We start from the raw sequence: 64435 nt of genomic DNA, 5'->3' as shown, positions 1-64435 counted from the left end.
TTAGGGAAACCCTTGGACTTGCCCTTAGCTTTTCTCTTTCTTAGTCCATATCTAAGCTAGTGAAAAATCCTGGCGATTACTTACAAAACACATCTGATCTATCTGGGCAGTGGTGTCTCACACCTTTAATTCCAGCCCTTGGGAGGAAGAGGCAAGTGTCCATTTGTGTATTAGAGGCCAGCCTGGTCTACATGGTGAGCTCCTCACTAGCCAAGACTACATAGTGAGATCCTGTCTCAAAAACAAACAGACACCCAGCAGATTCTGTCTGGTTGACCTGCTTCCTTTTCTGAAGCAGTGGCATATTTTCACCATACTATCAAGTGCTCCCCCTGGAAGTCAGATCATGTTCTCCCTCTGCCTTACTATTCTTCACTGGACGCTCAGCTTAAAGTAAATGCTGTCAGCTCAACAGTAGGCTACATAAGGCCTGAACCTTGACCTCCCTTTATGCTGTCTCCTTTATTTCTCTTCTTAGCCTGAATACACAGGCTTCCTGGTTCTTCCTGAATATTCCATATACATTCTTGTCCAATGATTTTCATAACTGTCTTCTCCCTTTCTTAGAAATTTCTCCCTCACTATGCTTAGATACAGTTTGTGTTCCCCACAGGTTCATGTGTTGACATGTAATGCCATTATGAGATTCTAGGAGTGGGAACTTAATCTATTGTGTTTAGAGCTGGACCTTTTGGAAGATGATGAGGAAAATACCAGATCCCTTGGTTCTGATAAGTTGCTTGTGAAAAGATGGCTGAGCAATTACTATATAATGTTGTGACTTGTAGCATGCCTGAAGATCAGAGAGGAAAACAGTCCCACTGGTCAGCCTTACAGACCAGGCAGTGGTGACACACACCTTTAATCCTGGTAACCACACTAGTTTGTTACAGAAACCAGGGCCAGGTGGTAGTAGTACAGGCCTTTAATCCCAGTGCTACAGAGGAATTTAAGACGTGAAGAGACAGCTCTCAGACACAGTCTCTTTCTAAAGATTCCTGGAGGCAGGATCACCATTTTGGACTGAGGTAGAGGTAAAAGCCAGTGGCTGACGGTTTTGTTTTCCTGACCTTCAGGTAGAACCCCAATATCTGTCTTTGGGTTTTTGTTAATCGCTCTACAGTTTAGTCCATTGCCCATCACAGGAAGAGTGGTGGTATGCAGGCGGACATGGTGCTGGAGAGGTAGCTGAGAGTTCTACACCTGGATCAGCAGCAGCAGCAGCAAGAAGAGTGGGTGACAGTGGGCCTGGCTTGGGCTTCTGAAACCTCAAAGCCCACCCCCTGTGACATGCTTCCTCCAACAAGGCCACACCTACTCCAACAAGGTTACACCTTCAATCATGCCACTCCGTATGTGTTTATGGGGGCCATTTTCATTCAAACCATCCCAGAGGGATTTTCGTAACTTTGCTTCTGTAACCACACTGGCTGACAGAACCCCAATCCTCTGCTTTTACCCTATAAAGAGACGTGAATCTTGACTCAGGGCTGGTTTTTTGAGCCCAGCCTTGTGGGGGGGGGCAGTCACAGACCTTTATAAAGCTTCCTTTGATTTGGCCACAATTTGTGGAAGGTGGTCGTTGGCCTCATGTCTATGGGATCAGCACAACCTCGTAAATTTAATGATTACACATGAGTAACCACATCTGCCGTATGAGTCACATGAGTTCTGCCCATCGTTTATTAATGTAGACATTTCAGGACCACAGTTCTCACTGAGTGGAGTTTTAGTTATCATCTGTGAGGAGTGTTATGTGGAGTTCTTACTGTCACTTTCTAGAGACCCAAAATTTTGAGTTTGCTTTCACTGTAGGAATGTTTAATTTTATAATTTCTAAGGTGCTTGGTTCAATTTTTGGTTTTATTATAATATACAGAATACTCCTTATACTGTTTTTTGTTTTTTTGAGTCAGGGTCTATGTAGTTTGGCTTCCCTGGAGCTCAACCGGTTTGTACTCAAACCCAGAGATCCCCCTGCCTCTGCCTTCTGAGTGCTGGGATTAAAAGCATGTGCCACTTCACTCAGGACAAAAAAGGAAGCAGAAGAGACAGTACTCTTCTGGGTACTGGGAACTGAATAAACTCTTGCCTCTTTATGTCTAAGTCTGAACCTTTAGCAGCTGATCTATCTCTCCAGACCATTATTTTAATAACATAATTAACACTTGATTTTATAATTGATTTCAAGTATGTTTTATTCATTTAATAACAAACAGAACAAAAAAAGAAAAAAAATGAAACAGCATACACCATGCTTCTGCAATCTCACCTGCCGCCCAGGTTTTTTTTTTTTCACACTACAATCCTTGTGATGTTACATCTGCTGGCTACACACAATTCAAAGTCTGCAACTGACGGAAAACTTTGGACTTCTTTCTTATTCTGGCCACCAACTCTCTCCATGTATGGATCACTTTAATTGTCCTTAATAACTGCTCTTAATTTTTTTAAACAAAGCATATCTGTCAGTATCTAAGTAAGCAACTGCACACACTGAACCAGAGCAGGATGCTTTGCAGAAACCATGAGGTAAAGCGACCAATTCCTGAGAAGCCTGCAGTAGCCCGGACTGTTCACTTCTCTACTCAGCTTCCCTCTGCCATGCCGCTGTAGCCACGACACCTGCTGGCCAATAAAGATTATTACATCTACTCCAATTCACTGTAACTGCCTAAGGCAGGTATTATTGAATTTTGAAAGTTATATGATGACTGACAATATTACCATTCATGAATTTAATAACCATTTTGCTTACACTATGGATTATATTCTGCAAGACTTATGTGGTTTTCCTTATACATTCATTTGTTTGATTTTGGGAATTAGCTTTATTTTTCATATTATATCTTTAAAAAATGGTTTGATAACAGAGCCAAGAATAAGGCACTTTTAGAAATGGTACAGTCTTTACAGACTAATAATGAACAGCTAGCTGAAAAAATTAATACTATTGAAAAGGATAACAAGTTGACAGACAAAATCCAACCCATGTAAAAGGTTGCTGATAAATTATCTGAAAGAATTCATACTGTCGAATTTAACAATCAGAAACTGTTGAAACATTATGATAGGTTAATGGACAAGGTATCTCTCCAGGAAGGCAATATGCACACCATCCAAATAATGTCCAAGGATGAGACATTATCTTTACTGGACAAATTTCATACCTTGGAATCATATGTGCAGAATGAGGACCAGAAGCTGAATGAATCAATGAGGGCCCTGGAACAGCACACAGGACTGGAGATTCACACTTTCCAAAGGCAGTGATAAAAAGATTAGAAACGAATGAGGAAATTATTAGAAATGATGAGCAGGAAGAGAAGATACAAGAATAGGATTTAGCCTCACCAGTATGTGCCAGAGCCCAGGATGACTTACCCAGAGTTTTAGCTGCCTATCTAGTAATATCATCTGAGAAGCCATCTGGTACTAAATACCCTAAGATATTCAAAGAATGTAAATACCAACCTATAGGTATGAGAGAACTAAAGAAAATTAAGCAAACAATAGTATCTTATGGATTTAACTCTCCATTTGTTGGGGAAATGGTGAAAACAACCACCTTCAAGCAACAAGGCTACATCACATGATTGACTTCAATTAGTCTCAGCAGTCCTAGAAGATGGACCCAAGTTGCTATAGAAATGCTATGGGCGAGAAGAGGCAATAATTTTAGAATACAGGGAAAAGCAAAAGGATTTAAGGCTTTCCAAGATCAAATTCTTGGCAAGGGCTATTACTCAAACCTACAGGACCAGGCTCTCTATGACAAACACACCTTGTCCCTATGAAGCAGAATAGCTTTAAATGCTTGGGACAGGATTCAGGAACCAGAAAAGAGAAGTGAATCATATGCCAGGATTAAGCAGGGTTAGAGAGAACCGTTTGGCGATGTTTTCAAAAGATTAACTAAGGCTCTATAAGTAGGAATAACCAACCCAGAAGCTAGATGTGTACATATTGACTCTCTGGCTTTTGAAAATGCCAACATAGAATGAAAAAGATACTTTGACCTGTAAAGGTCAGATCAGCACCAATAGATGAATGGATCCTGCATACAATGAATGTTTATACATTTGACTATAGTACTGAGGCTTGAGTAGGAGAAGCAATTTCCAATGGTATGAGGAGACACCAAATTGCCAAAAGTTTTATTTGTTGTGGAATAGGACATCTGAGAAGGGATTGTAAGCAAGGAATTACTAGAAATAAGGTCTCCTCTGGGAATGGTAAGATTAGGTGGTCTCACTTTCTGGAATATGTAGGAGATATGGCAAAGGCCGATATTGGAACAATGAATGTAGATAAACAAAAGGCAGACAAGGCAACCCTATATCATCAAGAAACTCCTTGAATGGGCCTCTTGCAGGTCCCCAAGTCAAATGTGGTCCAGTCATTCCCAGTCACTTAAAAGTTAATCTCACTTAAAGATCAAAACTGGTTTTTGAATTGGACAAAGACTATCCTTCTCTAAATCCAAGCAAGTTGTTAAAAATTCAGAGTTTCTTACTCATGTCAGGAGCCATCCAGAATGGGACAGAAAGAAGACTGATTTTATAAAAATTTTTACTTTTCTCTGTACCTATTTTGTCTATATTGTATCTTTCATTGAATATATGTCGATATGAATAATGTTTAAGTTTTCCATTATGACCAATATATTTTCCCGCCATAATATTTGACGTTTCCAGAAAGAAGATGGGGCCCTACATTAACGACTCCACCTGGTTGATATGACCTCATGATGCTGATAGTGCTACTATAAGACTTGTTTTGGGTAGCAGTTCCTCAAAATGGTTCCAACTTGATTAGCTTAAATGGTGCACTCTCTTATAATGTTCTGGCCAGAACTCTAAATAAGAACTTCAGAAAAGCCCTATCGACTACTCAGAGACCATTTGAATTATACCAGACAGTAATCTCGAAACTTAATCATCATTTTAGTTTTACAGGATCCCATAGAAAGAACATCACTCCCATGATAGCTGGAAGTAATTTTAGAAGATTTCAGCCCTCCTCCCAAAAAAGGTTGTCCGCAGGGTTAGTGACATCATTTAGGGATTATTACTGGTATAGGGTTAGGGATTGGGGTGAAAATTATATAGGCTTGGGGATCTCAAAGAAAAAGGCAAATTGAATGGGATAATAGATAGATTAGGATGAGGTTTCTCACACTAATAATAATAATAGTGAGTAATAGAGTGAATATTTGTGAGCTATTATTTATAAACAATTTACATTGGTATAGATTATTATATATTGATAGAAATCCAAATTATATTTGAATAATTTGTTATATTGAATATGTTCCTATGTCTGTTTATAATGTTTGTACACCTATGCAAAGTTATTTTGTCAGATTGTATTCATGCATGTTTCTACCTCTGTTTAAGACATTTTGTATATTGATACAACTGTAGGATATATTTATCATATTGCATTATACATTTCTACCTCTGATCAAGATACCCAGTGTTTAGCTTTTGAGGTCACTCTCCTCATTTATTGCACAGTTGTTTAATATTCTGATATGAAGTCTTAGTGTTTAAGTTATACAGGTATTAAGTATTATACATCAATAGTCATCCATGCTTGTCATACTTATAGTTAGACTAATCAGGTTCTTTACATACATAGAGATTGTATTCTGCATAGATAAGTAAGTTTCAGCCACTTCAAAGAACTGTAGAATATGGCATTTAAATAACTTAGGATTCTGTTGACGTGAGGCATAGTTGCTCCTGGCATCACTAATCTATTCCTGAGAGAATGTTGGGCACTGAAGACTTGGAGCTTGTTTTCTTCTTGACAAAAATGCCCTTTGGGCAAGGAACTGCCTATGCCTTGACCACTGGCAAAATACAGTATCTGGCCTAGACAAGCAGGATGCAAGAAAAAAGACTGCCAAACCTTGTCAAAACAGGGTAATATGGTTTTGAAACTTTTTCTGCCTCTGAAAATGATCTGTCAGTTACTCTATGCCTTAGCTTAAGCTGGCTGCTCCAACATTGCACTTGAGACTTTGGATGATTGCTCAGGAGCGAGTTGTTTCTGTCATCTACTGCACATTTTGGAAGCTGCTTGATTGCACTTCCTTCCTGCCTACTCAAGGAATATTATCTCCCTTCTCGGGCTTTCAAAGGGGTTGAAGATTAGATAGTCATAGTTATTTTCCTCTTATGATTTAGCTAAGCCATTTCTCACACAAGACTTAGACTCCTTAGGATAGAATAATTATTGAAACATTTAGTCCTTGCTTAATATTGCTTATATTGGTTGTAATTCTAATTTTTATACTTGATATTGGTTCTTATTCTATATAGTCTTATATTGGGTTTGGAACTCTCTTATTTAGAATGAAGGGGGAGGTGATGGGAAACCTTCTTCAGCCAATGACCTTTGAAGGCTGGACCAGGTAGGACATGGCTTTGGGTACCAAAAGAACAGTGGAACCTCCCTCTCAGCCTTTTCCTACTTGCTACACCTGGATGATGGATCCCATTCCTGTTTCCTCATTGTGATTCATGGGTTTTACTTTTAATAAAGAAAACCTTAATATACCCTATTTGAAGTTAGTATGGGATTGATTTGTATTCCCCCATCTGATGTGTTCTGCATCAATACTTCAAATACCTGTCCTCCACGAAACCTGAAAACTTATAGGATATGGACAATTTTCTGGATATGTATCACAGATCAAAATTAAATCAAGACCAGATAACCAAATTAAATAGACCTATAATGGCTAAGGAAATAGAAACAGTCATCAAAAGTCTCCCCCCGCCCAAAAAGGACCAGATGGTTTCAGTGTAGAATTCTACCATATTTTCAAAGAAGAACTAATACCAATACTCCTCAAATTGTTTGACACAATATGAGTAGAAGGAGTAGCCAAGCTATTTTTATGAGGCTACAGTTACTCTGATACCCAAACCATACAAAGACACAACTAGGAAACAGAATTACAGACCAATCTCCCTCATGAATGTTGATGCAAAAATACTCAATAAAATATTGGCACACTAAAGCCAAGAACACATAAGAAAAATCATGCTCCATGACCAAATAGGCTTCATCCCAGAGATGCAGGGATGGTTCAACATATGAAAATCTATCAGTGTAATCCACCATATAAACAAACTAAAAGGAGAAAACTACATGATCATCTTAACAAATGTTGAAAAAGCATTTGACAAAATCCAGCACTCCTTCATGATAAATCTCTTGGAGAATGCAGGGATACAAGGAACATAGCTAACATAATAAAGGCAATATACAACAATCCAACAGCCAATATCAAACTAAACTGAGAGAAACTCAAAGTGATCAGACTGAAATCAGGAACAAGACAAGGCTGTCCACTCTCTCCATATCTGTTCAATATAGTGCTTGAAGTTCTAGTTAGAGCAGTAAGACAAAAATGAGATTAAGGTGATACAAATTAGAAATGAAGAAGTTAAACTTTCACTATTTGTTGATGATATGACAGTATAAATAAGGAACCACAAAAATTCTACCAGGGAACTTCAACAACTCAAACACCTTCAGAAATGTGGCAGGATACAAGATTAACTAAAAGAAAAAAATCAGTAGCCCTCTTATGTACAGATGATAAATGGACTGAGAAAGAAATCAAAGAAACTGCACTCTTTATAATAGCCACAAATAACATAAAATATCACAGGGTAGCTCTAACCAAACAAGTGAAAGACATGTATGACAAGAACTCTAAATCTCTGAAGAAAAATCTTCACCAACCCCAAATCGGACAAAGGTCTGATCTCCAAAACATAAAAAGAACTCAAGAAACTAGACATTAAAATTCTAAATAATCCAATTAAAAAGTGGGGTGCTGAACTGAACAGAGAAATCTCAACAGAAGAATTTCAAATGGCGAAAAGATACTTAAGGACATGTTCAACTTCCTTTGCTATCAGGAAAATGCAAATCAAAACAACTTTGAGATACCATCTTACACCTGTTAGAATAGCTAAAATCAAAACCACCAATGATAGTCTATGCCGGAGAGAATGTGGAGTAAGGGGAGCACTCATCCATTGCTGGTAGGAATGCAAACTTGTGCAACCACTTGCAAATCAGTGTGGTGGTTTCTCAGAACATTGGGAGTCAACCTACCTCAGGATCCAGCAATTTCACTCTTGGGACTATAACCAAGAGATGCCCAATCATACTACAAAATCATACTACATATTTGTTCAAATATGTTCATATTATAATAGCCAGAACCTGGAAACAGCCTAGATGCTCCTCAGTGGAAGAATAGATAAAGAAAGTGTGGCACATCTACACATTAGAGTTCTACTCAGTGGTAAAAAAAAAAGATATCTTGAATTTTGCATGCAAATGGATGTAAATAGAAAACACTATCCTGAGTGAGATAACCCAGACCCAAAAATATGCATATGTTATGTCCTCACTCGTTAGTGGATTCTAGCCATAAACAAAGGACACCGAGCCTATAGTTTGTGATCCTAGAGAAGCTAAGTAAAAAGGTGAACCCAAAGAAAAACATATATAGATCCTCCTGGAAATTGGAAGCAGACAAGATTGCCAGGAAAAAGTTGGGAGCATGGGGGTGGGGGGAAGGGAAGAGGGGGTGAGAGAAGGGAAAAGGGGAGGGTTGGGGAGAGGTTGGGGGAGTGGGATGATTGAGATGGAGGAAGGGTGGATATGGAAGCAGGGAAGAAGATATCTTAATTAAGGGAGCCATTTTGGGGTTGGAAAGAGGCTTGACTCTAGAGGGATTCCCAGGAGTCCACGGGGATGACTCCACCTAGGACCCTGGGCAGTAGAGGAGAGGGTGCCTGAACTGACCTTGTCCTGTAGTCAGACTGATGACTATCATGAATATCACCATAGAACCTTCATCAGGCGACAGATGGAGATAGAGACAGAGACCCATATCGGAGCACTGGACTGCGCTCCCAAGGTCCAGTTGAAGAGCAGAAGGAGGGAGAATATGACCAAGGAAGTCAGGGCCGCAAGGGGTTCATCCACCCACTGAGACAGTGTGCCTGAGCTAGTGGGAGCTCAACAAATCCAGTGGACTGGGACTGAATGAGCATGGGATCAAACTGTACTGTCTGAATGTGGCTGACAATTGGGGCTGACTGAGAAGCCAATGATAATGATAATGGCACTGGGATTTGTCTCTAATGCATGTTCTGGCTTTTTGGGATCCTATTCTATTTGGATGCATACCTTCCTAAGCCTGGGTGGAGGGCGGAGGGCCTTGAACTTCCCACAGGGCAGAGTACCCTGCCCTCTCTTATGACTTGAAGGGGAGGGGGGGAGGAGGAGCAGGAGGGAAGTGGGAGGAGAGGAGGAAGTGGAAAATTTGAATGGTATTATTTATAAAGTAATAAAAATATTATTAGAAAAAAAAGTCCAGAGTGGTTAGGGAGACATAAGAGGGTCATTTTATGGTGGTCTGATATTGGTGGCTGGGGTAACAAGGACTTCTAGTGGTAATCAAGAGTCTAAAGTGTTCTTTTCTTGACAGTAAATCATCATTAATTAGAGAATGATACAAAAACATTCTCTGGTTCCAAATAAAATGAAATTATGTTGAAACAAAGAAAGACATCAAAGAAAACAACAGAAAATGGAAAGATCTCCCATGCTCTTGGATAAGTAGAATTAACACAGCAAAAATGGCAATCTTATCAAAAGCAACCTACAGATTCAATGCAATGCCCATCAAAATCCCAGCAAAATTCTTCACAGATCTCAAAAGAATATTACTCAACTTCATACAGTAAACCAAAACACCCAGGATAGCCAAAACAATCCTGTACAATAAAGGAACTTCTGGAGGCATCACCACCCCTGACATCAAACTCTACTATAGAGCTACAGTAATGAAAACAGCTTGGTAATGGCATAAAAAGACAGGAGGACGAAAGTAATCAAATTAAAGACCCAGATATCTGCAAGCCATAATATTAAGTATATTAAGTTGAACCAATACAAGTATAGACATGACATTTTTACAAACATAAAATGATAAATCACTATCATAGTCAAGTTAACAGACCCATAAAATCCTTAATGTACTTATAGCTATTGTTTTAAAAATCTCAATCCTCAGAAAGCAGAGACAGGCAGAGTTCTGTGAGTTCCAGGTAGGCCTGGTCTATGTATTCAGTTCCATGTCATTGAAAGTTAGATAGTGAAATCCTGTCTCAAAGCAACAAAAGGAAAAAAGAAAGAAACGTTTAAGGCATTACAGTACATGCAAAATACTCAAAAGTCTCTGGAAAAATGTAGTTTTCTCTAAGTCCAATGTCTTCCTCACGTTGGCCATGGATGAGAGATGGTGTGAGCAAGCACGGCCACACCAAGGCTGGTGAGTGCACAGAAGCCCTGTGAAGACAATAGCATCTCTGGAAAGAGTCGTCTGCATCCTGTGGTAAAGTCGACTTGTGCTTCATCGTGTGTGGGACTGACTCATCCTTACACTGGCCACTTCTTACCTCCATCAAATACTCCATCCATGTTGTGACTTTTACACAGATCAGTGTTCCTGTCCCGATCCTTTCCTGTTGACCTTGACAATGGACAGTTCTAGAAATGAACTTGACTAGCTCCAGTCTTTAGACACACAGACCATACAAAGATTGCCAAGGTCTGCTTGCCATGGCTCAGTGGGGCCCGGCAGACTTTCAATAGACAGGAGGACCATACAAGGACTGTGCATCATAGTGCATCATATGTTCAGTGATGAGTATGCAAGCTTAAAAAAAATCAGCCTACAGAGCTAGTGAATATCCTTTAATATGATAGCTATGCCTTTGGATTTGAGACAGGATCCTCCTGTATAACCAGGGCTGGCCTGAACCTCTTGATTCTCCCACCTCAGTCTCCTACAAAATGAATGTAGGTGAAGGCTGTTTCTTCGTTCCTGGCCACCCAGATCCAAAATAATCACACAGAAACTATATTTATTACAACACTGCTTGGCCAATCACTTAAGCATATCACTAGCTGGCTCTTACATCTGAAATTAATCCATTTCCATTATTTTGTATTTTACTACAGGGATTGTAGTTTTCCTGGTAAGGTTCCCAGGCATGTGTTTCCTTCTGCAGCTACATGGTGTCTCTCTGACTCTGCCTTCTTTTCTCTTCTATCTCTGCTTAGAGTTCCCACCTTGCTCTATTCTGCACTGCAATAGGCTGGAAGCCACTTCTTTATTAACCAATGGTAATAAAACATATTCACAGCATACAGAGGGAAATCCTACATCAGATGAAAATACAGGTGTGTACCACCATACTCAACAAGAGTAAAATGCATTAGGAAATTGGGTATTTAGAACTTCCAGTAGCCTTCAGCTCCATCTTCTACTTCTGGATGACAGGAGAGAAGGGCACTATCCATTTCCAGAGGACAGTCAAGCGTTTGGACTGAGGGTGCCTTTCCTTCACAGCATTGATCACCCTCAGGTCCTCTTCATCCAGGAGCCAACTGAGCATCTCCAGCCTGGTGAGGCTGGGCAGTCGGGACACACACTGACTCAGAGCCTTGACAGTGGCGGCCTGAACTGGGATGCGTTCTGGGAGACTCCTGCAGATGTTCAGGACCTGCAAGTTTGGTAGGTTGTCCAGGGTTTGGAAGAAATTTCTGTACCCTTCCTCTGTGATCTTGTGATTCATTGAAAGATCTAAGTTCTCAAGTTTCTGGAAACCTCCGCTGGTTGCTCCCTTGGCTGGAAAACAAAACATTCATGAAAACACAATCCTAAGGACTTCAATAATGGTGACACATTATTGATACCACTCCCACACCACGACGACGAAAGTGGGACATTCTGAACACGATGTCTTAGAGACTGTCCTTAGAAAGCACTAAACGGTATTTAAGTGGGCTCCCAGAGGAGAAACACGTGGTTCCGGTTTTGCATGGGGTTCCCCGCGTCCTGTCTCCCCATCATGTGCTCTGCCACCCGAGAGTGCCATATCTAATAAAACAATGGACATTTTGATTTGACCTAATTTGACTTCTTTGTGCCGGCAGAGCTGCCCTTTCTGTTACTTTTTCTTAACACTGTGCACCAAGCTTATAAATATAAGGCAAACTAGAACTATAAGGACGATAGACAAGGTAGCAGAGTTTAATTGATTGACTGATTGATTGATTGAATGAATGACTTTTTGTGGTAGTTGGTGTTGAACACAGAACCTCACACAATCTAAATAAGTACTGCTGAGCTATATCTCCAGTCCCACAGCTGGAGACTTAGACACCCTCTGGCATTAATTATGACATAAAGAACGGAAGCTACCTCATGTGGAGACTTGCCCTTAGCTGCTCCTTTGAGGGTTAATCATGTGGGGCCCAGGAGACCACACTTAGAAGGATGGGTTCACCTGAGGACAATGAGCTTTTCTTCCCATAATTCCTAGAGCAGTGCCTACCAGCCAAGCCTCCATTAGGTTTGGTGGGGTCTGCCTAGCTTTCTGAAATCCATATCAAAAAGGGGCAAAATTTTATTTTCCTAATTCTGTCTTTTTCTTTCAGATGTTGTTCAATCTGAAAGATACTCCTCAGCTAAAGCTTTGGGTTTTCTTACCCACGAGAATCATCAGAGTGTCTAATGTAAGAGATGGACAAAACCTACTGCAGCCAGAATGTGAAGCAACCTCTGGGGACGGAGAAAATGGACACAATACCACGGAGATCTTTGCACCTTAGATTATTTGTTTGTGCCCAACATCTCATGGAACCCAGCCTAACCTTAAACCAGGAAATTCTTGAGCCTCCCAAGTGTTGAATTATAGGCATATGATACATCTAAGCAAAAGTGTGGTTTTGATCAATCTATGTGAGGTAACTCAGAAATTCCAACCTAGAAATCACTAAACACATACATTGTATGAGAATGTTCTTAGAAGCAGTTCACAGAAAACAACACTAGAAACAACTCAGGTGTCCATTGAATGGACGCATAGAGTGCAGACATGGTCAGATAAAGGAATAATGACACACAGTGAAATAGACATACTCTGGTCACTTGTGTTACTATGACTATAAACCACAAACACATATTCAGACAACATGGACAGCGCCTATGGCATAGGATCCCCTTTCATGAAAAGTCTCGTGGCAAATGAATCTCTGGTGAAAGATAGCAGTGAAGTGGTCATTTGTTGTTTTTCATTAAATGCAGTGGCTGCCCCTTAGTCAATCGCTGCCCTAATCGGCAACTGCAGCTCAGAAGCTACCTGCAACTGGTTCAGAAGCACTGGCCACAGCCAGGCAGGAATTCTGTACCCTCAGGCACCGACTCTACCAAGGTCTCTAAAGGAAACTTTATCTAGATCTCTATCCTCTACAGAACTCGGGATTCAAAGATTGAGGTAAAATTCTGCACACTCAGAAAGTCTGAATAGCAAGCAGCTCACCTAGCTCACATTTCCGGGAAAACCAGGCATACTTCTGCTTGGCCCCCACTTAAGAACCCTAGCTACACATGGTTCCTCCCTGCCACTTCCTGTCAGCTAGTGGCAGGCTCAACCTCCTGACCCCAGCTTAATTTTATTTACAAACAAATGCAACATGTAATTGCACTGTTAACAAAAGCAGCACTAAAATGAACACATTTAGACAGTTATAATAATATTCCTCAACAGTCTATGGAGGAAGTGGAGGGTTCACATAGAGAATGGACACAGATCAGGCGTCTGGGCACTGGTGAAGGTCTGTGCCATCATCTGGTTGACCCTACACTTACTGGATAACAACATTTTCAGCAATGTGAACAGGAAAATTGATCCAGGTCTACGTTCCAGCGTGTTGCACTTTGTTTACATATTACCCATGGTGGTTCAATTGCCTAACAGCATCTGCCAGGTGTCTGAAACACCAATTGTTAGAGAACAGATTTGCTGGTCCACTGTGTGGTGTGAGGGAGAGGCACTGGGTTCAGTTCTGAGCCCTGGGAAGACAAACCACAGGTGGATGGCTTCTATACCCCTCTAAAAAGAGAGGCTGTTGACCTTGCCAGTCCGACCAGGATGAACCTGAGGCTGGAGGACACGAGAGGAAACACTGTCTGTGACATGAGGAACAGTTTGGAAGACTTTCCCATCCTAGACGTTTGCAGCAGACAGCTCCAATGATACCACTGCTTCCACACAGGGGAAACCCTTTCCTGGAGGGAAACTCACCGATTTCCATCACACTGTCGTCATCCAAGGTGTGGTGAAAGACAAGAACTCGGAGACGCTGAAGCTGCAGACACTGCCGGACAATCAGTCTGGCCACTTGCTGGATCCCGTCCCCAGTGGGAAGGAGCAGTTCCTCCAGGTCCCTGAGAGAACCCAGAGCCTGGGCTGTGGGAGACACCACAGAGCCATCCTCAGCAGCTGTCCCATCACGAGCAGCTATGACCTGGAAAACTGCAGTCTAGGAGCCCCACCCTCCTGGTCACTTCCTCTCAAGGAAAGGAGAAGGGGTCAGCACACAGCTGTCCCTGCCGCTCTCTACAGCTGGCTTCTCCATCCTCCCTAACCTGTCTCTCAGCACAGTCCAGGCTGTCTCTCTTCTGTTCTCTCTTCTTAATTGCGGCCTCCACTGCAGGTCAATCTCCTAGCTGCACAGAGTCTTCAGCCCCCTCCCCTGCCATCTGCCTCCTGCTGTCACTCTGAGGACATTCACCCCCCTCACTAATGCATGGTCCACTACTCTGACAGTCTTCCACCCCTTATCCAATTCTCCTTAGCGAATACTCTGTGGATCACATGATCACTGAGTCTTTACTTCTGTGACCTCACAGAAACTAATTAGAAGACCTTCCGGCATGAAATAATATTCCAGATAAACCTTTGACTTTCCCCAACTCTGTGTAACCCTGGGTAGCCTGGAACTCTCTTTGTAGATCAGGCTGACCTGAAACTCACAGAGATCCACCTACCATTGCCTCTCAAATACCGGGCTTAAAGGCATTCACCACTACTGCCTGGTTGGTTAATAAATTTATCTCTTTTATTTTTATCTCATGTGCACTGGTGTTTTGCCTGTATGTATGCCACTGTGAGGTGTTGGGTCCTCAGGACCTGGAGATACAGACAGTTGTGAAATGTCATGTGGGTGCTGGGAATTGAATCCCCAGGTCCTCTGAAACATCAGTCAGTGCTCTTAACCACTGAGCCGTCTCTCCAGTACACGTAAGCTAACGAATTTTAAAAAGGAGGAAATACCTTCATGAGATGGGGGCAGCTCTTAGACTGGGCACAGGAATCTGGACACTGGCCTCCTCCTGACTGGTTTGGTGCACACTGGGGTGTGGCCTTTCCCTGGGGTGCTCATCCTCCCCGTCCCTTTTCTGTTTATATTCATTTACTTATGTCAGGTTTGCGTTTGGTGGATGGGCACCCACGTGTCACAGAGCATTGTGGGGTCAAAGGACAACTTACAGGAGCTGCTTGTCTCCTTCCTCCATGTGAGCCCCAGGGATCTAACTTTGGTCCTTGGACTTCACATGACACATTTACCAGCTGAGCCGTCTGTCTGCCCCACCCTTCCTTTCAATGCTTGTAAATTCTTTCTTCAGTAGTGGGGAGACCTGGCTCTCATTATCCTTCATGTCTGATTGCACAATACTGTGTGATACACACTAGTCGTCCTGGTGCCTGATCCTGTCCCTGCTACTTGAGCACATTGAATTATGCATCCACCGTTCCCACAAGAAAACACAGGTGGGGACACATGAGCATGTGCATGTGCGGACATACATACACACGTTGTCTCCACAGAAACGGAGAGAAAACACAAGAAGACACCTGGGCTCTCCTTATGCATAGTAAAGGCTGAGCAGAGCTGTGAAGCTAGAACTCTGTTCCCATAGCAACCTTGTCCCCTCTTTTTAACCTTTTACAGCATTTTCCATAAATGCTATTTTCAAAATTCTTCCTTCTTTCCTTCTTTCCTTTTTTCCTTCCTTCCTTCCTTCCTTCCTTCTCCCCCTTTGTTTTGGTTTTTGGAAACAGGGTTTTTTGATTGGCTCTGGCTTTCCTTTAACTTGCTCTGTACACTATGATGGCCTCAAACTCAGAGATCTTATTGCCTCTTCCTTTGGAGTGGATGAGGGACAAATGAATTGGCACAGTGCTATCATGACATAATTCCCTCCTAAGAAGCCAGTGAGTCTGAGAACATTGCATTTAACGAGATCAGTGTGAGGATGTGTGGGACCCACAGTGATGGCAACTGGGGTGATACTGAGCATCACTATGGTGTCCTCCTAAGGACCAGCATGGCTGGTACAGCTGACCCTTTGTATCTGCAGATTCCACCAACCACTGGTTCAATTTATAAAATCGTGTCTGTGCCAAACAAGTACAGACATTTCCCCTCATCGTTATTCCCAGAACAACACAGAGTAACACCTGTTTACATAGCGTTTACATTGCATTAGGCACTGTAAGCAGTTGAGAGATGGTTTAAAGTATATGGAGGATATGTGGGGTCATGGGCAACACTGCACCATTTTATACCACAGAGTGGAGGGTCTTCTAGTCTTCCATCAGCAGAGGTCCTCCCCCCAGCTGCCGTGGATGTCAAGGGACAGCTGTACACGGCTCACTTTGTTGTGGGTTCACTGAAGGAGGATGAGGAGGGGGAGGATAAAGAACACATTAAGACACACTTTTATAGACTTACCAAACTTTTCTGATGTTTCCTTATCTGGAAAATATTGACTTGTAAGATTTAATATCTTCAGAGAAACAAATTTGGGCAAAATAGTGACTAGGAAAGGGAAAATAAATTTAGTTAGTTCAGATACATTTCCTGTGACATGGAGGAATACTGTTGAAATAAGAGTATCTCAAAGTGATAAAGGTGACATGACATTCCGATTAATTACTATGACTAGGCACGGGGAACGTTTACATTGTAGACACAGATCACGTCACTGCTGGGAAAGTCTCACTGAAGTCAGTGCTGTCACGGTTTCTCTGACATCAGCTACATTTGAACTCTAGAGTATTTAATGACTTTGTACACAGGAGCACCTGAAGTCAACACTGTATAGTTCTTACCAAATGGCATGGTTTCAAAGCATCGTCCAGTAAACTCAATCTCTCTGAGTTTCTTGCAGGAAGCAAGCGCAGTCATGAGAGACTCAAAACTCGAAAAGAATGTATCTTTCAGACGGAAAACATGAAGATTTGGAGAGTTCTGAATCAATTTAACTGGAAAAGATGAAGGATTTTCAGAAATTAGAGAAGGTTACAAATTCCTATCCAAACTGGCCTCTCAATCCATAATCCCAGCCACACCAATTAAACAGGCAGTGACGCAGTGATCCAGTCTCAGGCCATGGTGGGCGTGTACTCAGCTTCTGCAGCTGACTGGAGAGCAGATGACCTGGGCAAGTTCCTGGTCCTCTCTGACTCAGTTTTCTAATCTCCATATTTCACCTTCAGCATCAGCACCCTGATGTCTCTGTGTTTGCACACTGCCCTGACACCATATGGATCTATGGGATGGAGGGCATCAGGCCTGGCAGCAAGTTCCTTTACCTTCCCAACCTGCAAAAACATTTTTTTTTGTTTCTTTTGTTTATTTTCAGATAAGGTCTCATATTGTCTCTCTGGTAGACTGGAAATAATTTGTAGAAATAAACTGGTTTTGATGTTGTGATAATCCTCCTGCCTCAGCTTCCTAAATTCTGGGACTACAGGCATGAACTACCATGCCTCACTCTGGTCCCATTTTTACATTTCTTCAGCACTCAGTGTTCAGGGTTTTTCAAATTAAGGATCTGATGGTGCCTGAGTCATTTGCCGAGTGAAATCGTCTAGAAAGATGGCTGTACAGCTGCCCACCAACAGGAGCCTGGGATGGAGGGAAATGGAGAAAAGGTCCAGGTGGCCCCATGTCAGATTTCCTTCTCCTCAGCAAGCAGATCTGCAAGAGCCACTAAAACAACAGCAAATGAAAAGAACCCCACAAACTGCTGTGGAGAAGAAGTGTGCTGGGAGTTTAAAGCTCAGGCCATGGACTCAAATCTTTTCTTTTGAGGAAGCATTTTCTCAGCTGGACAAACCTGAGCAGCCACTGATCTCAAATTCCCTGTTGAAAACCAGCAATAATCATTTTGCTTCTTCTCACACAGGGGGATGAGAGTGAGTTAGCATTTGTGAAGAGCTCAGGGCAGTCACAGTCCTGTCAAGAAATCAGGGTTACAAATGAATGTCTGCCCTCTTCCTGAGGAAGAGCGCTGTTCCTGCACCTTCCCACGGACTTGGTTCATGCTGTGTGGCCTACAGTTTTAACTACTGATGATTTAATGATTCTAACAAATATTAGCTAAGTAGTTTTTCCAGCTGAAATATGATCTGGGAGATCCAGGCACCATCCTTACCCAGTTTGGAGATGTCAGACTCTGTGGAAGTTTCGATGGATAACTTCTCCATGTGGTAGAGGTTTGGGAAATCTCCAGAGATGACTGAAAGCACATCTGGTTTGCCAGTTAGTCTCACAGAGAGTTCTTTCAGGTTTGGGAACTTGTCCAAGTTAGTGAAGAGTTGATCTGGAAAGCATCACACAATTCCCATCACTCAACAGCACCAAGTGGGAGTTCTCAACTGTACTTTGATTTTAAGATCATTTCATAAGAAAACTTCTCAGAGATTTTAACATTAAGAAGCACATCCATGAAGATCCTGCATCTGCTGGTCATAGAGGAATGCCTGTACTGCTCTCTAGACTCACAAAATAAGTAATAGAGCTCTCCAACCAACAGCGTGGAAACAACTTTTTTTGCACATCAAAAAAATACAATTGGAACTCAACATATATAAAAATGTAACTCAGAACCAGTGGTGATGATGTACCAGAAACCAGAGGCCTTGGACCAGACTCATAGCAATGAACATTCGCAAGTAAAGCTGATTGGACAAAGGATATAATGGTGATACTGTGGCTTCCAATTATACCAGGACAAATGAAGAAGTATTGGAGAGGTGGGAAAGATGGAGGAGCGAAGAGGTTTTTTTGGTGTTGTTTTGTTTTTCCCTTTTGGTTTTTTGTTTATCTCTGTAGTTTGTTTGTTTTGTTTTGGTTTGTGTTGTAAAATATTTGTTTAACTATGTAAAATTGTGTTGGATTTGTTTAACTATGTAAAGTTGTATTGCTAATTTACCTTGCCTGTGTAAGGCACCTGATTGGTCTAGTAAAAAGCTCAATGGCCAATAGAGAGGAAGGTTGTTTAGGCAGAATTTCCAGGCAGGGAGAGTAAATAGGAGGAGGAATTTAAGTTTGAGGAAGAAAGGAAAGGAGACAACTGGGAGGCACAAGGGGTCAGCCAGTCAGACACAGAGGAAACAGAAAAGTAAAACATACAACAGTGAAAGAAAGGTTAACAGCCCCAAGCAAAATGTAGACGAATAGAAACAGGTTAAATCAAGTTACAAGAGCTAGTGGAACAAGTCTAAGCTAAGCCCAAGCATTCATAATTAATAAGTCTCTGTGTCATTCATTATTTGGGAGCTGGTTGGTGACCCAAAAAAATTCTAACTACAGGTTTGTTTTGAGGGCAGGCAAATGGTAGGACTGGGAGGTAAGCAAGTTGAGGCACATATTGCGAAATTCCCAAAGATCCAATAAAGAATTTATGTTTAAAAGAAAGAAAGAAAAAGGATGATACAGAGCAAAGCATACTTGAGCATAGAGCAGACTGCTGATGATCAGAGCTTTGCTACTAACAACTGCAAACTTTACAAATCAAACATTGATGGTGGTATAAAAACTCAGAAATGAGCTGACGGAGAGATAAGTCAAGTCTAGGAGCTGAGAAGATGGCTCAGTAATCAACAGCTCTTGCTTTGCAGAGGACCCCAGTGAGGTTCCCAGCACCCGCATTAGGCAGCACACAACCCAACACAACAGCCTGTAACCAAAGCTCCAAAGGATCTGCCATTCTCTTCTGGCCTCTGAGGTACCCACAAATACATGCACACACACACACACACACACACACACAAATGAAATAAACATTTTTAAAAAAATCATTAAAAAGTCTATTAAAAAATCAAACATTGCTTAGAGCTACCTTTCTAATGCTGCAATCCTTTAATACAGTTCCACATGTTGTGCTGACTTCAAACCATAAAATAATTTTGTTGCTACTTCCTAACTGAAATTTTGCTGCTGTTATGGACCATAATGCAAATATCGGATATGTCTGATGATTTTAGGTGACCGACCCTTGTGAAAGGGTCATTCATCCCCTCTGAGGGATCATGTGACACACAGGTTTACCACTGTCGTCATCTTGGAAGACCTTAATATTTACTTGTATAAAAAAGCTCTGCAGAGCTAAACCCCCGCCTCCTTCAAGCAGCCAGGGTGCAGACGATTCTCCATCGTCATCTTAAACACAGGTCATCAATTACGGATAACAAGCAATCCAAACTCCCTTATTAACAACCTTGGGAGAGGAAATACTGAGGGTAATGCTTTCCTAGTTTTGTCAGAGTGACTTCAAACCCATTCTATGATTCAGGGCCTTTCACTGATTTATACACTGCCCCGAACAGTGAAAGTGTTTAGATCTCTTCCCTCAAGACACATTTATGACCTTGTGCCTGAGAAGTTTCATTCATCTAAAACTCAGAACGAGAAAACACGGTGTCAACCAGAATGGTTATGTGGCACTCAGCGTTACCTGGTAACTGGTTTGTCCCTGAGACCTCAAGAGTCTGCAGGGCAGGCAGGGTAAGAAGCAGCTCCTGTTCTGCTGCACTGAGCTCCAGTCCACACATGGAGCACTTGGTGACAGAGGACTTATGCAGCTCCAGAGCAGGGCGGATGCTTTCAAGAAAGCCACTGCTGTGGTCCAAACGGAGTTCGATATTCTGTGATGCTGAGAAGACTTCCATTAGGACGTGGAGCAGTGCTTGGTCTGCGGGACCCATGTTGGCCACTGCAACTTCCAGCCTAGGGATCTTGTACTGCTTGGGTGACAGTTTCCAATAGCCGGCACTGATGTTGGGTGGATGCAGGGGTTGGCTGTTTATAAAATTCTGAACATTATCTTCATTTTCAGCTAAATTTTTCTCCCATTCCTTCATATGTTGAAAGGCAGGAGCATAGTCCTCATCTATCGTTGGTGGCTGTAACGATTCAAAACATTTTTCCATAACAGAGGAACTGAAGACTCTTGGTGGCATTTTCTTTCCACGTATGGAGACTTTTACACTCCTCAACAGTAGCAGGCTCTCTGGGTGGTCCCCAAAGTACTGGAAATTCAGGACTTTCAGAGACAGTATTCTCCCCCGAAGAAACTGCGAAATAATTGGAGAACATGCAGGGACCGTGTTGCTTTCATAAGCAAAGTTTAGAACAACGCTCAGCAGATGTTCTGAGATGACTGAAGAAAAAGCTTCAGGAGATACTTGCCACATTTCTTTAATTAGCTTCATCATCTGGAAAGTTTCTGGATGAAGCTTCCCATAATCATCATTTTCAGACATGTTCTCCAGTGACTCTTTGTCATCCACCAACTGAAGCAAGTGAGACACAACCATGGGCGCTGCCTTTGATGAAGGGTGGCTGGAGACATAGTTCAAAAACTTCTCGTAGGCACCCATTGCCTTCAAGGGTGAGTTAATCTGTCTCAAATAATCAAGTCCCAGATCTTGGTCTTCCTTTCTTTCTGAACTCAGGAGTTCAGTCAGCCTCCTGGCAGCAAGAAATTCTTGGAACAAAGGACTTAAGAACCGATAGACGGGGCTCAGTCTCTGGGCGGTGAATTTGCTCATCAGGCAGGTGGTCAGATCTTCATCTTCACCGACTCCTGCTTCTGTGAGGTCCTCACTACTGAACTCAAAGCAAGATGAGAAAAGCCCTCTCAAGGCCAGCTGACCACACGAGGACACAGTGGCCCTGAGAGGCTCAGGTGTAGCCTTGTGCTGTAAGGAAAGGTATTTCATATAGGACTTGAAAACTGCCACATCGTCAAAGGTCTGGTCAAAAGGATTTTGAAACCAGTCAGTGCAGACTGCGGCCACAAAGAGGGGGGTTTTGTGAATTCCCTGCAAATCTTTACTCCTTCCTAAGTAAACCATAAACTTTTCCACACGGGTTATATCATGTGAGAAGACCTTCCGTAGTATAGAGACAATATTATAGAAGGGAAACTCTTTGATCTCTAGGATTGTATCTAGGTATGGGCGGATGGCCCTGGCCCTGTTTGTATGGACAGCGATCAATAGGCAGGTTTGTGACAAGTAGTTTTTTGTAATCAGTGTTTGTATGGCTCGGGGCAGTGAGTCCATCCCACGGTAGTCATCCAACAGGAACAGCACCTGGTGCCTTAGCTGCTGGATGCTGCTGCTCAGGCACACTTCACTAATGCATCCTCCTGCCTCAAGAAGTTGGGCACTGATGATGTCGGCCAGCCCCTGGTCTGGTCTGGTGGACCTCAGGGAGATGTAGAAGACCAGCTGGAACCTGTTCAGCAGGGGACAGCATCCTGATGCCCAGAGGAAAGCTGTTTTCTTCAGGAAGGCTGTCTTCCCACTGCCGGTCTCGCCCTCCACACACATGACAGAGCTGAGGTTGGTGAAGACCTCAGGAAGCATCATGGCCTCTTGCACTGGCCTGCTGATGTGCTTTGAGACGATGGACAGATCACAGCCAAGCAAGTGGTCAGTGCCTAGGCTGGAACACACCTCTGGCAAATCCATGTGGCGGAAAGTGGCTTTGGTGTAGACTCCTCTCAGCTGCTCACTCAGACTCTTTGCCTCTTGAAACCACTGGGCTTCCCTCTGAGGCAGGTCTGTGGACAGGAGGGAAGCACCACTGGATGGACAATCACTTCCCTGGGCTTCACTTGGAGCATCATCTGTGGAGGGAAGCAGGGAGACCCCGTAGGAGATGCAGTCAAATCTCTCAATGCTAAAGCTGTGGTTTCTGTTACATTGTTCTGCCTTTTGCTAGGGACAGATTAGGACTTTCCTCCAATGTCCATGATCTCCCTTTGGATCCTCTCAGACCTTTCCATAGCATCAGGTAGCGAGGTCATGTGTCCTAGTGTTCTCTTTGACCTGGGGACATAGATATGATGTGTGCTTATCAAGAATACTCTGCCATTCCAAGTTCCCATTGCAGATCTCAGGAAACCGGCTTGCTGCACGAGGCCTTTAACCCTGCCTGGTTGGGACCTGACACAAGGACTGCTGTCATTAGTCCTTAATCTCAAGATGTCACAGGAGTGCTGACACTCTCTCCTTCACAGTACTCTCCGTGTCTGTGCTCTCCTCTCTAGCAGCTCCCTGGACAATCACAAATGCACTTTCCTTTCCAATCCCTAGGTACAAACACACACAATCCCATGTTGCTTTCAAGTGCTCACCGGCCACGGTAGAGTGAACTGCCGCTGGGTCCTCATGATTGCTTTCACCTGTGCTGTCCTAAGAACGAGAATCCTTTATTAAGTCAAAACTGGGTCTTATATCAAGATTGGATATTATGTTATCACTGATATTAGAATCTATCAACCAAATTGATAATACAATCAATCTTAATCCAACATCTTGTAAACATAGCCTACACTCAGTGCTGACTGAAGGAAGAGTGCTTCAGATGTGAAAGAGTAAATCTCACACATCTGCAAGGGTGTGTTCCTAGATGGTGCATGCATGGGATATACATCCTCTCTATGGGTGAGTGCTATGGGGGTAATCAAAATGGTAGCATCTAGAACAAGAATGGTCCCGCTAAAATCATTAAGTATTGCCTGTATCCTTGTCATTAGTACCTATGTGTTTCATATCAATGCTGGGATGCCGGAAGGTTATCACACACACACACACACACACACACACACACACACACACACACACACATTTTTGTGGGGTTTTCTTTTGTATTTAGAGAGTCTCATGTAGTATAGGCGGTTCTGGAATTCCATACGTAGCCCAGGGTAGCACTGGACTCTTCACCCTCCTTCCTTAGTTTCCCAACCCTGGTATTATAATCATGTGCCTCCCACACTCCAGGCTTCATTGTCCTTTTTTTTTCAGGGATTCCAAACATGCCCCTCCATTCTCAGTTTTGTTCAGTGTTGAAGACTGTGTGTGTGTGTGTGTGTTGGTGAACATCTAACAACTGAGCTACATCCCCTGCATTTGTAGTACCATTTTCAAATTTCCAAATATAAGATCTTCATTACGTGAACCCAAAATAGCTCTGCTGATGTGTTTTCCTTTACTCTTCTTCTGTTATTTTGTTGGTGTTTGTTTTGTTTTTTGAAGTGGTGTCGTATACTATTGTCCAGGCTGATGTTCAATGCCTGACAATTCTCCTGCCTCAGATCCCAGATTGCTGTATTACAGACCTGCACCACCATACCCAGCTCTGTTCTCTTTCTGTGGGATGAGAAACCGCATTCTCATTATGACAAGGTGAGGTGGTTTGTGTCAGCAATGAATTGACAGTGAGACTGTGTCAGAGAAACATCTAGGGTCACGCCATCATCTGACTTCATGGTTTTGCTGAGCATTTGAATGTGTTAAAGAAACATGTTGGAGACCACGGATACAGCTCACAGACAGATTCCTTGCCTAGCTCACATAAGACCTTGGGTTTGCTCTCTTGAACTGCAGTAAAGAACAAAAGTTAAATAGGAATGGTGGCACACAATTGTAATTCCAACATTTGGAAGGTTGAGGCAGGAGGATCATAAGTTCACAGCCAGTCTGGGATTTGAACACAGTAAGTTCAAAGTCAGCATAGGTTACACAGTAAGAACTTGTCCCAAACATAATTGCAACCAAACAAAATAAAACTTGCCTTGCGAATCCCAATAGAAGAAGTCAAGCCCAATGATTACGGGGGGCAGTTAGTCTGGATGTTAAAAGAAGTAAGAATTTCTAACAGAATTTCAACAACAGACTTCTCATAGGAAAGGGGTTGGTTGTGAGTTTCACGAAGCTAGCTAGTGTGTCCCTTGTCCATCCGAAGTTCCTGTGTGCACTCATCACTTGCTAGTGCTTATTAGATAGCTGTAGAATTTATTTAATTGTAATACATTTACACTTGGCAATTGCTCATCAAGACAGTGTTCAATTACGGCATCATAATCTGCCGATTCTGAGTAGGGGCGGGGTCTATTACCATGGTTTCCGGAAGTGCACAGTGGCTCTGAAGGGCTGGACTCACTTCTGCAGAGGACTTCAGGTTTTGGAGAAAGACACAGCTAAACAGAGGAGATAAAAGTCATAAAATTGTTCCATGCAAGTAAGCATTTGTATTGGGTTTTTAAGAAACATGAAGATCTGTGGTCAAGAATGAAGTAGAAAACTAACATTTTCAGTGATTCTGTCAGTGTTGGGTCATATGAAACATTCACACTATGGCTTACAGTAACATGATGAAAGTGGTTTGTAAAATAATGGTCCAAGATTACTTTACAGGGAATGTGTTGGGATGAGGACATAATTAATGCCTGTCCATAAAACCAGTTAAAATGAGCTTAAAGAATAAAAAGCAGTAACCCAGCACTGTGGGAGTAGAGACATGAGAATCACTGGGGCTTGCTGGATGCTAGCTTAGCTCAGGTTCAGTGAGAGACCCTGTCTCAGGGGAACAAGATGGGGCTTAAAGAAGAGGATGCTCGCAAAGGATGATAGCACACCTTTATTCCAGCACTCCAGAGGCAGAGACAAGCAGATCTCTGAATTTAAGATGAGCCTGGTCTACAGAGTGAGTTCCAGGACAGTCAGGGCTACACAGAGAACTCTGCCTCAAAAAAAAAATAGGGGTTGGGGTATTCCATGACTTCCCTTAGTCTCTATGTTAGTACATACAACGCACATACTTGCACATACTCATAAACTCACGTTAACAGCACAAAAAAATAAAAATAAATAGAAAATTTAAAGAGTAAATTCTATAATTCACAAAAAGGACAACAAATGACAGAAAGTTATCTAAACAAAATATGCAATTTAGAGTTTAGATAACCATTTATTACTGTATCAGCTCTTGTCAAGCTGTCAAAACAACCCCGCAAGATTCAAGTCTACCAACTACACGAAATTCATGATAAGTATAAAAATGTAGATCTCACACAACTAAACACATTTTTTTTTTACGTTTACTGCCCAGGGCTTGGAGATGGTACAGCTGGCACATGCTTTCTAGACAACCATGGGGACCTGGGTTCAGATCTCCAGCACCTATGTAAAAGCTAGGTATTGAGGAGAATGCCTTTAATATTAGAGCTGGAGATGGGGGGACAGGAAGATCTCAGGGGTTAGAAGCCAGTCTAATTTGCAGGCTTCAGGTTTATGAGAAACCCTTTTTCACAAAGTAAGTTGGACTGAACTGGATGCTAAGCCCCACTGCTGAATACACAATAGACTTTGATTTCAGGAGAGAGGAAAATCAAGCGGAATTTATTTAATGTTTCCTCCCTGTTGCTTCCCTCCTATAGCACGGAAAGAGGCTTTGCAGTCGGTTGGGGTAGAAAGGCCACCAATGGTATCACCCATTAGCAAACCCTGCATGCGATAACATCATCATGCTGGGCATGGTGATTCTAATGGTGAATGTGATGTGAAGGTTGAGGGGCAAGCAACCGGTTTTGGTTTGGATTTGAGCCTGTTTCCCAGGAGAGAATCCATGCTGGCACTCTCAGCCTGGTCAAGCTGGGTGTGGTGGTGCACACCTGTGATCTCAGCTCTTGGGTGGCACAGAAAGGCAGATCTCTGGGAGCTACAGGCCAGACTGATCTACATAGCAAGTTCAGGCCTGCTAGGGCTACCTAGGGAACCCTATCTCAAAAAGATAAAGGAAACAAAAACCTAAACTAAACCTGGCCCAAAACACAAGGTCCAGGAAGTTACTAAAGACTTAGTGTGTCTGTGGGGGGAAATGGGTGGGGTTACCAATGCTGTCTGGTTAAATCAAATTTTCTTCTAAATATTTATGTTCATATATACGATGAGTGTGGCTTTCAGCCTTAACTAGGTAAGCTTTTCTCTGCAGTGCTGATGTGGGATTCCCCTCTATAGGCTGTGAATATGTTTTATGACCATTGGTTAATAAGAATCTGCTTTGGCCTATGACAGGGCAGAATAGAGCTAGGCAAGAAAACTAAACTGAATACAGAGAGAAAAAAGGCAGAGTCTGCAGATGCCATGTATCTGCCAAAGAACTAACATGCCAACACCAGTAAACTAAAGCCTAGTGGCAATACAGGGATTATAGAAATGGGTTAATGTAAGATAGAAGAGCTAGCTAGGAATATACCTAAGCCATTGGCCCCAAAGCTAGAGCATAAAAACTAAAAAAGGCCAGTGAAAGAAACACAGTTTGACCCTTAAACCAGAGCCAACTCTGTCCCAGACTAACTGAACACAAAACTAAGTAATGTCTGAGTTGGAAAACCAACCAATTCCTGAGCAGGAAACCAACCGGTCCCTGAAAACAAAATCTAGCACCTGACCCTGAACCCCCAGCTAGTCAAAGAAATACATCCTGGATCTGAAACCTGAGCCAGTGGAAAAAACACTTTAGCCCTGAACCCAGAACCAAAGAAACACACCCTGACTCTAAAACTAGGGTCAAAGAAACACACTTCGACCCTAGAACCAGAGTTAATGAAACAAATATGTCTTAGCCCTGAAAATAGAGTCAAATGGCTAACAAAAGCACCAGCAAAGAAACACGGTTTGGTCCTGAAGCCAGAAGCAACACTGCCCCTGCCCAACTAAACCAATCAATCCCTGAACGGAAAAATTAATGAATCCCTGAGCAGAAAAATCTTCTCCCTGGGAAAACTCCACCCTAAGAAGCCCTATATAAGCCCCTCTGCAAGTTCATTTGTTGGTTGTCCCTTTCCACCCTGGCAGAGGCATCCACCCTCCTGGACTCCTCCTTCCCTAATAAATCTCTTAAAAGAGTTTGGGTGAAGATCTTTTGCTGGTGCTGAGCAGAAGAAGCTTTGCTGAGATGTCCCTTTAGGGAGCTGAGCAGAAAAAGAGGAACCTTGCTGAGACCTTCCCTTGGGTGGGGGAGGGGGCTGAGCAGAAAAAAACATAACAAAACAAACAAACAAACAAACATAAAACCATAAGAAACATTTACATCTGCTGGGAAACTCCCTTAGGAGTGGAGGCAGGAAAAGTAACTTGTTGTCAGAGCCAGAGGAGATTGCTACATTTCTGCAGGGGGTTCCCTATAGCAGAGCAAAGCAGAGGTAACATCTTGGGCCAGAGCAGAGCAGAGCAGAGGAAATGGATGGTTCTGTTCAGATGTTCCCTAAGGGGAACAGAGTAGAGCTCAGTTGTACTGGCTTTCTTGTGGAGAGGAGCATGATTGCCACACCCTGCAGGGAGACCATACCCCACCACACTCCAGCTTCAGGTATAGCCTGACTTCCCGACAAGCCAGGATTCCTTTCCCTCCAGAGCTGTCCCTTCACAGTTTCAGGTATAGCCTGACTTTCCAATGAATCAGGGTACTTCTCCCTCCATATATCTCCCTATAACACTTGAAACCAAAACTCTCTTGACAGTCTAGAACATGTTCTAAATACAATTAGATTGCCTCCCAATTTACCATCACAGGGATTAAAAAGAAGGTCCCTATGTTCCCAACAATTTACTACATTCTACATCAAAAGAAAAAAGAAAAAATTGGGGCCTGGAAAAAGTGGCTCACTGCAAGAACATTAGCTCTCATGCAGAGAGGATCAGGTTTGGTTTCCAACACCCATATCAGATAGATCACAACCTCCAGCAATTCTAATTCTAGGGGATCCAATGCCCTCTTTTGACCTCTGTGCATGCAAGTAGTGCACAGATAAACATGCAGGCAAAACACCCATGCACATAAAGGCAACTATTTTAAAAATAAGTAAAAGAAAAAGGGGAACGTTTTGAGCAGCTTCTAATTTCAAAATTAGATAGAAATATTCCATTTATTTACTTGTTTAAGTTGAGGATAGGTCTTGTTACATAGCCCTGGATTGGTCCCAAACATATGATTTTAGAAGGAAGCAGACTATGGGGAACAAGAGGGAGATAAGAGGGTAATTGGAGGATGATGGTGAGCATGATTGTAATACACTGTATGGATATGTAAAAGTCAAAATGTATGTATATGAAAATGTCCTTTTATATAATTAACATATGCTAATAATCTATTTTAAAATATTTTAAAGAATTTTAGATATTATTCCTATTCAATTTAAAGGCTAAATAATTGTTTGAAACTTTACACTTAAGTTGGGCAAGTGGTGGTGCATGCCTTTAATCCCAGCACTTAGGAGGCAGAGGCAGACAGATCTCTGTGAGTATGAGGGCAGCCTGATATACAGAGTGAGTTCCAGGACAGCTAGGGCTGCACAGAGAAACCTGTCTTAAAAAACTCAAACTAAAAACAAACAAACAAACAAACAAAAAAACAACTTTTGAAAAGAAAAAAAGAAAGAAATACCACCCGTGGTGCTAGAATATAGGTCCTTAGGGACAAACAAGTCAGGCCCCAGCTAGGGGAGAGGAAGAGATAAGGGGGAGGAGGGGGCCTGTTGTCCTGTGACAGGATATGAGTCAGGGTATTTACAGCCGGCCATTGGGTCTCCAGCTAGGGAGGGAGGAAGAGATAAGAAAAACAGAAAGCCCACAGGCAACCCCCTCCTTGGTATTTAGGTGAAAGGTCAAGAATTTGCCACTCAGCCCGCTCTTAGCCTTATTTGAATTGACCAATGGAATGAATCCCCGTAACCACGCTTTTCGCTTCTGTACCCGCGCTTTTGCTCTCCTATAAGAACCCCTCACCCCAACCTGGAGGCGTGCAAGTCTTCCGAGAGACCTTGTCGCCCCAGGTACCTGTGTATTCGAATAAACCTCTTGCTGTTTGCATCCGTAAGTGTGGTTTCGTCTGATTCGTGGGTCCGGGGCCTCTCTCGAAAGGAAGACATCCCTCGGGGGTCTTTCACTTTACATTTAAAAGTTAAATAATGAGACTTAAATTTTTTCTAATGCGAAAACAATTTAGAGTAATTTTAGGTATACACTCAATGCACACAGGACACAACTGTGAAACTGAACAGAGACTGCAGAGACAACACTGTGACAGATTTTCATGCCTTCAAAATGATACCATAGCAAAAAATTTTTATTTCTCAATTACAAGTGCTAGATTTTTAAAATAGATTGATTTTACACAATTCATATATTAATGAAATATTTAATATAATTTAATACAATTATATTTAATATAAAACAAAGCTATTTTTTTCTTCCTTCAGCTTTCTGAGCCTAGGATTCCAAGTGTCTGCCTCTGTGTGCAGAGATACTTTTCAGTCTGTACATATTGATATTTATCTCTGAAAAGTCTAATTACTTAGTGAAAACAACAAATTTTGTTTGCAATCAAATATTTCCAGAGTCTTTTTATGTGTGGAAAAGAAATAAAAATAAGCTTGAAGATTGACAGAAAAGGAGACAAGAGTAGCTCAATAGCGAAGGGATTGCCTAGTGTGCCCACATCATTGGTTCCATCCCCAGTACTGGGAAAAGAAAACAACTTGGAAAATTCTAGACAATAGCAATAGAAAATCCTAAAGGATTATAGAAGGAGACGAATAGGAAAACTAGTTTGCAATCAAAACAACCAGAAAAGTGGGGAATTGTCAGACACGGTGGTACCTCTCTGTAGTGCCATCACTTGGGAAGCTGAGGCAGGAGGATCTTGGGTTCCAGTCCTACTCTGCTAGACAGCATTTCTATGATAGTCTGGGTACATAGAGAGATCCTGTCTTTAGAAGTGTGTATATGGACACAGCCAAAACCAATATCTAACTATGATGAGAAAAAACCTAGACTGGGAGGGTGTCATGGGAGGAAAGAGATGAAGATCTGAGTGTGAACCCTCCACAACAGGAACCAGAGGAGTGTCCAGAGACTATCTGCAGGAAAATCATAAACAAGGAGGGAATTCAAGGTCAATAGAATTCATCTTGCTCACTTGGGAAAAAACTTGGTGTGCTCTTCTAATGGGTTGTCACCTTCTTCCCATTTACACATGCATCCTCCACAGGAAAAACACCGGACAGTGTCTTTTTTGCCTAGAACAAGGAAATATGGTCAGTTCACCAGCACATACACCTGTCAACTCTCAAGCACATAGCTTCAGATTTCGCTAGTGAAATCCTACTTGCATCTCCAAATGGATTGTGTGGCAAAGTCATGCACAGGTCACCAGGGCAAAGCTCACACAGGACTTTGGTTCTCCAGTGGGTGGTCAGCAACAGTCACTGAATGCTCCTGAGTATCATGTGCTTTGATGAACACCCTCTCCCAAATCAGCCATCCTGAAAGATTTGCCATCAGAATCTGGAGCAGAAGCTCCAAGAGAGCCAAGATTTCTGTCTGATTTGGACACTAGTGACTTTCAAAGACATGGACAATCAATAAGTATTTGTTTAATGAATTAGTCAGAAAGAATATACTTGTAGCTGGGGATAAGTAGAAGAACAAATGTAAAAGCCTCTATGCAATCTAGACTATGAAGAGTCACTTGTCTCTTTTCACATTATTGGGCTGTGTGATAAAGCTTTTGTACACTGTAAAGATTTGTCACTCATATTGGTTTAATAAAATGCTGATTTGCCAGTAGCCAGGCAGGAAATATAGGTGAGACAACCAGACTAAGAGAATTCTGGGAAGAGGGAAAGCAGAGATGCAGTCATCAATCAGATGCAGAGGAAACAAGATGAGAATCCCTTACTGAGAAAAGGTACCAAGCCACATGATTAAACATAAATAAGAATTATGGGTTAATTTAATAGGTAGGAGGTAGTTAGTAACAAGCCTGAGTAATAAACCAAACCATTTATAACTAATATAAGCCTCTGTATGTTTTTTGGGACTGAATTGTTATGCGACAGGCAGGACAAAAACTTTCATCTATAAATGGTGCCCAAAGTGGGGCAAGAATTTCCACATAAAGCCAGAGAAAGCTTAACAAAAAGAATTCTAGACAGACAAGAACAGAGTCAAGCACAGCTTCTCAGTAACTATCTTTTCTCTAGTAGGCTCTGTTTGCTAGAGAAGTGTGACTCCTTTAAAAGAGGCTTCCTGACTCAGCTTTAGTACCAATCACCTTGCAGCTCTTTTAAGAGGCCCTGCCACTAAACAATTCAACGGTGTTGATGAGCAGGCAGCATGCTTCTTGGTGGTGGCAGGGACCTACAGAGTTGTGGCAACAAACGTGGCTCCTGCCAGTACCTCCATCATGAAGCTAGACTCTCAGAAAGCTAAGGAATGGGGTGGAACCTAAAGAAGGAAAAACAGCTATCCACAAACAATCACCAAGCAAAGTAAAATCTGACTGATGACACCAGTTTAATTTGTAAAATCTCACTACCTGAACATGCATACCTCCTCATTTCTCAGTACAAGGGCAGTCCCAACTCAAAAAGCATAGCTGGCTTTGGAGTTGGCCTGTGATTCTCTCCTTCTCTCAATCCAAGCATGTTGTTAAAAGAAAAACTCAGTTTCTGTCTCATATCAGGAGAGACACCTGGTGTGGGACAGAAAAAAAAATCTAGGGACTACATTTATCAAAACTCTGCTTTCACAAATTCTCTGTTGTGCTTCTTTGAATACATGTCTCTCTAAATTTAAAATTCAAACTTTCCATTTTGATATGAATAATGATTAAATTTTCCACAGTGGACAATAAATTTTCCTACAGTAATCTCTGAAGTCTCCAGGATAAAGATGGGGCCTTACAATAATGATGCCACTTGGTTCATATAGTGTCATTCAGCTGATAGCACCACTGAAAGATCGGCTTTGGACCACAAACTGCTCAGAATAATTTTGAGATGGCCAGCTGAGATGATCCTGCCTCACGGACTACTCCAGCCAGGATTGAGGCTAGCCCTGCACTTTCCCATCACACATAGACTGGACCAAAAAAATGATACAACTACCTCTCCCAGGACTTGACAATTAACCCAAATTTTTCTTTTCAGTATCTGCTAAAGATGCCATCACCCTCAGACAGCAGGAAGTAAATTTAAGAATACGATGCCCACATTCCCAAGAGGTGGGGTAGAAGCTCTTTGCTCATTCAATGGATTATGGACATTTGTCATTGTTTAGGGTGGTTGGTTATAAGTTATTATTGGTAGTGGTCAGGAAAAAAACTAGACAAAGGAAATTATATTCAAGGTCCTTGTTTTGAAAAGATAAAAAGGGATTATATATGGGAGCCCACTTGTGATTCAGTTTCCATCTAGAGTCATTTGTGACTTAAAAGTCATCTGAGTTCAAGCTTTCCTGCTCAGCCTGCTCCAGTATCCTTGAGAGCTGTAAGAAAATTCTGATTAAGCCCATGGGAAAAAATATTTTGCCAATGAGAAAAGAAAACACTATCAAGTAGAAAGAACACTGTTGATGCCAAACCTTAGGGCACATCCAGATAAAAGAAACTGCTTGCTCAAAGACAGGAATGGTCTGTGGTTAGATCCTGACAGGCTGTGCTCTGCTTTGTTCTGTTTTTGTTTTTAAGCAGGCTCTGAAATAAACTCGGGGTTGTCCAGAGTAAACTGGAAGTCCCCTGAATCTATCCTAGGTCTTCTGTCTCAGTCTTTAGCCTCAGTGCCCCCTTTCAGGAGTCCTGGCTGACTTTCTTGGAGCAGGTTTTGACAGATATAAATAGGATAGGATAAAAGGATAGATTATTGAGAATACTCCAAAAGAAAAAAGGGAGGAGATAGATATGATAAAATAAAAAGGTAGATTATTGAATCTACTTTTAAAAAACTACTTCTGGTTTTAAATATTTTACATTAGATTGGACTATGGCATATTATATACAAATTTTGTATATTGATACAAATTTGAGATTAATTTTGTTAAAACATACTTTACATATGTTTCTAATCTTGTTAAAAGTTTTGTACCTAAACAGCCCATCAACAATGTAAGAAAATTTTCAGTCTTTGAAAGTTATTATTATGAATTCTTTCAGATAATAAGGAAATGTAGGTTAGTAATTAATTACCTAATATAACTGAACTTGTAGTCACATTTGGTATGTTTTCAAGGTCAAACAAAGATATTTTTAGATACATAGGTCATCTTCAAACACTTCAAAGATCTCCAGAATATGACACTTAAGATGTTTTAATAACATAGGCTCTTTATTTTTTTTTTTTTTAATGAAAATGAGTCATGTCTGTTCCTGGCAGCACCAATCTACTTCAGAGAAGATAATGGGTATCGAAGAAACTCCACATGGAGGTTACTTTCTTCGTGGCAAAAGTAAACCACTGGGTAAGATTATTGCCAGCATGACATCTGTGAGACTTGAGGAAGGCAGGCAAGGAGAGACGAAGGGTTAAGACCATGTGGCAAGATCAGCTGTGCCAGTGGAATATGGGTGTTAGCGGAAGCAGTGGAGAGGCCACAAGTTCAGAGGCTGAGCTACAGAAAACTGAAGGTCCATGGGCTCCCAAAGAGATCTATGACAAATGTAGAATCATAGAGGGAGATACAAGAGCAGGATTAGAGAAAGTGATAGACACAAAACACTGACTAAGGTGCTGGAGATGCTCAGCACTAGGGCACTTCCGGCTCTTGCAGAGGAGTCAAGTTTGGTTCCAGCAGCCACATGATGGCTCACAGCCACTTGTAACTCCAGTTCCAGAGGACCCAACAATCTGTCTTCCTCTGAAGGCACCACACAGGCATGTGGCACACATACACGCAGGCAATCACTCATACACATAAACCTGAAAATAAAGAAAAACAAAGCTGGCTCACCTGTGTAGAAAAGGCCTGCTCTGACCAGAGCTTCAACAGCCACAGGTGATTCATGGGGCCAGTCCTTAAAAGTGTCCAGCCTTAGCTCTTCATTAGCGAAGACACTGTCATTGCTGTAAGCTTGGGAAAACAGATGCAGGTGAGCACAACTGGACTGATCGCAAAGTTCAGGTTAGCGGTGTGTGTAGCTGGAATGACCTGATGTGCTGTGCTTGTGTCAGAATAAAGGGGGGAGGTTAGGAAAGCACAAGGAAGAAAAGATCCAAGAGTGAGCATCAGAGCTGCTGGAGCAGAGTGGTGAAGGCTGGGGCATTCTGTCCACTCTATTCCTGTCTGCGTGTGACCCATGTGCCAAAATGTAACTTAAGACGGTCTCTTGGTCGTCTAGCATCAGGACACGACAAAAGCGAGAGGAGACTCCTGTTTCCAGAGTCAGAGTCAGGCTCTGAGAAAGGCAATTTCCCCTGGGGCTCCTGAAAAACGGTCATTGTGTGGGCTTGCTCTTTGAGACGACCACACTGCGGGTCTCCACTAGACTTTCTGCCTCATCCTGGCCTCTGGACCGTTACATGTCTTCTCCTTAGTCTTAAATGTCGTAGGGTTAAATGTCTTCTCCATGCTGTGAGGATTTTGAAATTAATTTTCCCTTAACTTGGTTCTGACAAGTTTCTCAAGATGAAAGCTTGCCTGTGTTTACACTTAATCCTAGGATTAGGGTTTTGTTATTGATTTTGCTGCTTTGCATACTTCATTGGGGAAGCACATCCCACTTAGATTTAATAAAGGAAAAGATCTTTACAGTTTAGAAACCTTTTATTTTACTTTTGATTTCTACTACTAAGACACAGGTCATAGGGAGTAGGTCCCACTGCTTTCTTAGTGCCCACACCGTGGGGTCTCTGGTTGGAGCAGGTTGACATTTCAGATTTTCTTTAGCTTCCTTCTTTATCTGATTGTTTCCTTCCCTATATCAGGAAGCTAACTGAGGACTTACAGTTCTCTGTGTGTTCATGTGTGTGCCGGTACATGTGCATGTACGGTTCACACTGTGAAAGTCAGAGGACAACCTTCCCTAGTTTTCCCTCGTTAGAGAGGGTTTGTCATTCCCTGGCTAGGTTGTCTAACCCCAGAATTTCAAGTGTTTCTCTTTACCAGCCCTGGGATTACAAATGCACAACAGTGACACCTGGCTTTTGTTACATGGGTTCTAGAGACAGAACACAAATCCTTTTGTTTGCATGGAAAGCATTCGGCACTCATTGCTCTGGCCTTTCTCCTTATAGTTCTTAATGTTCACAATACTCAGTAAATTTCTTCCCAGTAATCATAACCTTAAGTTGCTTGTTTAACAGCAACAAGAGCATGCTGGGTAACACTGTAGACAACTCCAGTTTTGCTATGGCAACTTTCATGAGCAGGTCTCTTTTTGAACAGCCCATTCCCTGTGTCTACCATTTCACCATTCTTGTAGGCTCTTGCATATGTGGCCAAAGGAACAGCTCTGCCTTTCAAAGGTCTAGAAACAAACATTGGCTGCCTTTATTTTCCCTTTGAGTTTGACATTTTAGCATGATACTGGACAATGAAGGTTCCACCTAGAGGATGTTGTGGGGTGTGTGTGTGTGTGTGTGTGTGTGTGTGTGTGTGTGTGTGTTTGTGTGTGTGTGTGTGTGTGTGCGTGCATGCACATGTGTGCACGTTTCCTACACTTATGTATCTGTACCACATGTGTGCCTGGGACCTCAGGTGACCAGAAGAGGCTGTAAGATGCCCTTGAGATGGAGATATAGACTGTTGTAATTTGCTACCGTGTAGGTGCTTTGGACCGAACCTGAGTTCTCTGTAAGAACAGCAAATTCTCTGAACAGCTGAGACATCTTCTGCTCTATGTTTATGGGGGCAGGGAGCACCAGTTTTGCTATGTTAAGCTAAACTATCCTTCAACTTATGATACTTTTGTCTCAGTATTCTTACTTCTGGGATTTCACACATGGACCTCTATACTTGGCACTAACCTTGGAATGTATTCCTCTCAGTTTTGTGAATCAGGACGCCATATAGCCTATACTGGCCTCTAACTCAATATCATAGTCAAGCCTGGACTTGAGCTCCTCTCTCCCCTTCCAAGAGCAGGGATCACAGGACTGAGCAGCCACACTCAGTTGACCATAGAATTCTTGCTGTATTGTGATTGTTTCCATCCTGTCCACTGCTGCTGTCCCCATGTCCCTGAATTTGCTGGGACTGAACTCAGAGCATGTCCTAACTGCTATACAGATGCTCTATAACTGAGCTAAAACCCTAACACTAGCTTTTGTTTTCTTTGTGTGAGGGAGTGGAAACAAAGGACCTTGCTCATGGTAGCCAAGTGACTAATGTCCTCAGATCTGTCACCTCATCTCAATGTGAGTATTTCTCAGTTTCCTAACAGTACACTGGGCTATTTAAGAATGCTTTTGGGGACTGTGGTTGTAGTTCAGTTTGCAGAGTGTCCTCTCAGCATTCAGGAAGACCTTGGTGGGTTCCCTCCTCAGCACCCAAGAAGCTCTGTCTCAGCACTCAACAGGAAGAGGTCAAAGGTCAAGATTCGTTTGAGTTTAAGAGTAGTCTGGGATAGGAAACATTCTGAAAATGCTTCCAAAACATTTTATCCAAGATTTTAGTTGTTTGAAGGGAAGCATCACTTATGGCATGGACCATACTGTATTTAGCTATGGTTACCTACAATAAACACTAAGCTACTCAGCGGTAGCTTGCCTCTAAACCTGAACCTTTTAATTAATTCCTGGACCCCTCCTGTTTGAAGGAGAGAACCAACTCCTGTAAATTTTTGTCTTATTTTTGCACCTTCACACATGGGACCCACTAAGTAAGTAACTGAACATAATTTTTTAAAAAATTTACTTTTAAAGATTTATTTATTTTTATTTTGATGTAGGTGTTTTGTCTGCATGGTTGACTGCACCACATGTGTGCTGTGCCCATGGAGGTCAGAGGAGGGCATTGGAGTCTCTGTAACTGGACTGACAGAGTTGTGAGCTGCCATATGGGTGCTGAGAACCAAACCCAAGTCCTTTATGAGAGCAGCAAGTGAGCTTGAGTCCACAACCATCTCTCCCACCCATAAAGTAAAAGCAAAAACCAATCCAGTCATTCCATAATAGAAAAATCACTAATGAAAGGAATTGTTATAGTAAGTTAATAAGGATTGGAGAGATGGCTCAGTGGTATATAACACTTACTGCTCTTCCAGAGGACCCACGTTCAATTCCCAGTACCCACATCAGGCTGTTCACAAGTGCATGGAACTCCAGCCCCAAGGGATCTGACATTCTTGTCTGGCTTCCAGAATCACCTACATACTTGTGGCACATACCCCCGGACATGGGGAAGGGAGGCACAAAAAAGGAAAGAAACAAGCAAAGCATTTTGAATGTGCCTGAGGTTTTACCTGACACCATAGGTAATTCTTTTCTGACCCAGGAATTCAGAAAATGTTCTCCCTGAGGGAAAGAAATTCAGGTTACTGACTGATTTATTTATAAAATATACATCTGTCTGTGAGCTGCAACTGAAGGACTCCCCCACTAAAGCGACGTTTCATTAGAGCAGCAGAAGTGTTGGCAAAGCAGACCTTTAGTTTGATTTCTATTGATCTCAGGAATTTTATGCAGTACAGACCATCAGCAATGTTTACCTGTGCAAATGGGTGATGTAGGAGGGTCATCTGTCTATGTGTTACTTTCATTCGTTAATAAAGAAAACTGGTTGGCCTGATAAGTCAGAAGATAGGTAGGTGGGGAAGACAGAACAGAATTCTGGGAGAAAGAAAGCAGAGTCAGAGAGCCGCCCACCATGAAGCTGCTAGGTCAGACATGCTGAATCTTTCCGGGTAAGCCACGAACTCGTGGTGACATACAGATTACTAGAAATGGGTTAAACCAATATGTAAGAGCTAGCCAATAAGAGGTTATAACCAATGGGTCAGGCAGTGTTTAAATGAATACAGTTTCTGTGTGATTATTTTGGGTAAAGCTAGCTGGGAGCCAGGCCACAAACCGCTGCTTCATCTACTACAAATGGGAGCTTTCTTGGGGTCACTCTTACCAGACATGAAGCTCAGCAACAGAACTGCAGTCACACACACACACACAGATGCATTTGACTCAGGGAGAACTGAGCCACGGGAAGGAAGTTCACCTCAGAAGGACCTTTCCAATTGAGCAACTCTCCCTCCGAGAAAACTGGACCCAGACTTTCAGCCCTGCTCTCTGCAGACACAGCCTCTGAGTCATCAGCCATTACATTCTCCTTTGGCTTCTGTTTGAGTTAAGTTTCCCACCGCTTACCACTAGGAGGAAGTCCTTACTAATTTAGACCCTAGACAACCAGGGGCAGGAGCCAGCTCTGAGAGCCCTGCTGTCACCAGGTACTAGGACAGAAGACTGGGTCGGGCGTCCAGACAGAAGCAGCAGAAGGAAGCGAGGGCAGCGGGCTCAGTCAGTGGGGGATGAAGGAGGCAGCTGAAGCCACCCAAAGTTGCCTGAGAAACCACATATACATGGTTTCCAGCTGAGCAAGACAAGATTTTTTTTTGTCTCCACTCTGCAGATGAGATGCAGGAGCTTGAATCCATGAAAAAAATAAAACTCCTCAATGAATCCACACCAGTGGAAAGAGTTTGCTGCTGTGAATTACCGTAACATGGACAAATCCCTCGTAGCTTTTAATATACTGGGCAATTTCCTCCGAGGATTTCTTACTTCGAAGAAATTCACACCTATATTTAAAAACATAATTAAAATTATCTCAATACTATGATGAAAATTTTCTGTATTACAATAAATATTTGCTAAAATCCTATCAAATTATTGAATTTGATCTTTTAATAAAACTGCCAATTTTTTTCCTGAAAGCTTCCTCATGAGGATTAACGTCATGCTGTTAGAAATATTTAAATCATATACTGATAAGATACATCACTATTTAAAATAAAACCTGTGCCAGTTAGTCTTTTGTCAACTTGACACAAGCTGGAGTCATCTGGGAAGAGGGAGCCACGGTTGAGAAAATCCCTCTATCAGATTCGCCTGTTGTCCAGTCTGTGGGCATTTTCTCGATCAATGAGAGATGTGGGAAGACCCAGTCCACTGTGGGCAGTGCCACCCCTGGGCTGGTGGTCCTGAGAAGCATAAGAAAGGCAGTTGGGCACGAGCCTGGGAGCAGGGCAGTAAGCAGTGTTCTATCATGGCGTCTGTTTGTCCCTGCTTCTGTTCCTGTCCTGATGTCCCTCCACGGTGGACGGTAATCTGGACATGTAAGCCAGATAACCCTTTCCCTCTCACGCTGCTTTTGGTAATGGTCCAGCAGAAATCAACAACAACAGAAAGCAAACTATAGGAAACCTTTATCTTATTTTAATTTTTCTTTCAACACAGGCTCTCCCTCTGTTGTGGTGATGTCATGCTGTTGACCTCAAGCACAGCCTGGACTGCAGGCTCACACTGCTGTTCTTTTCTTGAAACAGATATGCAACAGAATCAAAGATAGTGATTCACAGTAAGTAGACTGTGATACACACACAGACACACACAGACACACACACACAGACACACACACACACACACACACACACACACAATGTAAAGAATCCCAAGGGCTGGAAGGGGAAGGGCCTGTGAACACTGACTAAGATATTTAATGGCATTAGGTATTAAAGCTCATCTTTTTAGGAGACATAATGACCCTGTGCTTCTTTTCTCTCTATTAGTCATGATTTAAAGGCATGTGCTAAAAGAATATCAAATGGAACCATGCGTTCGCTGGAATATGCTTTGACATAACCTGATTATCACTATTCTGAGCAGATGGCCACAAAGAGACAGGTGAAATGTGATCTGAGCAGGCGGGGACAGGTGCTCACTATACTGTCTCTACTTTGTGAGATTCCATAATAAAAGTCTGGAAACTAGGTACCTGAATGAACAAACAAACACAACACAAACAGAAACAACAGATACATAAAAGCACCACTGAACACATTATGAAATATAATTAAAAAATGCTTTCCTTTCCTAAGCTGGGTGAAAGATCACTGCAATTACAAAAACTCCAAATCTTTGAAATAAAATGCACCTGTTTCTTTTCTGTGGCGCTGGTGTGTATGATCACCTAGGCATCTGGTCTCCTTGTCATTTTTTTTAAAACCAGAAGATGGTCTTGAATTCCTGATTCTACCACCTCTAACCTCGTTGTGCTGGCCATGTCCAGCAAGTGTTTTCTTCACGCATGTTCCGCAGTAAGTGAAACCACTTGTAATATCTTAAACACTGTTATTATTTTCCTTCATTTATATATCATTTCTGTCCCTGTGCAGATTCACTCATTTGTTAGATAAGGTAAATCATAAAACTGCTTCTTGGTAAGACATATTGTAGTACTGAGGACAATAAAGCAACATTTAGCCATGCGATGGTGGCACATGATTTTAATCCCAGTATTCAGGGGCAGAAGCTGGTGGGTCTGTGAGTTTGAAGCCAGTATGGTCTACAGAGTGAGATACAGGACAGTCAGGACTACACAGAGAACAATATCTTTTGAAAAACAAAACCAAACGTTTAATAGTAGTTGGGAGGGACCGGAGAGCACGCACTTGACACTTGCAGGAGACGTGAGTTCAGTGCCCAGCACCCACATCTTACTGTAGCTCTAAGGTTCTGACATCTCTGCCCTCCATGTGTACCTGTACTAACTTTTACACACACACAACGTTCCCCGAATAATTAAAAATGAAAGCTGAACTAGCGGAGATGCCTCAGTAGGTAAAATACCTGAGCATAACCATGAAAGCGTGAAATTGAATCTGTGTTGATTCTGTAAAAGCAGGGCCCAGTCCACCATGTCTCCAATGGAGTCAGGAGGATCCCAGGTTGCCTGTTTCAAAATATAAGGTAAAGAATGATGGAGGGCAGGAACCTGTACCAACATGTGACCTCCCCACAGGCATGGACGAATACACATACATACACTACATACCAACACACCACACACATAAACACACTTTACATATAACAACACACTACACAAAAAATATAAAAAAACCTGATAAAGCAAAAAACAACATAAAAGAGAAAGAGCTATTTAAGTTCATGTGGTTTAAAGGTTTCACTATGTGACCAGATCTTCCTTGTTTGAAAATTCTGGGATAATCCCATGTTGGATAAGAGAAATATCAGAACTCATGTGATACTCCAACAATGTTGGTGTTTTCTCTCCAGGTTCATAGTGCTAAAAACAATCAAACAAAACTTAACCAAAAAAAAAAAAAACTGAAAATACGAATGAAGTGTTTGTCTGCTTACTTGGGGAACCACTTGGCATGCTCCTTCCAAGGATCGTCTCCTTCTTCCCAGTTTCCCAGGCATCCAGTGCAGGAGAAACACTGCACAGTGTCCCTTTTACCTACAATGCAGTGATGTGTTCTGACTGGCCAGCAATGGCACCAGGAGCGACCTTGGAGCTGATCATATTGTAGCAGAACAGACAGACTCCAGCATGCCTGTTCTTCCGTGACTTCTCTGGCTGGATCCCTGTCCACAGTCCCACTGCCCTAAATGACCCCCTCGGAGCTCTGGACCTCTGTCCCCCAGCATGGCCTTCCTCCATATACACTGCCCCCACTCTATGGCTTCTCAGACAGAAGCTACTCTTTAGCTTTCAGGACCAAAGGGATGGAGAAGCTAGGATTTGCTAAAATGATGCCAATAGAAGGTCAAAGGATTACGGTTGCCGCATTGTTTCTATGGAAACAGAGGTACATTTCTCTACTTCTTTGAACCTCAGTGAAGTCACCTATGAAATGTGGAAAGGGCAAACTGGTCAAGTTAGAATTAGTGCTCAATCCATGCACAGTTTATATAAGTGGGTCCCCAGCACACCACAGACACCGCTATAACATCTTCCACATCTCTCCTAACACCTGTGTGTGTAGCTAAGGCATTTCAAAGTGCAGTGTTGTCAAAGGCAGCTTGCCTCTGGATGGGGGTTAAACAAGCACAAACAGCATCCTTCCAAAACTAAAGAAATGAAATAAATCAAGAAAATACATGATTAATAGTATTCGTGAAACTAGAAGACAGTGGAACCGATCTATCTCATGATCCATTTTCAGCACCTTATGAATTGAACTAGGGATTTCTGCGGTCTTTTTAGTTTTGTTTTCTAGTGCTGGCACTAAGCAATGGCTAAGTTAGGCCACTAGTAATGAGCTACACCCTCAACTTCCACTTAATAGTTTCTCAGACCCACATTTACAGAGAAAGTACCTTGTGTTTTATACATATTTGGCAAGATAATAGTGCTACACTAAAAGTAAATTAAAGAGGAAGGAAAATTATTAAAGTAGATGTTTAATTAACCAGATCTCCTCTACCACAATTAACAAATAAGGAATGATTAACAAGAGGTAGTGGAAGAAGAGGAGGATGGGAAGGAGGAGGAGGTAGAGGAAGAACAGAGGAGGAGGAAGAAGGAGAAGAGGAAGAAGAAAAAGAAGAAAAGAGGAACAAAAGGCTGGAGAGATGGCTCAGTGGTTAAGAGGGCTCTGGCAGGGGAGTGGACTCGTGCTCTCACAAGTGAAAATTCCCCACCCCCTCACACAAGTACATATATTTTTTTTAAAAATGGAAACTAAACTTTATATTTATAGAAACACATCACAAAATGGAATCCATTCACCTGTAAAGACGAAGCCAGCTGCTGAGAGTACACGTGGCGATGTCCCATGGGCATAGAATGGCCAGTTCTCAAAGGACTCCAGTCTGGCCTCCTCTTCTTGGTACCTTGCTTTGCCGCCCCTCAGCTTCTCTGGACTCCTCACCCTTATGTCATACTTGCCAATGTTCCCAACATCTCTGCCCAAAAGGAACGCACATTCCGGATGCCATCTCTTGTGGTTTTCTATAGGAAGATTCTTGAGTCTGGTGCAAAAGAGGATTAAGCTACAGCAGAAGCACTGAACCCCAAGTTTCACCCCAGTATGGTAAAACCCAGCGGCTGCCATCTCCTGTGGCGTCCATGATCTGACTGTGTCATAGGTCACGAAAGTCTTTAATCGTTTGGCTTCACTGCGCATCTGTGGGTTAAAACCTTTCTTCATTTTCATTCGTAATTTATGGTCTTCTTCACCTTGTCTTCTTAAGACCTGATGAGCATCCACACCCAGAAGAGCAGAGAACTCAGAGGCCAAATCATCATCAAATTCAGAAATCCTCTCCTCAGAAGCTTCTTCCTGGGTGGCCATTTCTAATGGAGAAAGGAAAGCAGATGATTGGTATTTGTGATATTTTTATTATAATGGGTTGTGTCTCAGGGCCAGAGAGACAGCTCAGTGACAGAGTGCTTGCCACAAGCCCTTTGTCTTCAGCTGGTTCCCCTGCAACCCTCAAGGTAAGTAGGAGATTAGTGACTCTTTTAAGCAGACCTATGCAAAGACCAAAGTAGGCCTGAGGCAACGAACTCCATTTTGGGCTGGAGTGGGCCTGAGGCAACCAATTCCATAGGAGTGGGTCTGAACCAGCTATCTAGGCCAGAGTGGGCCTGAGAAAGAAAGCTCCACGGGAGTGGAACGGATCCAATCCAGGGACATTTGTGGACCAGGATTGAGCTAGCGACCTGGGCCAGAGCAGACCTGAGACAGCGAACTTCACAGGAACAGGTACAGGGAACAACCACTAAGCAAGTGAGCCAGAGCCAGAGACTGCTGAATGTTTGGAGGTGAATCTGGGACTTTAAGGTAGTAGACCTAAGCCAGGACCCCTGTGGGTTTGGGTGTGAGTCTAGGACCTCTGAGGAACTAGACCTGAGCCAGGACCTCTGCTGGTCTGGGCATGAATCTAGGACCTCTGAGGGAGTATGCCTGAGTGGGTACCTCTGGGGATCCAGGTGTTTGTCTGGGACATCAAAGAGAAAAGGCAGGAACAAGAAACCTCTGAAGGTTCAAGCATGAGTCTGGGACCTCTGAGGAAGTAAGCCTGAGCCAGGTCCTCTGTGGGTCTGGGCGCACCCAAGCCTGGGAACTCTGAGAGAATAGACAGGAGCCAGAGTTCTTTACAGGACCAATCCCAAGACAGGCACCTCTGTAGGAATAAATCCTGACCAGGGACATTTACAGATCGGAGCCAACAACCTAGGCTAGAGCAGGCCTGAGACAGCAAACTCCAGGGGAGTGGAGCAAAACCCAGGAGTGCTGAGCTACCTCCAGGAACACAAAGTAACCAACAGGGTAACTAGAACCATGGCACTAACTGTACCATGAGGAACAACCGTATGAGCCTTGGATTCACTGGCACCTAGAAGATTAATCAAAAGAATCACAGACAGCACAAACCACACCTATTAGAGGAAAAGTTGAGTAGAAAGGTAAGGACACGCACAACAACACAAAGGGCAACACAATACCATTAAAACCTAAAGATCCTACAACAGCAAGACTTGAACAACAAAATATAGATGAAACAGAAGAAAATGACCTAAAAAATAACTTCAGGAGAATGTTTGAAAATCTGAAAGAGGAAATGAGAAATTCCCTTAAAGAAATGAAGAAAAAGACAAACAAAAAATTGGAAGACACCAGCAAATCCCTTAAGAAAATCAAGAAAAGGCAATCAAACATATAAAAGAAACTACCCAAGACTTAAAAACTAAAATAGAGACAATAAAGGAAACACAAGTTGAGGGAATTATAGAAATAGAAATCATGAGAAAATGTTCAGGAACCATAAACACAAGCATGAACAGCAGAATACAAGAGATAGAAGACAGAATCTCAATCACTAAAGATACAATAAAGGAAATAGATTTATCAGTGAAAGAAAACATTAAATCTAACAAAGATTAACCCAAAATGTGGAAATATGGGGCACCATGAAAAGGTCAAACCTAAGAATAATATGTATAGAAGGAGAAGAATTTCAACTCAAAAGCACAGAAAATATATTTAACAAAATTGTAAAAAATTAAATCAAGACCAAGTGAACAGTTTAAATAGACCTATAAGTCATGAGGAAATAGAAGATATCATCAAAAACCTCCCAACCAAAAACCCCACGACCAGATGGTTTGAGTGCAGAATTCTACTATAACTTGCAAGAAGAGTTAATACCTATACTTCTTAAGTTCCACATAATAGAAACAAAAGAGTCATTGCCAAACTCTTTTTGTGAAGCTATAGTTACCCTGATATCAAAACCACACAAAGACTCAACCAAGAAAGAGAATTACAGACCAATCTCACTCATGAACATCAATGCAAAAATTCTCAGTAAAATACTGGCAAACCAAATCCAAGAATACATTAAAAAAAATCATTCTTTTTGATCAAATAGGCTTCATCCCAGAGATGCAGGGCTGGTTCAACATACGAAAATCTATCAATGTAATCCATCATATAAATAAACTGAAAGAAACAAAACCATATGATCATTTTATTAGAGGCCAAAAAAGCATTTGACAAAATTCAACACCCCTTTAGGATAAAGGTCTTGGAGAAATTAGGGATACAAGGATCATATCTAAATATAATAAAAAGCAATATACAGCAAGCCAACAGCTAACATCAAATTAAATGGAGAGAAACTAAAAACCATTCCACTAAAATCAGGAACAAGAAAAGGCTGTCCACTCTCACCATATCACTTCAACATCATGCTTGAAGTTCTAGCAACAGCAATATGACAACATAAGGAGATCAAAGGGATTCACATTGGAAAGAAAGAAGTCAAACTTTCGTTATTTGAAGATGATATGATAATGACCTCAAAAACTCTACTAGAGAACTCCTATAGCTGATAAATACCTTCAGTGATGTGACAGGATACAAGATCAGTATCCTGTCACAGATACAGATCAGTAGCCCTTCTGTACACAAAGGATAAAGAAGCTGACAGGAAAATCAGAGAAACATCACCCTTCACAATAGCCACAAATAGCATAAAATTTCTTGGAGTAACTCTAACCAAACAAGTGGAAGACTTGTATGACAAGAACTTTAAATCTTTGAAGAAAGAAATTGAAGAAGACACCAGAAAGTGGAAAGATCTCCCATGCTCTTGGGGAGGTAGAATTAACATAGTAAAAAATGGCAATCTTACCAAAAGCAATCTACAGATTCAAGGCAATGTTCATCAAAATCCCAGCAAAGGACTTAAAGTTCTTGTCAAATAGGTCTTTCACTTCCTTGGTTAGAGTTACCCCAAGATATTTTATGAAGAAAGAAATTGAGGAGGATACCAGAAAATGGAAAGATCTCCCCTGTTCTTGGATTGGGAGAATCAACATAGTAAAAATGGCAATTCTACCAAAAGCAATCTATAGATTCAACGCATTTCCCATCAAAACTCCATCAAACTTCTTCACAGACCTTGAGAGAACAATAATCAAGTTTATATGGAAAAACAAAAAACCCAGGATAGCCAAAACAATCTTATACAATAAAGGAACTTCTGGAGGCATTACCATCCCTGACTTCAAACTCTATTACAGAGCAACAGTATTGAAAACAGCTTGGTATTGGCATAACAACAGAGAAGTCGACCTAAGGAATCGAATAGAAGACCCGGGTATTAACCCACAAACATATGAACACCTGATATTTGACAAGGGAGCTAAAGACATACAATGGAAGAAGGAAAGCATCTTTAACAAATGGTGCTGGCATAACTGGATGTCAGCCTGTAGAAGAATGAAAATAGATCCATATCTATCACCATGCACAAAACTCAAGTTCAAATGGATTAAAGACCTCAACATTAATCTGACCACTTTGAACCTGATAGAAGAGAAAGTGGGAAGTAGTCTACAAGATATAGGCACAGGAGACCAGTTCCTAAGCAGAACCCCAGGAGCTCAGACAATAAGAGAAGCAATGAATAAATGGGACCTCCTGAAACTGAGAAGCTTCTGTAAAGCAAAGGACATTGTCAGTAAGACAAAAAGGCTACCTTCCGACTGGGAGAAGATCTTCACAAATCCCTCATCAGACAAAGGTCTGATCTCCAAAATATACAAAGAACTCAAGAAACTAGGCACTAAAACTCTAACTAACCCAATTAAAAAATGGGGTACTGAACTGAACAGAGAATTCACAACAGATGAACTTCGAATGGCCAAAAGGCACTTAAGGTCATGCTCAACGTCCTTAGCGATCAGGGAAATGCAAATCAAAACCACTTTGAGATATCATCTTACACCTGTCAGAATAGCCAAACTCAAAAACACCAATGATAGCCTATGCTGGAGAGAATGTGGGGTGAGGGGAACACTCATCCATTGTTGGTGGGAATGCAAACTTGTGCAGCCACTGTGGAAATCAGTGTGGCGGTTTCTCAGGAAACTGGGAGTCAACCTCCCTCAGGACCCAGCAATTCCACTCTTGGGAATATACCCAAGAGATGCCCTATCATACCACAAAAGCATTTGTTCAACTATGTTCATAGCAGCACTATTTGTAATAGCCATAACCTGGAAACAACGTAGGTGCCCCTCAATAGAAGAATGGTTAATAAAGGTGTGGAACATATACACATTAGAGTTCTACTCAGCGGTAAAAAACAATGACATCTTGAATTTTGCATGCAAATGGATGGACATAGAAAACGCCTTACTGAGTGAGGTAAGCCAGACCCAAAAAGAGGAACACGGTATGTATTCACTCATATGTGGATTCTAACCATAATTTAAAGGTCTTTGAGCCTATTATTCGTGATCCTAGAGAAGCTAAATAAGAAGGTGAACCTGTTGAAAATCATGTAGCTATCTGCCTGGAGATTGGAAATAGACAAGAGTCCCAGGTAACCTCGGGTGCATGGGGGGGGGTGGGAGGGTTGTTGGAAGGGGAGAGGGTTAGAGAGAAGGGAGTAGGGGAGGAATGGGGAAAGCTAGGTGGACTGGGATGGGGGGGAGGGAGGAAGAATGGATATGAGATCAGGGAAGAATATATCTCAACTAAGGGAGTCATTTTAGGGTTTACAGGAGACTTGATTATAAATGAGATCCCAGGTCCAAGGAGAGATCCCCAGACTGTTCTCTAGACCGAGGAGAAGGTGCCTGAACCGGCCTTGGCCTATAACCATACTGATGAAGATTTTGCTTATCACCATAGATCCTTCATCTGACGATGGATGGCGATACAGATGGAGACCCACATTGGAGCACCGGACTGAGCCCCCCATGGTCCAAATGAGGGGCAGAAAAAGGAAGAACATGAAAAAAACTCAGGACCACGAGGAGTGCGATCACCCACTGATACAAGGGGACTGATCTAATGAGAGTTCACCAAGGCCAGTTGGACTGGGACTGAACGAGCATGTGATCCAACCAGATTTTCTGAATGTGGCCGGATCTCTGAGTGTGGCTGGTCCGGAGCCTTGCTGAAAAGCCACTGACAATGACACTGGGACTTGTTTCCTCTGCATGTGCTGGACTTTTGGGATCCAGTCTGTTCGGATGCTCACCTTCAGGGACCTGGAAGGAGTGGGGAGGAACTTGAACTTCCCACAGGGCTGGAAGCCCTGACTGCTCTTAGGGATGAAGAGGGAGGAGGAGGGGGAGGGGGGAGTGTGAGGGTTTTGGGAGGAGGGGCGGAAATGAAAACTTTCATAATTTAATAAACTTTAAAAAAAAAGAAAAAAATCCCAGCAAAATTCTTCACAGACCTCAAAAGAACAGCACTCACCTTCATATAGAAAATCAAAAAACCCAGGATAGCCAAAACAATCCTGTACAATAAAAGAACTTCTGGAGGCATCACAATCCCTGACTTCAAACTCTGCTACAGAGCTACAGTACTGAAAACAGCCTGGTGTTGGCATAAAAACAGACAGGAGGACCAATGGAACCAAATCGAAGACCCGGATATTAATTCACACACCTCCAAACACCTGATTTTTCACAAAGAAGCAAAAAAAAAATCAAATGGAAGAAAGAAAGCATATTGAACAAATGGAGCTGGCATAACTGGATATCAACATGTAGAAGAATGAAAATACATCCATATCTATCACGATGCACAAAACTCAAGTCCAATTGGATCAAGGACTTCAACATAAAGCCAGCCACACTGAATCTTATAGAAGAGAAAGTGGGAAGAACACTTGAACGCATTGGCATAGGAGACCACTTCCTAAATATAACCCCAGTAGCACAGACACTGAGAGAAACAATGAAGAAATGGGACCTCCTGAAACCGAAAAGCTTCTGTAAAGCAAAGAACATGGTCAACAAGACAAAATGACAGCCTAGAGAATGGGAAAAGATCTTCACTAACCCCACATCAGACAGAGGTCTGATCTCCAAAGTAGACAAAGAACTCAAGAAATTGGTCATCCAAAGAACAAAAAATTTAATAAAAATGGAGTACAGACCTAAACAAAGAACTCTCAACAGAGGAATCTAAAATGGCTGAAAGACACTTAGGAAATGTTCAACATCCTTAGTCATCAGAGAAATGTAAATCAAAACAACTCTGAGATTCCATCTTACACCTGTAATAATGGCCAAGATCAAAAACACTGATGACAACTTATGCTGGAGAGGTTGTGGGGTAAAGGGAACACTCCTACATTGCTGGTGAGATTGCAAGATGGTACAGCACCTTTGGATGTTAGTGTGGCAATTTCTCAGAAAATTTAAAATAAAAACTTCCTCAAGACTCTGTAATAACACTTTTGGATATATAAACAAAGGATGCTCAATCGTGCCACAAGGACATGTGCTCAGCTATGTTCATAGCAGCTTTGTTTGTCATAGCCAGAACCTGGAAACAACCTAAATGCCCTTCGACCGAAGAATGGATAATGAAAATGTGGTACATTTACACAATGGAGTACTACACAGCAGAAAAAATAACAACACCTTGAATTTTGCAGGCAAGTGGATGGAACTAAAAAACATCATTTTGATTGAGGTAACCCAGACCCAGAAAGACAATTTTCACATGTACACACACTTAAGTGATTTTTAAACATAAAGCAAAGAAAACCAGGCCACAAATCACAATCCCAGAGAAATTAGACAACAATGAGGACCCTAAGAGAGACATACATAGATCTAATTTACATGGGAAGTAGAAAAAGACAAGATCTCCTGAGTAAATTGGGGGCATGAGGACCTTGGGAGAATTTGGAGGGGAGGGGAACAGCAGAGAATGGAGCAGAGAAAAATGTAGAGCTCAATAAAAATCAATAAAAGTAAAAATAAATTTAAAAAAGAGAAAAAAAAACAACCTTGTCAGTGCGTGTGTAAAGTCTTGCAGTGGTCACTCTGGAGTTCTGTGAGTCCTCAGGACACTTGACTCTGTGACTCAATAACTGTGATTTTACAGTTGTCTCCTGATAGCCCTGCCCCCTTACAGTCTCCTTAGCGGTCATGAGACAAAGGTCATATTTTATCTATAGACACAATTGCCCAACTCTAACATCCTGCTCCTTCCCTTTAGAAGGAACTGGCCAAGACTTGGAAGTCTATGGCTCTGCTTAGTTGCTTTCATTTTCACTGGCACAACCTGTACTTACGGTTGCTGTGATAAAACACCGTGACAAAGAAGCTCAGAAAAAAAAATACAGTTTATTCTGGCTTACAGTTTGAAGATATATTTCCACCGTGGCACAAGAGACTTGGTGTCAGGAGCGGAAAGTCAGCTGGTCACAGTGCATCAACAGTAAGGAAGCAGAGAAAATGAATGGGAAGTGGCACCAGGCTATAAAGTCTCAAGTCCTGCCCCTAGTGACCCACTTCCTCCACCAGGCTCCTCCTCTTAAAGGTTCCAAAGTCTTACCAAATAGCAGCCCAGTAGGAAGCCAAATGCTCAAACACATGAGTCTCATAGGAGACTTTTCACATTCAAACCACAGCATCGGCATCACCAGACACAGCGTCCTCCCCTAACATCTGTATGTGGATACCTTCTCCCACACTCTCCTCCTTGTCTTCTTTCTTTTCAATTTTCTAAAATGATTTTACTTATCACATGTTTGTGCACATGGACTGTTTCTGATCTATCCTAGGAAGTCACCAGGATCCAATGGAATCTTCACCTTAATAACTTAATTCTAATCACTTTACTTAGATCCTGTTATACCCAAGTTACTGGTCCCCAAATAAATTCACAGACCCCAGGTCCCGATGCAAATGACATGAGGGGTTTTAATTATATAACTTGAGTTTGGACTACTCCTCCATCACACCAACACAATGGGTGACGGAAGCGCAGTGGTGAGCTCAGGGAAGGGGAGAACTCTTAAATGGGAAACGCCTTAATCAGGGGGAGTTCATATCCAGTTGTCTTAGGATTGGGTAAGGAGGGCACAAAGTAAGGTAGTATCATTGGTCAATTTTTGGGTGTGAAATCCCTAACTAAGAGCCAATAATAACTGACAAGGATTAGTTACTATTTTAGTACTGTGATAAAATGCCATGATCAAGGAACATAGAGAATGTAGGGTTTACTTGGTATATGTTCCAGAAGGATAAGAGTCCATTGTGGTGTGGAGACATGGCAGCACACAGGTGTGCCAGGAATGGGAAACTGGGGCTTCATATCTTGAACCACAAACTCAGAGAAGAGGGAGCAAGTTGGGAAATGGGATAGGCCTTAGTTCTCCAACCCATCCTCAGTGGCACACTTCCTCCAGCCAGGCCACACCTCCTAAGCCTCCACTAACAGCACTACCAGCTGGGGACCAAGTCTTTAAATGCAGGTGCATATGGGAGACATTTTTATTCAAGCCACCATAGCCGCTCCAGCCCCAGGCACACTTTGATGGAGGAGGAAATAATGAGGTTTTGAAGATGTGACAATGGAAATGCCCATTAGGAAGAGTTGGATATGAATGGAGTTTGAGGGGCTGTGTCTTGTTTAGAGTTGGAAATGGGGAGGTAGAGACTGAGAATGTAAAGCCATTCAGCTGGATGAGGTCTTCCAGGAAGTGCACTTACACAGTCAGGGGAACTCAGACCCCAGTGGTTAGAGGAGAAACAGCAGAGGGCTGAGTGGAGCTCTCTGAGGGTAAACCAGGAGAGATGCCCTAAGGGCAGATGAAGCAGGTGTTTCCTAGAGACCAGTGAGGAGCCCATCCCTAGCTCAGTGCTGGTGACAGGACAGGCAGGATAAAGGCTGCACCCCAGACACTGGCTGCACCAACGTGGAGGTCGCTGGTGATGCAGAAGGAGCTGCCATGGTGGAATGGGGGAGCTAAAGCTTGGAGGGGAGGATTCAAATGAAAATCATTTGCAGGTGAAGAATTCTTCCAAGAAGATTGGTCCTCTGGATTTCCGTTTTTGTTTTTATTTCCTTTAGGTGAGCTTTTAATGTTAATATAGGTGTTGGGGTTGTAAACCCTGCTGACATTGCATTGATTGTACTATTTATTTATTTATTGTTTGGTTGGTTGGTTTTTACTAGTTTCTTTAAAAAATTCTTTGCAAGTATTTTCCTCAACTTTCATTTAGTCTCTGTGGATTTCACACTATGCATCCTGATCCCACTTATCTCCCAGTGCCCTCGCTTCTGCCCTCTCCTCGTGCAGCCTCCCCCCAAAAAAACAAAAAAAAAAACAAACCAAAAAAAAAAAAAGGGAGGTGGGGAGAAGAATCTTGTCATGGAAGCTGTGGTGTGGCCCAGTGAGTCACAGTTTTCCCTTCAGTCCATTCATCTTCACTTTTGTGTGTTCCTTGCTCTGAATCATTGGTCTGATTTGAGGTCTCTGGCTTCTGCTACACTATCAATAATGGGTTCTCACTGGGTCTCCTCTTGGATATCCTGTTGTTCTGTGTTGCGGGGATCTGTTGTTCTGTCCCCTTCACATGCTCCAACAGCTCATAGAGTGGTGGATGTTCTGGGTCTGGTAGCTGGGTTGGTCACCCTGCTAACTTTCCCTCATCTCCACTACCCAGGTGAGCCCTCCAGCATTGCCTTGGCTGGCTCACCCAATGCATCCTGCAGGAACGGGTGTCGCCAGCTCTCCTGCTCTCAGGTCCCCAGACCTGGCCCACTCACACGGACACCACCAGGGCCAGTTCTACAGGTGACACACAGGGGCCTCTCTCTGACTTCTGCAAGGGGTATGGGAGGTGTGATCAGCTCTCCTGTGTGCTGTATCTGGGGAGGGGCAGGGCTAGTTCTTCTACTCTTGGGACCCTGGGGTCAGCTCTCTCACAGGTAGCAACTGGCAGAGGGATAAGGTTACCTTTCACTCACACATGCCACCACATGGCAGACAGGGACGGGTTTGGGTCGGCCCTCCTGCTCTCATGCCCTCAGCGTCAGCTCACCTGCATCCCCGACAATCCGTTCTGCTCTAGTGTACTGTCCAGGTGAGATGCATACCTGTGCTGATGCATACCTGGGCCATCTCTCCTGCTGCAGTGCCCAACTATGGCGGGACCATCCAACCCAGAACCAGTGGAGGGTAGGGCTAGTTCAGTGCAGCCCTCAGATTTCCACAGGTGTAGTTCTTTTGAGCAATGGACATCATCACAGACCCCAACTGTAGCAGAACCATGGACCTAGACATGGCCCTTGGCAGCAGTTTGAGCCAGACATCACCATGGACCCGGTGGCAGCACAGGCCGCACAGATCAGTGTGGCCCTTGGGGTAGCACTAACAAAAGATGTGAAAGGCCTATTTGACATGAACTTAATGTCTTTGATGAAAGAAATTGAAGAAGATACCAGAAAATGGAAAGATCTCCCATGTTCTTGGATAGGAAGGATCAATATAGTAAAAATGGCAATCTTACCAAAGGCAATCTATAGATCCAATGCAATCCCCATCAAAATCCCAACACAATTCTTCACAGACCTTGAGAGAACAATACTCAACTTCATATGGAAAAAACAAGAAACCCAGGATAGCCAAAACTATCCTGTACAATAAAGGAACTGCCAGAAGCATTTCCATCCTTGACTTCAAGCTCTATTACAGAGCTACAGTAATGAAAACAGCTTGGTATTGGCATAAAAACAGAGCCATTGACCAATGGAATCAAATTGAAGACCCAGATATTAATCCATACACATATGAACACCTGATTTTTGACAAAGAAGCAAAAAGATACAATGAAAAAAAAGAAAGCATCTTCAACAAATGGAGCTGGCATAACTGGATGTCAACCTGTAGAAGAATGAAAATAGATCCATATCTACCGCCATGCACAAAACTCAAGTCCAAATGGATTAAAGACACACTGAACCTGATAGAGGAGAAAGTGGGAAGTAACCTTCAATGCATGCGCACAGAAGACCACTTCCTAAATATAACCCCAATAGCATAGACAATAAGAGCATCAATAAATAAATGGGACCTCCTGAAACTGAGAAGATTCTGTAAAGCAAAGGACACAGTCAAAGGCAGCCTACTGAATGGGAAAAAAAAATCTTTACCAACCCCACATAATACAAAGGACTGATTTCCAAAATATACAAAGGACTCAAGAACTCAGACATTAAAATTCTAAATAATCCAATTAGAAAGTGGTGTACTGAACTAAACAGAGAATTCTCATCAGAAGAATTTCAAATGGCCAAAAGATACTTAAGGACATGTTCTTCGTCCTTAGATATCAGGGAAATGCAAATCAAAACAACTTTGAGATACCATCCTACACCTGTCAGAATGGCTAAGATCAAAAACACTAATGGTAGCTTATGCTGGAGAGGTTGTGGAGCAAGGGGAACACTCATACATTGCTTGTAGGAATGCAAACTTGTGCAACCATTTTGGAAATAATGTGGCAGTTTCTCAGAAAACTGGGAATCAACATACCTCAGGATCCAGCAAGTCCACTCTTGGGAATATATCCAAAAGATATTCAATCATACTACAAGAGCATTTGTTCAATTATGTTCATAGCAGCATTATTTGTAACAGCCAGAACCTGGAAAAAAACCTGTATGCTCCTCAACGGAAGAATGGATAAAGAAAGTATGGCACATCTACAGAGTAGAGTACTACTCAGCAGTAAAAAAATAATGACACACCTTGAATTTTGCATGCAAATGGACAGAATTAGAAAACATCATCCCGAGTGAGGTAACCCAGACCCAAAATAAATGAATATGGTATGTACTCACTCACTAGTGATACTAGTCATAAACAAAGGGCAACAAGCCTATAGTTCAGGATCCTAGAGAAACTAAGTAATAAGGTGAACCCAAAGAAAAACACATATAGACCCACCTGGAAATTGGAACCAGACAAAAATTTGGGAGCAGAGGGGGAAGGGGGTAGAAGAAGGGGAAAAGGGGGAAGGTTGAGGAGAACCTGAAGGAATGGGATGGTCAAGATGGAGGAAGGACAGATATGAGAGCAAGGAAAGAGATGTCTTTATTGAGGAAGCCATTATAGAGTTAGCAAGAAACCTGGCTCTAGAAAAATGTCCAAGAACCCACAGGGATGACCCCAAGTAAGACCCTAAGCAACAGAGGAGAGGGTATCTGAAGTGACCTTACCCTGTAGTCAGACTGATGATCATCTTAAATATCACCATAGAACCTTTGTCCAACAACAGATGGGAACAAAAGCAATGACCCACATCGGAGAGCTGTACTGAACTCCCAAGATCCAGTTGCAGAGTGGAGGGAGTGAGAGTATGAGCAAAGAATTCAAGACCATGAGTGGGTCATCCACTGAGACAGTTTGCCTGAGCTAATGGTAGCTCACCAACTCCAACTGGACTGGGAGTGAACGAGCATGGTAGCAACCAAGCCCCTCTGAAGGGGGTTGGCAGATGGGACAGACTGAGGGGCCACTGATAGTGACACTGGGATGTGTCTCTACTGCATATACCAGCTTCATGGGATCCTATTCTCTTTGGATGTAAACCTTGCTCAACCTAGATGTAGTAGGGAGGGCACTGGACTTTCCACAGGGCGAGGTGCATGGCACTCCCTTAGGGTTGGAGGGGTGGGGAGAGAGCCTGGGGAGGGAGAGGGAGGGGACTGGGAGAAGAGGATGGAGTGAGAATTTGGATTGGTATATTTTTAAGTAATAAAAAAAGGGGGGAACAGGCCACTTGTTGCTTTGCAGAGGTCTCAGTTACAGTTAATGCCCAGCACCCATATGGAGGCTGACAGCCATCTGGATCCAGTGACTAAAACCCTCTTCTGCCATCTGCGGCCACCAGGCACATATTTGGTGCACAGAAATCTACACAGGCAATATTCATGCACACAAAACAAGAATAAAAGTTTTAAAATTTAATAATTAACGTTAAAAAGGAGGGAATGAGATGGGGGCAGCTCTCAGACTGGGCACAGGAATCTGGACACTGGCCTCCTCCTGACTGGTCTGGTGCACCCTGGGGTGTGGCCTTTCCCTGGGGTGCTCATCCTCCCCGTCCCTTTTCTGCTTATATTCATTTACTTATGTCAGGTTTGCGTTTGGTGGATGGGCACCCACGTGTCACAGAGCACTGTGGGGTCAAAGGACAACTTACAGGAGCTGCTTCTCTCCTTCCACCACGTGAGCCCCAGGGATCTAACTTTGGTCCGTGGACTTCACATGACACATGTACCAGCTGAGCCCTCTGTCTGCCCCACCCTCCCTTGCAGTGCTTGTAAATTCTTTCTTCAGTAGTGAGGAGACCTGGCTCTCATTATCCTCCATGTCTGATTGCACAATACTGTGTGATACACGCTAATCGTCCTGGTGCCTGATCCTGTCCCAGCTACTTGAGCACACCGAATTATGCATCCACCGTCCCCACAACAAAACACAGGCGCAGGGACATGTGAGCGTGGGCATGCAGACACACACACACACACACACACACACACACACACACACATGTTGTCTCTACAGAAACAGAAGAGAAAGTAGCAAGGAGAACCTCAGACTCCCTTTCTGTCTGAGAGACATTGTGTAGGCCCAGCTCTGTGTCCTGTATCTGCATTCTCTTCGGTCCTTTATTTAGCCTCTTAGAGTGTTTCCCATGACAGCCCATTATTTCCACTACCAGTTCTTTTTTTTGTTTGTTTGTTTGTTTTCTTTGTGTATTCTTTTTTTTTGAAAGTAATTATATTAAATTAAAAAAGTTTCCATTTCCGCCCCTCTTCCCAACACCCTTCCACTCCCCCCACTCCCTCACCTCCTCCCTCTTCGTCCCTTAGGGCAGTCAGGGTTTCCTGCCCTGTGGGAAGTTCAAGTTCCTCCCCCCTTCCTCCAGGTCCAGAAAGGTGAGTATTCAAACAGACTGGATCCCCAAAATCCAGTATATGCAGAGGAAACAAGTCTCAGTGTCATAGTCAATGACTTTTCAGAAAGACTCCGGGCCAGCCACATTCAGAGAATCCGGCCAAATTCCGAGAACTGGTTAGATCACGTCCTCGTTCAGTCCCAGTCCAACTGGCCTTGGTAAACTCTCATTAGATCCGTCCCCTTGTATCAGTGGGTGATAGCATCCCTCGCAGTCCTTATTTCCTTTTTCATTTTCTTCCTCCTTCTGCTCCTCATTTGGACCATGGGGGGCTCAGTCCGGTGCTCCAATGTGGGTCTCCGTCTGTATCGCCATCCATCGCCAGATGAAGGATCTATGGTGATAAGCAAAATATTCATCAGTATGGTTATGGGCCAAGACCGGTTCAGGCACCCTCTCCTCTGTCCAGAGAACAATCTGGGGATCTCTCCTTGGACCTGGGATCCCATATATAATCAAGTCTCCTGTAAACCCTAAAATGACTCCCTTAGTTGAAATATATTCTTCCCTGATCCCATATTCATCCTTCCTCCCTCCCCCCCTACCCGGTCCACCGAGCTTTCCCCATTCCTCCCCTACTCCCTTCTCTCTAACCCTCTCCCCTTCCAACAACCCTCCCACCCCACCCCCCATGCACCCGAGATTACCTGGGACTCTTGTCTATTTCCTACCTCCTGGCGGATAGCTAAATAATCTTCATCAGGTTCGTCTTCTTACTTAGCTTCTCTAGGATCACGAATAATAGGCTCAAAGACCTTTAATTATGGTTAGAATCCACTTATGAGTGAATACATACCGTGTTCCTCTTTTTGGGTCTGGCTTACCTCACTCAGTAAAGCGTTTTCTATTTCCATCCATTTGCATGCAAAATTCAAGATGTCATTGTTTTTTACCGCTGAGTAAAACTCTAATGTGTATATGTTCCACACCTTATTTAACCATTCTTCTATTGAGGGGCACCTAGGCTGTTTCCAGGTTCTGGCTATTACAAATAGTGCTGCTATGAACATAGTAGAACAAATGCTTTTGTAGTATGTTAGGGAATTTCTAGGGTATATTCCCAAGAGTGGAATTGCTGGGTCCTGAGGGAGGTTGACTCCCAGTTTCCTGAGAAACCGCCACACTGATTTCCACAGTGGCTGCACAAGTTTGCATTCCCACCAACAATGGATGAGTGTTCCCCTCATTCCACATCCTCTCCAGCATAGGCTATCTTGGTGTTTTTGACTTTAGCTATTCTGACAGGTGTAAGATGGTATCTCATAGTTGTTTTGATTTGCATTTCCCTGATCGCTAAGGAGGTTGAGCATGACCTTAAGTGTCTTCTGGCCATTCGAAGTTCATCTGTTGTGAATTCTCTGTTCAGTTCAGTACCCCATTTTTTAATTGGGTTAATTAGAGTTTTAGTGTCTAGTTTCTTGAGTTCTTTGTATATTTTGGAGATCAGACCTTTGTCTGATGAGGGGTTGGTGAAGATCTTCTTCCAGTCAGAAGGCAGCCTTTTTGTCTTACTGACAGTGTCCTTTGCTTTACAGAAGCTTCTCAGTTTCAGGAGGTCCCATTTTTTCATTGTTTCTCTTATTGTCTGTGCTGCTGGGATCCTACTTAGGAAGAGCCTCCTGTGCCTATATCTTGTAGACTACTTCCCACTTTCTCTTCTATCAGGTTCAAAGTGGACGGATTAATGTTGATGTCTTTAATCCATTTGGACTTGAGTTTTGTGCATGGTGATAGATATGGATCTACTTTCATTCTTTTACAGGTTGACATCCAGTTATGCCAGCACCATTTGTTAAAGATGCTTTCCTTCTTCCATTGCATACCTTTAGCCCCCTTGTCGAAAATTAGGTGTTCATAGGTTTGTGGGTTAATATCTGGGTTTTCTATTTGATTCCAAAGGTCGACTTCTCTGTTCTTATGCCAATACCAAGCTGTTTTCAATACTGTAGCTCTGTAATAGAGTTTGAAGTCAGGGATGGTAATGCCTCCAGAAGTTCTTTTATTGTATAAGATTGTTTTGGCTATCCTGGGTTTTTTGTTTTGCCATATAAACTTGATTATTGTTCTCTCAAGGTCTGTGAAGAAGTTTGATGGGATTTTGATGGGGATTGCACTGAATCTATAGATTGCTTTTGGTAGAATTGCCATTTTTACTATGTTGATTCTCCCAATCCAAGAGCAGGGGAGGTCTTTCCATTTTCTGGTATCCTCCTCAATTTCTTTCTTCAAAGACTTAAAGTTCTTGTCAAATAGGTTTTTCACTTCCTTGGTTAGAGTAACCCCAAGATATTTTATGCTATTTGTGGCTATCATGAAAGGTGATGTTTCTCTGATTTCCCTCTCTGCTTCTTTATCCTTTGTGTATAGGAGGGCCACTGATTTTTTGGAGTTGATCTTGTATCCTGCCACGTTACTAAAGGTGTTTATCAGCTGTAGGAGTTCTTTGGTAGAGTTTTTGGGGTCACTTATGTATGCTATCATATCGTCAGCAAATAACGAAAGTTTAACTTCGTCCTTTCCAATACGAATCCCCTTGATCTCCTTATGTTGTGTTATTGCTGTTGCTAGAACTTCAAGCACTATATTGAAGAGGTATGGAGAGAGTGGACAGCCTTGTCACGTTCCTGATTTTAGTGGAAAGGCTTTGAGTTTCTCTCCATTCAGTTTGATGTTAGCTGTCGGCTTGCTGTATATTGCTTTTATTATATTTATGTATGATCCTTGTATCCCCAGTCTCTCCAACACCTTTATCATAAATGGGTGTTGAATTTTGTCAAATGCTTTTTCAGCATCTAGTGAGATGATCATATGGTTTTTTTCTTTCAGTTTATTTATATGATGGATTACATTGATAGATTTGCATATGTTGAACCAGCCCTGCATCTCTAGAATGAAGCCGACTTGATCATAATGGATAATTTTTCTGATGTGTTCTTGGATTTGGTTTGCCAGTATTTTATTGAGAATTTTCACGTCGATGTTCATGAGTGAGATTGGCCTGTAATTCTCTTTCTTGGTTGTGTCTTTGTGTGGTTTTGGTATTAGGGTAACTGTCGCTTCATAAAAGGAGTTTGGCAATGACTCTTCTGTTTCTATATTGTGGAATACGTTAAGGAGTATAGGTATTAGCTCTTCCTGGAAGTTCTGGTAGAATTCTGCATTGAAACCATCTGGTCCTGGGCTTTTTTTGGCAGGGAGATTTTTGATAACAGCTTCTAATTCTTCGCGACTAACAGGTCTATTTAGATTGTTCACCTGTTCTTGGTTAAACTTTGGTATATGGTACTTATCTAAAAAAATGTCCATTTCTTTTACATTTTCCAACTTTGTGGCATATAAACTTTCATAGTAAGATCTAATGATTCTCTGAATTTCCTCTGTGTCTGTGGTTATGTCCCCTTTTCATTTCTGATCTTATTAATTTGCATGTTCTCTCTCTGCCGTTTGATTAATTTGGATAGGGGTTTGTCAATCTTGTTGATTTTCTCCAAGAACCAGCTTTTTGATTCATTGATTCTTTGGATTGTTTTCTCTGTTTCTATTTTGTTGATTTCAGTCCTCAGTTTGATTATTTCCAGTCTTCTAGACCTCCTGGGTGAATCAGCTTCTTGTTTTTCTAGAGCTTTCAAGTGTGCTGTTAAGTCTCCAATGTGTGCTTTCTCCGTTTTCTTTAATTGGGCACTTAGTGCTTTGAACTTTCCTCTTAGCACTGCTTTCATAGTGTCCCATAGGTTTGAGTATGTTGTGTCTTTGTTTTCATTAAATTCAAGGAAGAGTTTAATTTCTTTCTTTATTTCTTCCTTGACCCAGGGGTGATTTAGTAGTTGACTGTTCAACTTCCATGAGTTTGTTGGCTTCCTGGGGGAAGCATTGTTGTTGAATTCTAATTTTAATCCATGGTGATCTGACAAGACACAGGTGGTTACTAATATTTTTTTGTATCTGTGGAAGTTTGCTTTGTTACCGAGTATGTGGTCAATTTTCAAGAAGGTTCCATGAGCTGCAGAGAAAAAGGTATATTCTTTCCTATTTGGGTGGAGTGTTCTATAGATGTCTGTTAAGTCCATTTGATTCAATACCTCCAATAAATCTCTTAATTCTCTGTTTGGTTTCTGTCTGATTGACCTGTCCATTGGTGAGAGAGGAGTGTTGAAGTCTCCTACTATTAGTGTGTGTGGTTTGATGACTGCCTTGAGTTCTAGAAGAGTTTCTTTTACATATGTGGGTGCCTTTATATTAGGAGCATAGATATTCAGGATTGAGTCTTCCTCCTGATGAATTGTTCCTGTTATGAGTATGAAATGTCCATCTCCATTTCTTCTGATTGATTTTAGTTTGAAGTCGATTTTGTTAGATATTAGAATGGCCACACCCGCTTCTTTCTTAGGTCCATTTGCTTGGAAAATCTTTTCCCAACCCTTTACTCTGAGTAGGTGTCTGTCTTTGTGGTTGAGGTGTGTTTCTTGTAAACAGCAGAATGTTGGATCCTGTTTTCGTATCCAATCTCTAAGTCTGTGCCTCTTTATAGGTGAATTGAGTCCATTGATATTAAGTGATATTAATGACCAGTGGTTGTTGACTCCGGTCATTTTTTTTTTAGGTAGTAGAGTGTATGTGTTTTCCTTCTTTGATTTGTGCTTGTGAATGGTCGCTAGATGTTTGAGTTATTGTAGGCAGTGTTGGGAATGTTGGATTCCTTCGGTTGTGATTTTCCTTCTAATATTCTCTGTAAGGCTGGATTAGTAGCTACATATTGTTTAAATTTGTTTTTATCCTGGAATATTTTGTTTTCTCCGTTGATAGTGAACGATAGCTTGGCTGGGTATAGTAGTCTGGGTTTGCATCCATGGTCTCTTAGTTTCTGCAGTGCCTCTATCCAGGATCTTCTGGCTTTCATGGTTTCCATAGAGAAGTCCGGTGTAAGACTGATAGATTTACCTTTATAAGTTTCTTGACCTTTTTCCTTTGCAGCTCTTAAAATTCTTTCTTTAATCTGTATGTTTTGTGTTTTGATTATTATATGGCGAGGGGATGTTTTTTTCTGATCCAGTCTATTCGGTGTTCTGTATGATTCTTGAACCTTCATAGAAATATTGTTCTTTAGGTTGGGAAAGTTTTCTTCTATAATTTTGTTGAATATATTTTCTGGGCCTTTGATCTGCAGTTCTCCTTCTTCAATCCCTATTATTCTTAGATTTGGTTTTTTTATTGTGTCCCAGATTTCCTGAATGTTTTGTGAAGAGAATTTGTTGGATTTGCCATTTTCTTTGACCAGAGCATTTATTTTCTCTATCGTATCTTCAGAATCTGAGATTTGTTCTTCTATCTCTTGTATTCTATGGGTTATGCTTGATTCTGTAGTCTCCGTTCGTTTCCTAGGTTTTCCATATCCAGCCGGTTCTCGGTTTGTGTTTTCTTCATTGCCTCCATTTCAGTTTTCAATTCTTGAACTGTTTCCTTTACCTGTTTGATTGTTTTTTCTTGGTTTCTCAGGGTCTCATTCACGGATTTACTTATTTCTTCAAACTTTTTGTTATATTTCTCATCTATTTCTATACTCATTTCTTCAAACTTTTTGTTATATTTCTCATCCAGTTCTTTAAGGGAGTTATTCATATCCTGTTTAAGGGACTCTATTGCTTTCATAATGGCACTTTTTTTCCAGTTCTTCTGGGTTAAGGTGTTCCAGTCCTTCTATTGTAGGGTCCTTGGGATCTGGTATTTTCATGTTGTTTTTCAGATTGTTGGATGAGGTCTTGTCTTGGCATCTGCCCATCTCTTCCTTCAAATGCTCTCTATTGGAATTTCTGGTACCGGGTCAGGTTCCCTTCTTGGGCAGGAACTTCACTGACAGAATGCCCACCTTTCCTCAGGCAGGCTATTGAAGCACAGGCACTCCCTCTTTCCGGGATGCGCTTACAATGCAGGCCCAGCTTGCAAGGCAGGTGAGCTGGGGAAATTTTATGGCCCCAGGGGGAAGGAAGAAATATAGGAATTCGTACCTGGATGGGAGCTGGGATGGCAGGCGGGAGGGGGCAGCCAGCACTGCAGGGTGACCTGGGCGTCTATGGGGTCAGGGAACGCCCAAGCTCCTCCTCACCGGGACCCTGCCACGGGCCCGAAGCAAACTCACCCCTCCGATGGCCCTCTGCTAGAAGTCAGGGCCCCTGCTGGTCAGGAATGTGGCTGGGCTGGCACCTGGTCCACCTGTCCTCAGGGAGGCCTTTAAGACCCAGGAACTGCCTCCAGCCGGGATGCGCCTACAGCCCAGGCCCAGCTCGCAAGGCAGCTGAGCTGGGGAAATTTTATGGCCCCAGGGGGAAGGGAGAAATATAGGAATTCGTATCTGGATGGGA

General features: G+C 42.4%; 1 protein-coding gene across 3 annotated transcripts; it reads right to left on the bottom strand.

Moving 5' to 3' along the window:
- Positions 1-9957: 9957 nt before the first annotated feature.
- Positions 9958-51588, bottom strand: LOC125399076 (baculoviral IAP repeat-containing protein 1a-like). Of its 3 annotated transcripts, none has more exons than XM_087896839.1 (15): positions 51464-51588; positions 43566-44132; positions 42191-42290; positions 39528-39609; positions 38281-38332; positions 34830-34949; positions 31021-31120; positions 25159-25240; positions 23396-23453; positions 20705-22885; positions 18401-18568; positions 17073-17225; positions 16693-16779; positions 14199-14363; positions 9958-11737 (listed from the first exon to the last, which is right to left on the bottom strand). In XM_087896839.1, the coding sequence occupies exons 2-15, from the start codon at positions 44128-44130 to the stop codon at positions 11373-11375; spliced, it is 4278 nt and encodes a 1425-aa protein (XP_087752965.1). In that variant the 5' UTR covers positions 44131-44132; positions 51464-51588; the 3' UTR covers positions 9958-11372. The 3 variants fall into 3 exon arrangements, with proteins under 3 accessions (XP_087752965.1, XP_087752964.1, XP_087752966.1); XM_087896838.1 differs by having other exon boundaries at positions 51398-51556; XM_087896840.1 differs by lacking the exon at positions 51464-51588 and adding an exon at positions 51110-51356.
- Between the last annotated feature and the right edge of the window lie 12847 nt (positions 51589-64435).

This window comes from Myodes glareolus, chromosome 15 (assembly GCF_982192425.1).
Source record: "Myodes glareolus chromosome 15, mMyoGla1.1, whole genome shotgun sequence".
In the NCBI taxonomy this organism is placed as follows: Eukaryota; Metazoa; Chordata; class Mammalia; order Rodentia; family Cricetidae; genus Myodes; species Myodes glareolus.
This window is presented reverse-complemented; position numbering and strand designations above follow the sequence as displayed.

What these genes read in the sequence shown, in the direction of transcription:
- LOC125399076 (XM_087896839.1), bottom strand. Translation starts at nt 44,130, where the DNA reads ATGGCCACCCAGGAAGAAGCTTCTGAGGAGAGGATTTCTGAATTTGAT. An exon ending in CTTTGAAACCATGCCATTTG is followed by an intron (nt 16,780 to 17,072) that starts GTAAGAACTATA and finishes TCCCTTTCCTAG; the next exon opens with TCACTATTTTGCCCAAATTT. An exon ending in GGAAACATCAGAAAAGTTTG is followed by an intron (nt 14,364 to 16,692) that starts GTAAGTCTATAA and finishes TGTCTCCCACAG; the next exon opens with CCCAGGCTCTGGGTTCTCTC.